This window comes from Talpa occidentalis, unplaced genomic scaffold (genome assembly GCF_014898055.3).
Source record: "Talpa occidentalis isolate TD23 unplaced genomic scaffold, MPIMG_talOcc4v2.1 talOcc4.15, whole genome shotgun sequence".
Taxonomy (NCBI): Eukaryota; Metazoa; Chordata; class Mammalia; order Eulipotyphla; family Talpidae; genus Talpa; species Talpa occidentalis.
In genome coordinates, this window is record NW_023601543.1 from 57,420,624 (window position 1) to 57,489,168 (window position 68,545).

General features: G+C 47.6%; 5 protein-coding genes across 15 annotated transcripts; all 5 read right to left on the reverse strand.

Moving 5' to 3' along the window:
• Window positions 1-2,030: 2,030 nt before the first annotated feature.
• On the reverse strand, window positions 2,031-17,094 carry WDR13 (WD repeat domain 13). Of its 5 annotated transcripts, XM_037512433.2 has the most exons (12): window positions 17,024-17,094; window positions 16,333-16,428; window positions 16,106-16,155; window positions 8,707-8,786; window positions 7,827-8,067; window positions 6,344-6,453; window positions 6,097-6,227; window positions 5,210-5,517; window positions 4,222-4,402; window positions 3,996-4,137; window positions 2,686-2,804; window positions 2,031-2,281 (listed from the first exon to the last, which is right to left on the reverse strand). In XM_037512433.2, the coding sequence occupies exons 2-12, from the start codon at window positions 16,370-16,372 to the stop codon at window positions 2,097-2,099; spliced, it is 1,587 nt and encodes a 528-aa protein (XP_037368330.1). In that variant the 5' UTR covers window positions 16,373-16,428; window positions 17,024-17,094; the 3' UTR covers window positions 2,031-2,096. The 5 variants fall into 5 exon arrangements, with proteins under 5 accessions (XP_037368330.1, XP_054551719.1, XP_037368334.1 ...); XM_054695744.1 differs by having other exon boundaries at window positions 16,333-17,094; XM_037512437.2 differs by lacking the exon at window positions 16,333-16,428 and having other exon boundaries at window positions 17,024-17,073.
• A 659-nt stretch (window positions 17,095-17,753) lies between these two features.
• RBM3 (RNA binding motif protein 3) lies at window positions 17,754-21,204 on the reverse strand. 3 transcript variants are annotated; one of them, XM_037512439.2, is made up of 7 exons: window positions 21,103-21,204; window positions 20,422-20,539; window positions 20,077-20,183; window positions 19,335-19,440; window positions 19,141-19,234; window positions 18,648-18,730; window positions 17,754-18,321 (listed from the first exon to the last, which is right to left on the reverse strand). In XM_037512439.2, exons 2-6 carry the CDS (start codon window positions 20,522-20,524, stop codon window positions 18,673-18,675), a joined length of 468 nt encoding a protein of 155 aa, XP_037368336.1. In that variant the 5' UTR covers window positions 20,525-20,539; window positions 21,103-21,204; the 3' UTR covers window positions 17,754-18,321; window positions 18,648-18,672. The 3 variants fall into 3 exon arrangements, with proteins under 3 accessions (XP_037368336.1, XP_037368335.1, XP_054551720.1); XM_037512438.2 differs by having other exon boundaries at window positions 18,652-18,733; window positions 21,103-21,203; XM_054695745.1 differs by having other exon boundaries at window positions 18,648-18,733; window positions 21,103-21,203.
• Window positions 21,205-28,501: 7,297 nt separating this feature from the next.
• Window positions 28,502-46,152, reverse strand: TBC1D25 (TBC1 domain family member 25). The gene is made up of 6 exons (XM_037512440.1): window positions 45,950-46,152; window positions 44,264-44,373; window positions 43,170-43,324; window positions 30,688-30,815; window positions 30,361-30,549; window positions 28,502-30,085 (listed from the first exon to the last, which is right to left on the reverse strand). Exons 1-6 carry the CDS (start codon window positions 46,067-46,069, stop codon window positions 28,724-28,726), a joined length of 2,064 nt encoding a protein of 687 aa, XP_037368337.1. The 5' UTR covers window positions 46,070-46,152; the 3' UTR covers window positions 28,502-28,723.
• Window positions 46,153-49,574: 3,422 nt separating this feature from the next.
• On the reverse strand, window positions 49,575-54,767 carry EBP (EBP cholestenol delta-isomerase). Of its 5 annotated transcripts, XM_054695747.1 has the most exons (6): window positions 54,533-54,767; window positions 54,202-54,450; window positions 53,065-53,421; window positions 50,863-50,899; window positions 50,605-50,735; window positions 49,575-50,060 (listed from the first exon to the last, which is right to left on the reverse strand). In XM_054695747.1, exons 3-6 carry the CDS (start codon window positions 53,363-53,365, stop codon window positions 49,837-49,839), a joined length of 693 nt encoding a protein of 230 aa, XP_054551722.1. In that variant the 5' UTR covers window positions 53,366-53,421; window positions 54,202-54,450; window positions 54,533-54,767; the 3' UTR covers window positions 49,575-49,836. The 5 variants fall into 5 exon arrangements, with proteins under 5 accessions (XP_054551722.1, XP_037368342.1, XP_037368339.1 ...); XM_037512445.2 differs by lacking the exon at window positions 54,202-54,450 and having other exon boundaries at window positions 53,065-53,383; XM_037512442.2 differs by lacking the exon at window positions 54,202-54,450 and having other exon boundaries at window positions 53,065-53,383; window positions 54,493-54,767.
• Window positions 54,768-55,182: 415 nt separating this feature from the next.
• PORCN (porcupine O-acyltransferase) lies at window positions 55,183-65,947 on the reverse strand. Its single transcript, XM_037512448.2, has 14 exons — window positions 65,889-65,947; window positions 65,058-65,230; window positions 63,818-64,010; window positions 63,468-63,511; window positions 62,941-63,122; window positions 62,730-62,860; window positions 62,597-62,614; window positions 61,084-61,209; window positions 60,819-60,919; window positions 59,316-59,392; window positions 59,141-59,204; window positions 58,944-59,029; window positions 57,575-57,685; window positions 55,183-55,638 (listed from the first exon to the last, which is right to left on the reverse strand). Exons 2-14 carry the CDS (start codon window positions 65,191-65,193, stop codon window positions 55,537-55,539), a joined length of 1,371 nt encoding a protein of 456 aa, XP_037368345.1. The 5' UTR covers window positions 65,194-65,230; window positions 65,889-65,947; the 3' UTR covers window positions 55,183-55,536.
• Between the last annotated feature and the right edge of the window lie 2,598 nt (window positions 65,948-68,545).

Here is a 68,545-nt window from a genome sequence, read left to right on the forward strand (position 1 = left end):
TCTTTTGGATCAGTCCCTTATCAGTTGTATGGAGTGCAAAGTTTTTTTTTTTTTTAAGATTTTTATTTATTTATATAAGAGCTGGGGTACAGGCCAGAGGTGCAGGAGGATGAGAGGATTCACCAGAGACAGAGTGGGGAGCAAATTAGGCAGACTGATTGAAAGACACTGCTGAGGGGAGCAGCGGGCAAGACAGGAAAGGTCTGCTGCACCATGTGGGTTTGTCCCTGGCCGGCGGGGATCAAACCCGTGCTGCAGAGGCTGTGGACAGCTTCACAGAGCTGCGTTAACCCGCTGCGCCACAGGGGAAGCCCTGGAGTGCAAAGATTTTTTTCCCAATCGGGTGTCTCTTAGCTTTGGTTAATGTCTCTTTTGCTGAACAGCTTTTCAGTTAAACTATGAATTTTGCTGAGATCTGCTATAGCCTGTTATGTTGCTTACCATTCCCTTAGCACTTTAAGTGCTTCGGAGACATTCTGGATTTTCAGTGCTAACTTTTGAACGATGTCATCCTTTGCTCTCCAGCCATTTCACATGTTTTCTATTAGTGTTGATTTACATGTTTCTTGCCTTTAATCTTCCAAGAACCCAACTACTACAAATATAAAGTTATTAGTGCTGGAGGTTTGTTACCAGGATTCACGAGAACATGTGAAATGCCAGGAATATTCTGTCTCGTCGCCCACATCCAAAGCTGATGGCTCAGTGCAGCCCCGAAACAGATGAGGATCACTGGCAAATCACCTGTGTCCCTTTGGCCCTTGGTTACCAATGCCTTTCCTCGTCATTTTTTTTTTTTAATATTTATTCATACAAGAACTGGGGTACAGGCCAGAGGTGTGGGGGTGGGGGTGAGAGGATTCACCAGAGACACAGTGGGGCACAGAACAGGCAGATTGACTGAAATACACTGCTGAGGGGAGCAGTGGGCAAGACAGGAGAGGTCTGCTGCGCCATGTGGGTAGCTCCCTGGCCGGGGATGGAACTCATGCTGCTGAGGCTGCGGATAGCTTCGTAGGTTGCATCTTAACCCCTTGTGCCACCAGAGAGGCCCTTTCTCCATCATTTCTACTTAATGCTAGTTGTCTTTTTTCAGTACGTACTCTGAGCCAGGCATTGGGAGAAGCACTCTAATATGTTAAGTTACTGAATATAAACAATTTTGTGAGACTATTACCATCAAGTTTTACAGATGAAACCAAACCTTAGAGAAGTAACTTCACCAAGGGTAAGAGTTTATTTAAAGGAGTCTTCAAATATTTATTAAATCGCAGCATGGGTCATGCCAAGTAAGAATCCAACGGAACCCAAAGCGGCTTGAACTTTAAACTATTACAACCAACTTGGATCACACCCCTCCTCTGCTCAAAGACTGGTAACTCACCCTTCACTCAGAATAGAAGCCCAAGTTCTCACTGTGACCCATGAAGCCCTCCAAGATCTGGCCTGACTCACCTCATCTCCTACCACATGCTGGTCCAGCCACACTGGCCTCTCCAACCATCTTTCTGGCACACTCCAGCCTCAGTGCCTTTGCACTACCTTTTCTCCATGCCTAGAATGTTCTCCCCGCATACAATGGCTTGTGCTCTCTTCATTTGGTCTGTTTAAATTTCACCATGTCAGGAATGTCTTCTCTGATCATGGCACTGATAAGACTCCAATCCCCCCACCCTCCCCAATCTGGTAATTTGTCTCCTGTCCATGCTTTATTTTTCTCCACAACACTTAGCTGACTTGTTATGTATTTTTGTCTATTAACCACCTGCTTTCATTAGAATGCAAGCCCCATGAGGACAGGGATGTAGGTCACAGCGGTATTCCCCGTGCCTAGGAGGGTTCCTGGCACATGAATATTGTCTGTTGAATGCATGAGTGTGTAAAACACTTGTTTCACCTATGACAAGGTAAGGTAGACATTCGATAAATGGTTGTTGAATGAATGAGTAAATCAACACATGAATGAATGAATGGGTAAGTTCTGAACTGCTCTGTGCGCTGTTGGGGCCTGCAGATGTGGGAGCCAGCGATCAGCACGAGCACAGAAAATTTATTTACAAACACGGGCTGGCTGCAGGAGGTGGGTGGGAAGGTTCCTACTTCTGTTCCCGCCTCCAGACGATGACCATGCCACTGGCGTCACTGGATGCCAGCAGGCTCTCATCACAGTTGAAGCTGACATCTAGCACGGGGGCGCTGTGGCCCTGCAGCTTGTTGACAGCAGCCTTGGCAGCCCGTTCCACATCAAAGAAGTGCACGCACATGTCCTCACTGCCTGTCACTGAAAGATGAGAGGCCATCAGGAGGTGCTGCAGGAGGCGGCGGGTGCCCGGGGCGGTGAAACCTCTGAGATAGCTGAGGGCTTAAGGGGTCTATGACCAAGGTGGGAGGCCCCAGCATGGCTGGGTCTGGGAGGTCAACTTGCTGTTTGGATCCTGTGTCCAGAGTATGAGGTGTCTGTGCTCTTTGAGGTGGGGTCTGTGTCTCAGATTGGGAGTGCTCTGGGCTGCTTGGTGGGTGGGGGCCTGTGGTCAAAGTGTGAGTTCTCTGAGCATGAGGTTTTCAGAGCAGGAAAGCTCTGGAGGCCCAGAAAGTCAGGGCACCAAGATGTCTGAGCCAGATCAGCACCAGCCCCGTCCCTGCCCCTCCCAGGCTACCCAGACACCCCAATCCTCTAGGACTCACCCACGCAGGCCCCCTGGCGGAAGGACATGAGGGGGCAGAAGATGCTGCGTACGGGATGAGAGCTCTGCTCAATAGGGAAGCTCCTCTTCAGCTGCAGGGTCCCCTCATTGTCCACCACCCTGCGGGGAGGATGAAAGCTGGTCGGGGCACAGCCTCCACCCCAGAGGGGGGTGAACAGTGGGCCAGTCTGAGTCAAGGTCCATGAAATCCCCTTCTGAGCTGGCTGCATAGACCTGTAAAGCGTGGGCTGGTGGGCAAGTCAGTGATGGTCAGAAATAGTTGACAGTGTGTTGACAGAAATGGGGCACCTCTGCAGGCTCATCCGCTAGCTCTGCCTTCTGAGGGTCTCTTAGAGATCCTGGCGGTAAGGTGGGCACAGAGAGGAAACGGCTGCCCAGCGATGGCAGCCCTGTGCTGTGGTCTTTCAGAAGGATGACCCAGAGCTACAGCAGGTGTCTGGGGATATTTCCACAGGTATCACCTGGTGGAAAGTGAGGTGTGGGGAAGGATGTAGAAGGAGTTCACTTTTGTGAAACCCACAAGCCACAAAAATGTGTGTGTATGCCTAGGTCTACAGGAGAAGCTGTTAACATGCTTTCCTGGGGAAAGGGGCAGGCTGAGGAGGCAGGAGGAAGGGAGAGAGACAGGAAAAAAACTCAGGAGTACTCTTAAATTAAAAATTATAACTGTATGTGTATATAATTTCTTCTAAGGAGAAAAAAAGATAAAATAAGCATTCTATGGGGAAGGGTTTTTCAGGCCTGGCTGGACATCACTGGGGGAACTTTTCCATACACTACAGCCCAGGGCCACGGAGTGGGGCCCGGCCATGATTTTTTGAAGCTCATCTAGTCATTCCAGGGTGCGGCCAGACTGAGAACTGCATTTGGGTAACAGGACTCGTATGAGGTGGAAGAGTAAACTTTCCCCCTCAAGAAAACAAAAAAGGCAGGATGAATGGACAGAAAATAGGCCAATGCTCTAAAGGAGATCCTAGTTTATTTTATGCCTCAGTTTGCTCATCTGTAAGATGGACATGCACATGGCGCCTGCCTCACAGGGTTGTGAAAATTAAATGAGGTGATACGCCTAAGATGCTTCAAAGGGTCTGACCTCGGTAATGGATCCAGCAGCACTGGCTCCTGCTGCCACTGTTATAGCTAATGGTGATCTCATCTTCTTACGACTTATTGGTGCTGTTATTATTATGGTTAAGAGACTGGACCACCGCCCTCAGTGAAATGAACCTGACGGAAGAAACAGGCTCTCAGGCCTTCTGTCTCCAGGTGGTCCCAGCCGAGGAGACCCACCTGTAGAGCAGCAGCTTGTTGAGGCAAGCGTTGATGAGCAGCGAGGGGTCCCGGGCCTCGCGGCTGACCCAGGAGCGGGCGGAGATACTGGTCACAGGGCTCCCCTCATGCACCACCAGACGCTTGGCTTTGGTCAGCTTCCCTGGGGGAATAGAGGAGAGGAGGGGAGGGAAGGGCAGTGCGTTGGGAGGGTGAGAACCCCGGGTGCAGGCCTTGGCCCACTTACCTGTGGCCATGTCAAAGAGGAAGGAGAAAACACTGCCGCGGTCATCACCTGCCCAGAGCAGCCGGCCAGGGGCGTCAAAGGACAGAGCCAGGACCCGGCCTGTCAGCTTGCTGGAACCACCCTTCACCTTCTTGCCCGTGGAGATGTTTACGACATGCACGTTGTGCTTGGCGTTCCCCACCTGTGGGTGAGACCCACACACCATCATCCTGCTCCCAGTCAGTCCTTCTTTGAGTCTGGCCACAGTGAGGCTGCTGTTGATGGGACTGGCTGGTTCCTACTAGGGCTGTGGCGGGGAGACTAGGTGACCTCAGCCTGCAAACCTGCCAAGCCAGTCCCTTCCGCAATCTGCTCAAAACAGATAGCTGCACCCAGGACTAAAGTGGTCTCAGATCCATAACGCTGCCCCCTGGTCAGCAGCCCCTGTGGTCGGCAAACCACAGGGCCAGCCCAGTCCACAACAGCAACCTGTCTACTCCCTGGCTCGTCCTTTCTGGAGCCTTGACTACAGCGGACCTGCCGCTGGGGCAAGTGAAAGGAGCCCCGGATACAAGCTCACTCTTGCTGGTCCCCTCTATTCCCTGCTCGGGGCCAGGCCAGGCTGCTCATATCCTCTCCTTGCCCTCTGATTCTTGCCCTGGGGTCAGATCAACGTGGGGCTGCCAGTGATGGTGCGAGGTTTCTGACCTGCACCCCCGCTCCCTGACCAGTGGCCCCCGTGGTCAGAAATGGCAGAACTGCCGCTGATCTGACTGAAGGGGTACCAGACCCATAATGGTACCCCTGACCTTGCCCCCCTAGAGATCACCTCAGCAAGACCACCCCAGACCAAGATCAGTGCCCCTCCACTGACCCACTCCCCTGAGTCTGGCCACAGGAGGGCTGTGGTGGTGGACTGGAGTGGACCCCCTTATACTGATTCCCTGCACAGACAGCCCTCCCGGCCCGGCATCCCTGCCCTCGGCAAGCAGACGCCCTGGAGCCTGACCACAGTGAGGTTGTTGTTGACTGGCTGGAAGGTGCAGCAGAGCAGTTCGGCGCCATCGGGGTCAGGGATCTCCCGGATGCAGCGGCCGTCCTCAGAGGCCCAGATGCGCATGGTAGCATCAAGGGAGGTGGACACAAGGATGTCATTGGAGAGGGACCAGGCGAAGTCAGAGACACCACGGGTGTGTCCCCGCAGCACGCGCAGCACGGTGGGTGGGGCGGGCACCAGCTGGCACAGGGAGATGCTGCCATCCAGTGAACAACAGGCCAGGCGGTGCCGGTCGTCATTGGCGAAGCGCACCCTCGGGACTGCAATGCCAAGGAGCCACGTGTTTGCTCACTGGGAGCTTTTGCTCATAAAAGGCTCTGACACGTGGGCCAGGCTTAGGAGCCCCTGCACCGGGCACAGTGGCCTGAGCACAGGGCTTTCCTGGGCTGAGAGAGGGAGATGGAACCCCGGAAGACCCTTTTTAAAAGCTCCCTAAATCGAGTAGATATTTTATGGACTGCAAGATTTCTGCAATGTGAAAAGTTACCTCCATCCCAGAGTGAACTTTTTAATTACCAAGGAAGTGGCAGTTTGCAAAACCCACTCTACCCTCGGCATGGGGATCTGTCTGCAGCAAAGGCTTTGACTCTTCCAAGTGACTCACAGCCCCAGTGCTGAGCAGAGTGCTTTTTGAAGTTGTTGTGCCCCTTATGGTAGACAGTCCTTAGGATTTTGCAACCACTTTGCAGAGGGCTTTTCAGCTTGTGAAAGGTTTTATGGATGGCAATTTGTCATTAGGAGGTGGGCTAGAGGCTGTGCCTTCCAGAAGAGGATGCACTGGGTGCTTGTCACCATTTGGATAAATGTGTCATGATGGGACCCACTCCCCACTGGCTCACCTGCCTCATCCACGTGCTGGTCAAAAACATGGTACATGCCTGCAAAGGCATAGTTCTCGCTCAGTGACGTGTCCCCAGCCATGGCCCGACTTGCTTCCGCCACTGAAGTGGGTACCACGCTGCCGGGAGGCCTGTGCCCCAATGAGAGCAGAGGGTGACAGGAGGTAGGTGCTAGCCTTCAGCCTGCCATCTCCCAGGGCTCCTCTCCTCCACATACAGCCTTGCCCTCAGCTGCCCTGGTGCATACCTGTCTTCATAGACAGCGCGGTTCATCTGCGCCTGCAGCTGGTAGGAGCCTCGGCTGACAGAACGGCGGTGCCCACGGGCTCCCAGAGCCCGAGGATCATCCTCAAAGTCCTGCAAAGACAGAGAGTCAGGGTGGGGGCATCTTGAAGGAGTCCTTAAGGATCTACAAGGGAAAATATAATACCATCCATTATCTGTTTTTTACTTTAAAACTTTTTTTATTTGTAAAGAATCGCAAACTTAATAAAAGTTGCAAAAATAAAGATTGTGAAGGGAACACCTTTATACCCTTTTACCCAGATTTTCCTGTTTTAACATTTTATATCATTTGCCTTATGACAGCCCCTTGTGTTTGGATACTCAAATTTTTCTTTTTTTAAAGATTTTTTTTAATAGAGGCATGTTTTTATTTATTTGTTTGTTTGTTTTGTTTATACATGCACTGGGTACAGTCAGAAGCTCGGGAGGGTGAGAGAATTCACCAGAGCCAGAGCAGGGAGCAGAGCAGGCAGAAGGACCGAAGTACACTGCTGAGGGGAGCAGCGGGCGGCAGGAGAGGTCTGCGCGCCATGTGGGACCCTCCTCCGGTGGCCGGGGAGCAGCCGGGGACTGAACCTGCACCGCAGAGGTCGCGGGCAGCTTTGCAACCCAGCGCTCTACTGCTGCGCCACCGGGGAGGCCCAGGATACTCAGATTTTTTAAAACCATTTGAGGGTAACTTACATGTATCATGTCCCTTTCTTGCAAATACTTAAGTATTTATAGTTGATCCTTGAACAATGTAGAGGCCAAGGGTGCTAGACCCCATCCCCAGCATGTAATCAATAAATTCACAAATAAATTCTGACTCCCCCAAAACTTTACTAATAGCCTGCTGTTGACTGGAAGCCTTACCAATAATATAAACAGTTGATTAACAACAACAAAAAGAATCTGAGATCAGGAGCCTTCAAAATATACCCAGAACCTCATTCCTTCTCACCCCCAGCCACCTCTACTGCCTGCACTAGTTTCCCTGCTCCTGACCTGGCCTCAGTGAGTTAAGATACTCAATAAAGGTTGTGTTAACAAAGAATGGTTTCCCCAGAAAGCAACTCCCCTGAGTCTCTTGCTTCATGCAAGTATCAGCTCACATGTCACTTCCTTGGAAAGGTCTGATGATTTCCATGAAAAACAGCTTCTCTCCGTCCCCTACACTGATCCTGTTTTTATCTCCCAAGCCTTTACTTTTCCATCTTAGCACTCTTCCCTATAAGCCAATAATTGACTAATCTGGTCTACTGGCTTACAGGTTTATTAGCCTACTTCTCTATTGCCTATTTACCAACCAGTTTATTTGGTTTATTGACTTATCTCATAATTATGCCTGCTGTTCATCCTAAGAGCCTAGAACAGTGCCTTGCTAGTAATAGGTGCTTAACAAAAGTCTGCTGAGTGAATGTATGGAGGCCAGAGGCAAGGTAGTTGTGTGAGGAGGAGCTCACCTCCATGCGGTCAAGGGTAGTGCGGCTGCTGCGGATGATGCTGTTGCTGTAGGCACGGGCACTGCCTGGTTCAGAGAGGGGGCCGTAGCGCTGGCCCAACAGCTGTCCCCGCAGCCTCAGGTACTGCCGACGCAGTGCTGGGGGGTGCCCAGCCTTGGCATTCTCCCGCAGCAGCTGGCTGCGCCGTCGGATATACTGTGTCCGAAACTGTGGAAACGTTGGTGTGCGGTACGCGTTGTACCTATGAGGGCAGGAGGCAGGGTGGGTAGCAGGCACAGGATGGAGGGAATCAATTAGCTCAGGTAATAGAGAAGAGAAATGAGATGCTGAGATGCGTGACAGTGAATGGAGTCAGAATGACAAGTCATGGTAATATGGATCCCTTCAGTGCTGGGATGGAGGTGAGTCTACAGTAATAAAGACCATGGGACTGAAGTCACTGGGAGGACAATGGAGACAGTGTGCAGCTTCGCTAGAATTGGAATGGGGTGTCTGAATCAGTGTGGGAGTCAGTCTGGCACAATGACGGGGGTTCGTGTGGGATGGTATTTGGGGTCATGTTGGGGAAATGATAGTGGTAAGAGATGCCTGGTGACAATCATAAAGACTAGGATGTCACCACCCTGAGCTCCATTCCCTCCCTCCCAAAGGTTCTTCGCACAGATCCTCTTCTGAAAGCTTTTTCCCAGCATGCTCTTTACGACCCTCAGGCTACCCCATCTCATTGAAGGCGAGCCCCCACACCCTACTACTGCGCATGCTCACCTCCAGCATGCCTACGCAGCCGCAAAAGACAAGTTCTCGGCCCAGCCTCACTTATCGCCACTGCGCATGCACCACAGTTACTTCCGCTCTGAAGGACTACAACCCCACGCCTCACCTAGCGTCCACTGCTAAGACCTGCTGCCACACCGCGGCCATTCCCCGGCCTCCTCTTCCTGCGTGTCCGCCCGCGGGAGCCTGCAGGACAAGGGCCTGGAATGTCAGCGTCGCGAGCGAAGGGATCTAGTTCCGCCCCTTCCGCCAGACGATTGTTGCCATAGACGCCGAGCCCCTCCACGCTGGATATCGCAAAATACCGCCCGGCTGTTAGCAGGGGCCTCACCCCAGCCCTGCCCTTTCCGGGCAGCGCCCGGATAACACGGCAGCGATTCAGGCCTGACCCCGCCCATCCCTGATCGCCATAGCAACGCCCCTCCCCCCGCATAGAAATCCTTGGCATTCCTCACCCATGTTGCCCCCCCGCCCCCCGCCTTCCCTTCTCGAGTCCAAGAGCACGGCCTGGGATCAGGGACCACCTCCGGGGCTGCCTCCGGGTCTTGAGGCCCCCCGGGGCGTCCCTGAGACCAGTGTCGCCCTTTCCTTCTCTCTTCTCCCTCTCTCAGGTTCCAGGCAAGATGGCCGCCTGCTGCCAAGAATAGTTGTCGAGCCTAGAGCGAATCGATAGGAACTCAACCCAGGGCGTGGGAGCCACGCAGGCGCACTACAGGACGAAAGCTTCCCGCATAAATACTTATGCACCGCCCCTGAAGTCCTAACCACTTCCAGTCCCCAATGGCACTATGTATATACAAGGATAACCACCAAGGGTCACAGGAACTGGGGCGAGTATGCCAATTTCTCACTAAAAATCTGAAATACTACTTTAAAAAAAATAGAAAAGAAAACCTTTAAAAAAAAGATTTATGTATACAAGAACGGGGGTACAGGCCAGAGATGCAGGCGGTGAGAGGATCCACCAGACAGAGTGGGGAGCAGAACAGGTAGATTGACTGAAATACACTGCTGAGGGGAGCAGCCGGGCGAGACAGGAGAGGTCTGCTGCACCATGTTGGTAGCTCCCTGGGTGGGGATCGAACTCGTGCTGCAGTGGCTGCAGTTAGCTTCATAGGTTGCATTTTAATCCCTTGTGCCACGAGGGAGGCCCCCAAATCACTTTATTTTAAAGAATGATACAAATGGCTTTTTTAGTGACATGATCTTGGCCAAGCAAGATTTTGAAGTGCAGAATAAAAAAATCGCACATGTAGAGGTCCCCTAGAAAGTCTTCCAGTTCTTAGTGTCTGATGGGCCACTCTGGGATGAGAACAGTCCATTGTGCATGACTGAGCAGGTGGTTGGGCATGGATACTCCCACAGAAGCTTGGTCTGTGGGTGAATCTCTACATTAGGCAAAACAAGCTTTAGGGTTTGGATCCCAGGAGGCTATTCTAATCTTTATTTCAGCTCCAACAAGAAACGGCATCTCTTATTATTCATCTTAACACGATCAGAATAAACAAAGCTGAAACACAAGGCCTAGTTAACTTTGGATCTTAACATCAACTGACAATTCTCAAAACCATTTCCACACTATTTCTATAATAAACACAATGCGGGGGGCGGGGGGGGGGCTCCCTGGTGGCCTAGGGCTTAAGTCTTAGTGCTATCACCTCTAAGGCCTGAGTTGGATCCCAAGCCAGGAAGCTAACCCACATATGGCCCAGCAGACCTCTTTGGTCTTACCTGCTCCTCCCTTTAGCTATGTATTTCAGTAAACCCGCCAATTCTGCTCCCTACTGTCTCCCTGGCTTCACCCTCACCTCTGGCCTACACCCCAATCAATACACACACCCTCCACACAATGTGAACGTTTTAAAGTGCCCTGAAATGAGCAGAAACATCCCAAAACGTCCTCTTTTGTATTCTAATAAGGCCACACTGTATTGTATTGATTTAGCATTTCCCTTGTCTGTGCCATAGGTATCTCTTCAGGATATTTTCTCGTGACTGCTAAACAATCTGTAATCTCTAGTATTTGCCAATGTGCTGGGCACTGTTCAAGGTGTTTTACAGGTATTAATTCATTTACTCCTAATAATGAAATGCTATGGGTCCTATTATTATCCTCACATTGAAGACAAGGAAATATGAAGCTCAGGGAGTTCTAGGTGACATTTTATTCAACTAGTCCCTTAATTGTGACCAGCATTGGATTCATTTCCAAGTTTTTCTTTTGGGAAGGGTGAGTCATAAACGATGCTGCGATTAATGCTTTTCCCATTCACCTTGATGGTCCATGGACAGAGTCCTGCCCTTTCATCCTACCATTCAGCTTCCAATGAAACATGGTGGGAGGGTATCGTGAGTCAGGGCTGTCAGGGGATTTACTGTCTGTTGGATTTTATTGCAATATGTAAAGAATTATTTTTAAAAACTCCTATCTGGGGCCTCCCTGTAGCCTAGAAAGTTGTCTCAGTGCTATTCACCTCTATGGCCTAAGTTTGATCCTGGTTAGGGAGCTAAACCACATGTGGCAAAGCAGACCCGCCCACAGCTCCCTTCAGCAGTGTATTTTAGGGGCCTGTTCTGCTCCCCACTGTCTCTGATGAATCCTCTCACCCGCCCCCCACTTCTGGCCTCCACCCCAGTTCTGCACACACAAAAATAAAAAAAACCTCATTCCTCTAAGGCTGTGACACTAGATCAAACAAACAACCCAATGATAGGGTTATTTTAAGTATGAATTAGTTATTACCGCACACAAAGTATTCATAACACCTGTTGCATGATGCATGCTATTATTCTGACAGGCAGTACATTATGTTTCAGAAAGCAGTATAACTTGGCCACTGCCACAGGCTCTGCCAACTAAGAGCTATGCGGTCTTGGGCAAGTCACTTAACCACCTCTTTGTGACCAAGTCTCATCTGATATGAAATAAACTGCCTCATCAGGTCAGTGTGAGAAGTAAATTAGTCCATACCTGTAAAGCTTAAGACTGGCATCTGGAACAGAAAAATAACACACTAAATGTTGACTGCTATCAGTTATTTAAAAATTTCCCAGCAACAGATCCACCTGCTAGAGGTAGCGGTGATACAGAAATAATGCAAATTACAATGACCAGAGCCACCTCTTAAATTTTTCCAACTTTTAAACATTTAAGTACTCTCATTGGGTTAAAAATGGATTTGGGGGCCTCCCTGGTGGCGCAGCGGTTGAGCGCTGGGTTGCGAAGCTGCCCACAGCCTCTCGATCCCTGACCACAGGCAAGGATCTCACATGGCGTGCAGACCTCTCCTGCTGCGCCCACTACTCCCCTCAGCAGTGTACTTCGTCAGTCTGCCTGCTCTGCTCTCTCTCATTCTCTCACCCTCCTGTGCTTCTGACTGTACCCAGTGCTTGTATAAATAAATCTTAAAAAATTTAAAAAAGTGGATTTTGAACAAGTTGGTAACAGGAAGGCATTGTCAGTTTGTTGGAAGTTTGGGGAGAAAGGGGCAGAGTTTATTGTCATGAATTGCAGATCAGAGTGTGGGGAAGAGAGGATCTCAGGCCTGGATGGGGGTTATCAAATTACCAGGAGATGCCCTGGACACTGAGTGACCTTTCTTACAATTATGACATCTAAAAAAGCTCAAGCCCACGGCAGGTCACAAGTTCTACTGCAATGGGATCGGGGGCTATTTTACCATCATAGCTGAGGGTCCTAGTCAAATGCACAGACAGATTTGGACAAAAAAAGACAGGCAGGCCAGAGGTCATGTCTTTTCTGGACTCCTCCTTCCTTCATGTACCTCCTGCCTATTTGGTCCCAGAGCTTAGAAATGGAAAAAGTGAGCTCTGGGTCACACTGACCATGCCCACTTTTCATTAATAACGCAGGCTGAAATGCAACCTAAAGTTGGGCTTCATTCTCAGGAACAAAAAGGAGCATGATTTGAGTGAGTCTCAGCAGCCCGGGCGAAGAGTATACCGAGAAAGAAATAAGCACGCAAAAAGAGAGGGGACATGGGAGTGAGTGTAACTGAAGAACAGACACTCGGTCCTTATTCTTTTACCTTGAAATTTCTTCATTTCTAAATGGGCTAAGGGGGAGTGGGACATAAGATTGTAATTTAAGTTTTACCATTTCCTGATGCAAAATCATTTACTTCTGAAGCCAAAGTTCTCAAACACATGCCTTGATGGTGACAGTTCTGAGTCAGAAACAAGAAACCTGCAGTTGGAAAATGATTCACACAGATCACTTTAGCAGGCCCTATAATCTGAAATATTGAGGCAGCCTTCTGAGAAATATTTATCAAGTGCCAGACAAATGGTTCCTGCTCTAACAGAGATCCCAGTGATAGGTAGAAGGTAAGTGACAAATAAGGTAATTCTAAGATTTATTTCATGTATACAAGAACTGGGGTGCAGACCAAGGGTGTGGGGGGGTGAGAGGATTCACCAGAGAGTGGGGAGCAGTGGGCAAGGCAGGAGAGGTCTGCTGCACCATGTGGGTTAGCTCCACATCTGGCCTGGGATTGTGCTGCAGTCTGTGGATTGCTTCAGTGTGGTGCTTAACCCCTTGTGCCACCAGGGAGGTCCCATTACTACATCTATCTTATGGAATTGCCACAACCACCCTGATGAGGAGGTGTGACATTTAGTCTCTTCAGAGAAAAGTGAACCCTAGAAGGGCTTATTTTGCCCATGGCCACAAAATATTAAAGCTAAGCACTTAGAACCACGCAGGAAGTCAAAACGGACTTTTTTTTTTTTTTTTTTAAGAATTATTGGGCCTCCCTGGTGGCACAGCACTGTGAAGCTATCCCCAGCCAGCCAGGGAGCTACCCACATGGCACAGCAGTGTATTTCAGTCAGTCTGCCTGTTCTGCTCCCCACTCTGTCTCTGGTTAATCCTGTCATCCCCCACACCTCTGTCTGGTCTGTACCCCAGTTCTTGTATGCATAATTAAAAAAAGAAAATGCCAGATACTTGTTTAAAAAAGATTTATGTATAGAAGAACTGGGGTACAGGCCAGAGGTGTGGGGGGTGAGAGGATTCACCAGAGACAGAGTTGGGAGCAGAACAGGCAGATCTACTGAAATACACTGCTGAGGGGAGCAGCGGGCGAGACAGGAGAGGTCTGCTGCACCATGTGGGTCAGCTCCTTGGTCGGGGATCGGACTCTTGTCACAGTAGCTGGAGATTACTTGATAGTGCTAAGACTTAAACTCCTGCACCACCAAGAAGGCCCTGGAGTAAGTTTCTCTAAAAAAAAAAAAATTATTGGGGCCTCCCTGGTGGCGCAAGGGGGTGGGATGCAACCTATGGAGCTGTCCATGGCCATTGCAGCATGAGTTCAATCCCCAGCCAGGGAGATACCCACATGGCGCAGCAGGCCTCTCCTGACTCACCCGCTGCTCCTCTCAGCAGTGTTTCAGTCGATCTGCTTTTTCTGTTCCCCACTGTCTCTGGTGGATTCTCTCATGCCCCACCCCCACCTCTGGCCTATACCTGTTCTTGTATGTGTAAATAAATCTTGAAAAAAAAAAAGGAGTACAGGTATTTACTAAAACACCACCAAGGCAAACAGTGGACAAGACAGGATAGGTATGGGCCATATGTGGGTTAGCTACTGGCTGGGCACTGAATTCAGGCCGTAAAGGTGATAACCCTGAGACTTAACTCTAGGCCACCAGGGAGGCCGTTCTTAACTCTTTATCATGGAGTTTCAAACTTAGCATAATATTGTTATAACTTTTACATACCTATCACCCAGATCCAACAATTCTAAGCACTGAACATTTTTCAAGCTGCAGGCTCCATAAACACTTCAATGTTTCAGGGCCTGTAACTGTTCTTACACCAGGGAATGGGGCACGTCACACATCTCATTCCACAGACCACTGTCCTCTTCCACCAACAGGTGGGCTGGGCCCCAAAGGAAAATGCAGCTTGGGCTCCCTCAGTGGCCTAGGGGTTATGTCTCAGCACTATCACTGCTGTGGCCTGAGTGGCAGACCTCTCCTGTCTCACCTGCCTCTCCCCTTAGCAGTGTATTAGTCAGTCCATCTGCTCTGCTACCTACTCTGGTGAATCCTTTCATCCCTTGCACTTCTGACCTACACCCCAGTCCTTTTAGGAAAAATAAATCTTTAAAAAAAAATGCAATTTCCTATGGCTTGTGGTCAAGTTCAAAATACAATCTCCAAAGTCTGCTTGGACAACCCTTAAAAACTTGAGTATGGGAAACTTCCAGTTGAATTTTGACTAAAGGAAGCTCAAAATTGAGTCAGAAAACTGACTCAACAGTTTATTAGAATTGCTTGTGCAGAACAGTGCCAAACTGTCTCAGAAGCCTTAACAATTCCTTGTGCATTCACTTTATGTTCTTGCCCACCAAAGGATCTAAGGCGACTAAACACTAACATTTCTGCTGTTTAGTGTATATACACTCACACTAAATGGTAAAAGTCTAGGTCATGTCTTGCTACCAAACTTAAAAATACTTTGCTAGCAGGGGAGGGGTGGGAGATGCAGTAGGAATGCAGCTGGGCAGGGATTGTGCTGTCTTATCTGGGTAAGCAGAGGAGTGGCAGGGAATACTGGTCACAGATTGTTATCGAACATGCTTTTTGACATGTCATCTCTAGTACTTGCTGTAACTTCTCCAGCCTCATTAAACCCAGTAAGTGGTGCAAGAGTGTGGGGTAGCATCAGGGACCTGCTCTGTCCCTAACACGTCACATTTAACAGGTCCTCTGTGAGGTGGGCACCACTATTCCTATTTGACATGCTGAAAATGAAGTAGAGATATCAATCTAGGAAGCAGGGAGTAGAAATAATTTCAGCTTAAATGGAGTGGGAGTGGCAGGGCTTGAGATTTATTCCAGACACTGAAAGGGGGAGAAGCCCATAGAATGAATCCATGGCCAAGTTTTAGGTATAAGAAAGATCCAGGGCTTCAAAATACAAGTCTTCGCAGACCAGGGGTATCCAGTCTTCAGATCTTGGGTCAGAGGCTAACTTTCAAATATCTCTGAGTGTTTTGGAGTTTCTGATCTTGGGTTCAAGCAACAGCAATTATTCTGGGCAAACTGAAGCAGAGGACTAAAACATCCGGAAAGGGATTTGAATCATGTTGAGATTTTATTTATAGTGCCAAAGAAAACCAACTGTGTGGATTCTCTAGGCCCCTTAGACCAAATAAACAGCAGGAGACTGGGCCTCCCTGGGCAGATTACAAGGAACCTTCTGAAATAGAGCAGATTGATCAAACTGTTACTCAGGTCTGGGGGGCTATTTCTCATCTTTGTTGATGTCACACATCCTGCCTCAGGTCACACTGGGTTAAGCGGGACATACTTCTGAGGCAGGATCAGAGGTGCATGCTCACATAAAGGCAGTAAAGGTGGTCCTCCTGCTACTGTCCCCCCTCCACCCATCCTAGAGCTCCCTGAAGACCCAGCACAAAATGCTTCCTGAGACCAAGTACCCAATTGTGGGGGTAACCACAGTGCCCCTTTACCTGAGCCTGGCCAGTGGACAGGTCCAAGAAGTTGCAGAGTCTCTGTCTACCTGCCAAGGTAAATTCATGACATTTGGGATAAGAAGGTCCTTGAGGCCTGTCCTAACTAACTAGCTGGAAGACCCAGGAGGCAGATGGCCACGCTAGACTATCTCAATACATGCTGTCAGTTCAGGCTTCCAACAGTACTATAGACTGGTTGGCTTATAAATAGGAAGTTCTCTCACGGTTTTGGAGGCTGCAAGCCTGAAACCAGGGTGCCAGCATGGTCAAGCTCTGGTGAGGATCATCTTCCAGGTTGTAGACTGCCAACTTCTGGTATCCTCCTCGCACAGTGGAGAGCAGATGGGGGAAACAGGCTTGCTTGACTCTTTTAAGGGTACTAATCTCACGAGATCATCAATCCTAATGACCTCCTGAAGACTCAATCTCCCCAATACCATCATAGGTGAGTGTTGGGGGTTAGAACTGAAGGGTTCAACATATTTTGAGAACTTTCAGTCCATTAGCACATGCTTTGCCCCCCACCCCCAAATGTTGGAATGCTATGTAGGATGTCCTGGAACGTGCTAGCTGGTGGTATTTGGCTCAAAGTCAGCCAGGTGGAAACTGAACACAACTCATTAGAAACTCTAAATGGACTAACCAAACTCATGGGACTCTAATACCCACCTGAACCTGGACCAAAGGGTAATGTAGAATTGAGGAACTAAGACCAACCAGATGTGTAAAACCAGGCCATTGCCACCATCTTACCACTGAAGACCCTCACTACCAAAGATCATTAAACTCCCATGACAGAAGGCCCTGCTACCTGTACTCAATGGCCTATTTATCAAACAAGCTCAATCACCTCACATCAGAAAATGTGAAAGGCCCATCCCATTAAGGATGAAAAACCAAAGCAAAGTAAAATACCTGGAAAGCAGCAGTGTGGATTTGAATCCTGGAATCTGAATCCAATGTCTGAGCTCTCAGAACCCTGTATTCAAACCAGGATATTTCCATGTTTCTCACATCAAGGTGAATTTACTATACCTCTCCCGACCCATCATTTCAGGGTGAGGCACTAGAATCACCTTTTAGGGCAATGAATGTTTAGTTTCCACCACGTGGGAACTACATTCTACATTCTCATAACAATCCTGAGGGCACCTATCCAATGTTGAGAAGTTAGGGGAACTGAAACCCAAGCAGTAACCTGATTCTCAAGCTGTCACTAATCAAGACAATGGGATGAAGAGACCATCTCAGGAAACACAATCCCAGCCATAAGGGAGTATCACCCCAATATTTATTTTTTAAAAAAGATTTTTTTATGCATATAAGAACTGAGATCTAGGCCAAAGGTTGGGGGTGGTGAGACGATTTACCAGAGAGCAAGCGGGGAAAACAGGTCTGCTGCACCATGTGGGTAGGCTCCCTGCCTGGGGTTCAAATTCATGCCAGTGGCTGGCGATAGCTTGATAGTGCTGAGACTTTAACCCTGCGCCACCAGGAAGGCCCAACCCCCAATTTTTAACTCAAGGTCTTCTTTCACCATGTAAGCAGCCCCAGCCCACCATCCCAATCAAATTGTCTTCTGAAAGCCTCCCTGATTTTTCCTATAATTTACTAATTGGGCTGAGTAAGGAAAAAGCACTATCAATATCATTGTTTCCATGTATCACTTTTAATAAGCTCCTTGAAGGACATCCTAGACACTACATGAGACACAACAGAATATTTTTTCTTCCAGTATTTAAAAAAAATGACATTCACAAATATTTTTAAGAAACTTCTATATAATCAGGGTGTTGATCTTGAGTAAAAAAACAGAGCTAAGCAATCATGTTGTTGATGCTATTTTTGTATAGGTACATTCAGAAATTGCTTCCTAACCTGTGTACATGTTTTTTCAAATGTCTGTAGATGCAGATAAAAAAAAAAAAATAGTCTGGCCTTTTTTTTGCCAGAACCAATAATCCTGAGAGCCCAAACTAAAAGAAAAAATACCCAGACTCTACAATGTCCTAGAATTTGTCTTTAAACGGGAGAAAACTTTTTAAAATACAAGTGGAGCTTTCTAAAAGGTTTTTAACAAGCTACCTTGGGAGCTCAATTCAAAAATAGAGGTTGATGTACCAAAACAGATGTTTCAGTGCAGCTCCAAAAATCTTTAAAATACAGCCATTTGGAAGAATGATCCTGGATGAGAAGTTTTATTCCTTGTGTATCTGAGAACAGTAAGAAGGAGGACAACTGTGATGCCAGTAAGAACAGGCGAACATGCTCACCTCCCAGGGATGATTAAAGATGCTGAGGGTTAGACAACAGGGACACCCTTCTTCTCCATGCCTAGCAGGTTATAGGGGAGACAGATTTTCATTCCTCCCCAAACAGACTAGCTGTGACAAGCACCCAAAAGGCACGGGAGTTCTAGAAATGCTACCAGGAGGGTCAGATGAAATATGGGCAGACATTGTGTGGACAAAAGTAAAGTTGAAGGGAATGTAACAGGGCTGGTAGTCAGGTGTGCTCAGTAGCAACATACAAGTCTCACCTACATTAGGTGTGCATGCCTCATCTCAGTTGTCATAATTGTCTCTGTAATTCCCTCCTGAGTAGCGGTCATAACCACCCTGGCTTCTGGGAAAAAACAGAGTGTTAGAGAAATGTGTTATGTACCATTAAATATATCTATAAATTCTGCATTGCCTTCTGTAAGTACCACAATATAAACTTTAATAACAGAACATATTAAGCACAGATACTGTGTAGAAATCACAAAATTTACACATTAACATTGGCCATAATAAACGCAACACGGTAAAATAAACGTGTGACACATACTGCAGATGATAGTTACGTGATCTTACAACTTATTAATGCATTGTATTTAACTTGAAGAGTTAACTTTCATACTTATTTCAGGTTTATTACAGTCGACAGAAGCTAACACTGGTGACACTGAAGCACGTATGAACACAAAGGTAGTGGCTCTCTTTAGAGAAAAGCAGCACCAGCAGCATAACCCAAAACCCTTGGTTACCCACCTGCCACCATAGTCTCTGGACCTTCCATATCCATATCCATATCCTCCAGGTCGACTGTCATACCTGCCACTCCCATAGCCCTGGTCCCCACCACCTGCAGCAGGACAAATTTTTAAATGGCAATTATCCAGACACAGGCCACTAACAGGTGGCTGTTGTCCAAACCTCATGATCAAACTTACCACTGCACTTACCTCTAGAATAGCTACGACCACGTCCATGGGCCCCAAAGGAACCCCCTCTGGTTCCTCGGGCAGACTTGCCTGCATGGTCCACACGGATCTGGCGACCATCTAGGGACTAGGTGTGGGGAGACATAAGGAGGATGGGTTGGCGGTCAGACAGGGCAGCGGTGAGGGAAGAATAGGGCAGGGCGGTGGGCAAAAGAGCCCAGAAACTCCTGTGGGCACCAGGTTCTGGGTGCCATTTCCAGAAAGCTCCTTTGACCACAATGGCATTATTAGGAGCCATAAAAATCCCACAAAATGACCTGTATCCACCGTGTTCCCCTGCTACTACTTACATCTTGACTGAACTCAGGCTGAGTTCTCCTCCCCACTCCTCTAAGCTGCCCGACTATTAGGGCTAGACAGACACCTCTCTTGGTTTGAGGCTTCAGAGTCCATCCCAGAAGACTCACGAGGTCCTCTCCGGGCCAGGCCCCAGGTCTGCAGACTCTACTACCTAAGCCCAGGGCAGGTCAACAATCCACGGGTGGCTTCTCGGCCTCATGCAGGACCAGTCGTCGCCTCCCAGGCAGCCCGGCTCTGTCTGCCGCTGCCCTCCACCCCCTAGAACAGAAGGCAGTCATGCTCCTGTGAGTGGGCACTGCAGGGCTTGGTGGCCGCGCTGCCCCTAGCAGACAGAGGGGAAAACAGAAAGAATGGTGGAAGTGGCAGATGGGGACAGGGCCCCTATGCAGGTAGGAGGCCTTACCTCTCCATTCATGGCTCTCATGGCATCTGAAGCATGCTCTGGGTTGGTGAAGGTGATGAAGCCAAAACCCCGGGATCGCTGAGTCTCCCGGTCCTTGACAACGACCACTAAGGAAGGGAGAGGAAATAGTTAAGAGCAAAGCTAAGTAACAAGGAGTGTCAGGTACAGAGAAGGCTCCTTGCACCAGCCCTGCAATGAGTAACCAGGTTCTCAGTCTAAGCCTACAACTTCAGGCTTAGAAAGAAAAAAAAGGGATTATGTCAAGAAGTCTGGGGTCCTGACCTTTCTTCCACTATTTCTTGAAATGAAAAGGGCCCTGGCCATGGGTTTGCTCCATATTCTCACCCTCAGCAATGGGACCAAAGCTGCTGAAGTGGTCTTCCAGAGCCTGCTCATCAGTGTTGAAGTTGAGCCCTCCCACGAAGAGCTTCCCTTCTTCAGAAGACATGGCAGTGAATGTGTCCTGTGGGGAGAGTATGAAACAGTAGAAATGAAAGAGGTCGAAGAAAGGATGAAGAGAAGCAAGGCAGCGAGAACAGAGAGGCGACAAGAAGCGACACAAGGTGTAATTAAGGAAACGGCATGTAGAAAGGCCGGAATCTGCCGGGCCCGCGCTGCGACGTAGCCATTTGGGGGCCGCCTTCGCGCATGCCCACAACATCCCCTGCCACCACGCCCGTCATTTTGTGCCGCCGCGCAGGCCCAGAACACCCTCGCGTTTCCTCCGCGCCCGCAGAACAAGATGGCGGCGGTCACATGGGGGAGGTAAAGGGGGGGTGTCCCCTTAGTTTTCGGATGTCGCGTGGTCACTGCCGCCACCGATGCTGCGAGCCCTGCCCGACATCCCTCGCACTCAGATATCGCGCCCTTGGTTATCCCAGACCAAGAGTTCCATCTCGGAGCAGAGGGCTCCGCCCGCAGCGGAGAAGAGCAAGCCTACGTGTCGGAAGCCGCTACTAGCAGATCTGGCTCTCGCCCGCGCGCGCGCAGCAGTGAGGGGAGGAGCAGTCGCTCGGCAAAACGCACCTGGAAGTCCTGGAGTAAAACGGCCAAAAGGACAGCTGCTGCTGAGGAGCCGAGAGACTGGGGAGGTTGCCGCGCGGGAAGACGCTTGATAAAGTGTACGTAGCGGTCAACGTCACGGAACGTCTACCCGCGGGCGCGCCTACGTGCATGCTCATTGGCTGAGACCAGCGAGGGGCTGGTGAGTGGAAGTGACGGCTGAGCAAGAGGAACAATGCGCGCGGCGCGCTTAGGGGCATTTGAAGTGAGCTTTGTGCGCAGGTGCACCTTCCACTAGCCCAGTCGTTTTTGTTCCTTCCGCGCTCGAACCTCATCTCCCTCCCCTTTCGATTTCGAACGTCACCCCAACTTCCCTGACGTCATTTCCCCATTGGTTCTGATCGCTTCCTCGTCAGCTCAGTCGTCTTTCACTAGGTCCCTGACGATATAGTTATTATCTTCTCATAACCTCTTTCACCTTTTAATCCTCTAACTTTATGTTACTCAAGAGCCTGACGTTTTATTTATTTTTTTTAGATTTATGTATTTATTTATACAAGCACTGGGTAGTCAAAAGTGCGGGAGGGTGAGAGAGTTCACCAGAGTCAGAGCGGAGAGCAGAACAGGCAGACTGACGAAGTGCAATGCTGAGAGGAGCAGCGGGCGGCAGGAGAGGTCTGCGCGCCATGTAGGACCCTTACCCGGTGGCCGGGGATCGAACCGGCTCTGCAGATGCTGCGGGCAGCTTCGCAACCCAGCGCTCAACTGCTGCGCCACCGGGGAGGCCCAAGAGCCCGACGTTTTAGACCCCACTGTCAATGAGGGCATCACCCTTCACCATCCATAAAAGATCAGGCCCCAGTTCACTAACTGTCGATCCTGAGTCTCTGTTTTCATCTCTGTGCCTAACATCTAGCCACCCATCCTGGGGCCCTTTCCCCTGGCATCATCCTTGACTTCAGCCGTCAACGTTATCTGATAACCTTCTGAAGCCAGTCCCTTGCATTTCCAGCCAGTAGACAGACTCCTGAGGTGCCTCCAAAAAACAGAAGGCTCCAATATTCAGAAGGCTCCAATATTGGGTGTAAATCCCAATCCACAGAAAGATTTTTTGCTGTCACACAGGGTGGCTGAGACCTTTGTCCAAAAAGAGAACTTTCACAGTGCTCAATGAACTTATCCAAAGTAAGGTTTGTCTGCGCCCACTGCCCACAGCTTAGTCTTGTCCAGCCTACAGAATGTTTGAACTACCTTTCCAATGAATGGATTTGTCAGGCTTTTCATTTCCAAACTCCCCATCAAGGAGGGCTACTTTGCCCTTAGGGACTCATCCACAAAAGGGATTTGTGCAGCCTTCTAAAGAACAGTTTGCCGAACATAGACTAGATTTGTTAACTTTTGGAGTACAGTATGCTACACATCCATAAAATGGTTTTGTCCGACTTTTGCCTCCTATTCCCAGGATGAATGTGAATAAACTTCACATTGTCCACATACATACTGATCTTAAATAGCCCTCAGAAAATCTGAGCTCCCATGCAAAAAAGAAATATTTGTGGGGCTTCCCTGGTGGCACAAGGGGTTAAGCAGAGCACTGTGAAGCTATCCGCAACCTCTGCAGCATGAGTTCGATCCCAGGCCGGCCACGGAGCTACCCACATGGCGCAGCAGACCTCTCCTGTCTTGCGTGCTGCTCCCCTTGCTGCATCATAGGGGATATGCACATTTTGGGGGGTTATTTTTTTCCACATTTAATTCTATAAGCAGTGCCAGTTTGTCATCTGGAATGGGTGGAGTAATGTATGGGGGTGCCTACATTGCCCAGTCTCTGTCAATACTTAGCATTATCCAGCTTTCTAAATTTTTCTGGTCTAACAGGTATATTGATATTTCATTAATTTTAATTTTTTATTATTTTTTAAAGATTTATTTATTTATACATGCAAGAACTGGGGTACAGGCCAGAGGTGTGGGGGGTGAGAGGATTCACCAGAGACGGAGTGGGAAACAGAACAGACAGATCCACTGTGCTGAGGGTAGCACAGAAGGCGAGTTAGGAGAAGTCTGCTGCTCCATGTGGGTTAGCTTCAGTGGCAGTGGATAGTTTCATGGTGCTGAGACTTATCCTCTTGCACCACCAGGGAGGCCCTATTATTCTAACTTTTAATGTAAGTTTATTGTAATTCTAAAAAAATGTAATGGAAGTTTTATTGTGATTAAATTGAATTTGTAGACTTGGAGAAATAACATCTTTTTAAAAAATAGATTATCTTTATGATATTAGGCTAGATTTCTTTTTAAAAAAGATTTTATTTATTTTTGTGTAGAAGAACTGGGGTGTAGGCCAGAGGTGTGGGGGGTGAAAGGATTCACCAGAGATAGTGGGGAGCAGAACAGGCAGATCCACTGAAATACACTGCTGAGGGGAGCAGCGGGAAGACAGGAGAGGTCTGCTGTGCCTTTGGGTCACCTCCCTGGCCAGGGAGGGAACTCATGCTGCAGTGGCTGCCAATAGCTTCATAGTGCTGCGTCTTAACCCCTTGTGCCACCAGGGAGGCCCCTCATCTAAGTTTTCAAATGTAATAGTTTATAGCTTTAGCCTCTTTCAGTGTCTGCAATTTCCCCCCTTTTTTGTTCTGCATTTTGTATTCTTTTAAAGCAATCCTGGCAGCGGTCTCTCAATATTTTGAAAATAACCAGCTTTTTATTTCACTATTCTTTTTTTTTCAGTTATCTTTTTGTTTCTCTCCTTTATTTTTTAAAATATTTTATATAATTCTTACATCATTTTTCATCTTTGTACAATGTATGCATTTTCATTTTGGTCATATTCCCCATACAATTGCACCCTCCGCCCCTTATTTTGACTCTACCTCTTCCTTTCCCCGCCCCTTCATAATCCCCCCCACTAGTGTGTCTCTGGTTTATAGTTACTTCTTGATTTTGATTATTACTTTGCATTGATTAGTCTTTTTCCTTGTCTCTTTTTAGGTTTTCTAAATTCCTGCTATGAGTGAGACCATCTGGTTATTTTTCTTTTTCTTTCTGACTTATTTTGCTGAGCATGATCCCTTCCAGCTCCATCCATGTTGCTGCAAACTGCATGTGTTTATCTTTATATTTCGCTATTCTTATTGCTTTTTTTTTTTTTTTTTAAATAGAGGCATGTTTTATTTATTTATTTGTTTGTTTTGTTTATACATGCACTGGGTACAGTCAGAAGCGCGGGAGGGTGAGAGAATTCACCAGAGCCAGAGCAGGGAGCAGAGCAGGCAGAAGGACCGAAGTACACTGCTGAGGGGAGCAGCGGGCGGCAGGAGAGGTCTGCGCGCCATGTGGGACCCTCCTCTGGTGGCCGGGGAGCAGCCGAGGATCGAACCGGCGCCGCAGAGGCTGCAGGCAGCTTCGCAACCCAATGCTCAACCGCTGCGCCACCGGGGAGGCCCTCTTATTGCTTTTCTTATTCTCTATTCACTTAGTTCTTTCCTTACATTATTTCCTCCATGACTCAGTGGAGTTACGGGTTTGTTCCTGTGTTTTCCAACTTCTTGAATTGAACACTTATTTTTCAACCTGTCTTCTTTGCTGATATATGTATTTATAGCTATACACTACTTCTAGTAACTGATTTTGCTGTCTCCCACAAATGTTGCATGTAGTATTATTATTTAGTTCTATTTCTAAAGTCAGTTCTATTTCTAAAGCTCCTTTCTCATTTCTTATTTCATCCAAGGACTATTTATTTTTACATTTTAAAAAGACAGGTTTATTAGGAATAGGAGAAAAGAGAGGTATCTGTAGAGTCACAGGGGGCCAGGAGAGCTGCCCAAGGATTATTTAGTAGTTACTTTCTGAAAGTGGGGGTGGGGTTCTTTAGCTTATTACTAACTTTATTTTGTATTATGATCAGAGAACATGCTCAATATTGATACTTCGAATTTATTGATCCTTTCTTTGTGCTTTAACGTGGTCTGTTTCTGTAATTGTTAAGTATAAGCATTAGGTATATCTTTATCAAGCTTCAAACTATCGTTCAGATCTTCTTATAAATATGTGCTTATGGCAAACATATCAATGGTATGTCCTTCTTTGTCTTTTGTGTTCTTAAGTTTTGTTATCTATCAGGATGGCTATCCTAGCTCTCTGGGCTTTTATCAGTCTGTTGTTATCTTGCCTTCATCCTCTTCTTTTCAACATTTCTAATTTTTTTTGTTTTTAATTTTTAAAATATTTATTTAGTAGAAGAACTGGGGTGTAGGCTAGAAGTGTGGGGGGTGAGAATATTCACCAGAGACAGAGTGGGGAGAACAGGTGGATTTATTCAAATACTCTGCTAAGGAGAGCATCAGGAGAGATAGAAAAGGTCTGCTGCGCCATGTGGGTTAGCTCCCTGCCTGGGGATCAAACTCAGGCCACGGTGGTGATAACACTGAGATTTAACACCTTGGTCACCAGGGAGCACCCCCCCCCCCAATTTCTATGTTTTGTATATGTGTGTATACCATTGGACCTTTCCTTTATCCAGTGAGGATCTCTGTGTTTACAGTATTTTTCTGTTCTTTCTTTTCTACCATCATACTCATACCAATTTTCTTTGGGTCCTTTTTAATCTCTTGCTCTGATTTTACATTCTAACATTATCTCCTTATTGTATTTATTTAAAATTTTTCATCTGGGCCTCCCTGGTGGCACAAGGGGTAAAGTCTCAGCACTGTGAAGCTATCTGCAGACTCTGCAGCATGAGCTCGATCCCTGGCCAGGAGCTACCCACATGGCACAGCAGACTCCCCTGTCTCACCTGATGCGCTCCTCAGCAGTGTATTTCAGTCAGTCTGCCTGTTCTGCTCTCCACTCTGTCTCTGGTAAATCCTCTCACCCCCCCGCACCTCTGGCCTGCACCCCAGTTCTTGTATGCATGAATAAATCTTTAAAAAAATAAAATTTTTTCATCTGTCTGTGATTCTTTAGTAGTTACTTCTTTCATCAAGTCAGTGTTTCTGCTTCAGATATTATATATTACTGAGTGGGGCAGCCAGCTGCCAATGTGGTACCCAATGATCCCTGCCTCCTGCTATTCATACTCTGTGTCATTCCTTCCAAGTTGTGCTAGGGTTGGTCTGTGTGACCAAGAAAATACAACAGAACCAATGGCTTGTCATTTCTGAGAGTAAGCTGTAATAGACACTGTGGTCCTGACTTGGTCACGGTCTCTTGCCTGCTTGCTGGGACTGTGTTGTAAGGCTCTCCACACAGAGGCTCTAGTGGTGAGAAACCCAAGCCTCCTGCTAACAGCTCTGTGAATGTGCCATGCTGGGTCCTTCAGCCAGGTCATGCTTTCAGCCGACTGCAGTCCTCGTCCACAACTTGACTGGAACCTCAGGGGAGATGGAGATAAAACCACCTGGTTAAGCTGCTCCCAGATTCTTGACCCCCAGAAAGGTAATAGACATGGGTTGTTTTAAGCTGCTGACTTGGGGTCATTTTTCACATGGTAATAGATTACTAATACATCCAGTTAATTTTTATCTGGAGGTAGTTATACTACTCTGGTATCTAGTTATTTTGGTAGTGAATCAATCCCCTGATGTGAGCTGCTGTCCTGGCTGGTAAGACATATTGAGGAAGGCTGAAGGCCAGACTCGACTCTGCTCTGTCATCTGGAGTTCAAGGGCTAAAGGGATGTTTGGGGAGGCGAGCCAGTGGTTAGACAGTCTAGGCACCATAAAAGCAGAGACATTACTCCCTTTTGCTATTGCACCACCTGACAATTCCTCTGGTAGAGGTTTCATCTTTAACCTCCTAGGTGTCACCACCAGCCCTGGTGTCTGGAGGGAAGAGGTGGAGGACTGATTGCCATTGACTGCTCATTCCTCCCCTCATACCGCCCCACCGGACACCTGTACCAGTGCTTTAGGTTTCTGCAGGGAGGGGGCAGACAAGGACCTCCCCAAGGCAACACACGGGACAGGCAGAACTTAAATCACTAACTGCCTCTTATTTGCGGTCCCCAGTCTGTTGTTAAAAACATACCAGTTAAACACAGTCTTCCATGTCCCCACAGGTCTCTCATAGCTGTGTGAAATTTCTGGAATTCATGTTTCCCTCTAGTTTCTCCAGGTTTGCTCTGGGCAAGGGAATCAGCAGCTTGTGCTGTCTGTCATCTTGGCAGAAACCAGGAGCCCCCAGAATCCTCTGGACATAGAGGTTTCTGCTCTTCGGGCTAGTTGAGCCTCCTATTCAGCTACGACCCCTCTGACCCTCAGAAGTCCCAGCTGCTACACACAGAACTGACTTGTCTGACCCTGCAAACAGTGAGCTGATTAATCATGGAATGTACCCATTGAGTGGCAGCTGATTACTGACAAAAGAGACAGCTCAGCTCCTCAGAGGGCCAGATACCTCCAAATCTTGTATGGCCCTCCCGGGAAGACATCCAGTCCTTTAGCCACACAATGTACTGATTGGACCCACAGTTGTGGAGAGCCCTAGACATGGATGGGCACAGGGACAGAGTCCCACACTGAGGACTGGTCAGTTTTTCCCCTTCACTGCTGGGGGTGATGGAAGCCTTTTAAGGGCGATCTCCAGTTTTATATGGTGTTCTTGGAAAAGACAGCCTGATCTGCCTCATTTCTGCCAGCAGGGCCTAGTGCAGCACTTCTGGCCAGAACCTGAAAGGCCAAGGCCAAGGCCTGAGGGCCCCCAGTTGTCTCATCTGCTATGTTGGTGGAGGATGGTCTCTGGCCCATGAGAGAATCTGCCTCTGAGAGGGTAAATGGGAGAAAGGACCTTTTTGATCAATAACTTTTAAATAAGTAGGTGACATACTTTATGGCCTGAGCTTTATCAATGATTGATTTGTTTGTCCCATGAGCTGAAAACCCAGTTTAGGGCTCAGAGCCCCAGACATGGCAAGGCTCCACAGTACCTCAAGCTGGCCCCAAACCAAGTGACAAGAGCCTTTGACCCCTGCCCAGGACTGCCAGCATTAGGCTCTAAGACTCACAGGAAAGGGTCTGGTTTCTAGAATCAGTGACAGGTGGTGGCTGGCTCCGTGTTCCTAAGTAGCCTGTGCTTTCCAGTCTTTGGAATGACACTTGCCCTTTTTGGATCAGGACCACTCTCTCTTATTCCTCATTCAGAGGCCTGTCCTGAAAACGCATTCACAGCCCTAATTCAGATGCTTACAGGCCTACAGATGCACCAGAAAACAGCCTCAGGTCTTCTTCCAGCCGTCCTGGACCTGGGCTCACCTGCTCGAACCCAGTCTCAGCATCTGCTCTCCCACCAAAGGGGAAGCAGGAACCACCCTCCACCAAGCCGAGTACTTCGGCTCCCTCAGGTAAAGATTCCCAGTCCCTGCGGAGTCCAGCTACAACAAAACCCAGGGAGGCGGCAGAGAAATACACAGACCACAGTGACCTTCATGTGTGCAAAGTACAGTTGTTAAAAACAAAATAATAAAAACAGAAAAGAGGCTGTGGCCTCTGTGGGGCAGTGCTAAAGCAGAGCCCCCTATTCTCAGACCTGGGGAAGAGGGCCCCATGCCTGGACAGGTCTAGGGTTGGCAGGCAAGGAGTGGGATCTCATATGTAGGCCCTCACGGTAAAGAACTGGTGGGGCTCCTGGGCTGGAGGGAACCTGATCAAGATGGAGCTGTGGCCTCAGCCCCCTCCTCTGAATCCCACACCTCTGACTGCAGATAATCAGCAAAGAGTGCCTTGGCGCGGCGGAGGACGCGCCCCAGGTGGTGTTTTCGCACCAGACGGTCAAAGTGCATGGCCAACTCATTGTAATCCAGCCCGTTGCGCATGATGTGGTCACGGTGCTCCAGCAGGATGGCCAGGCAGAGGAAGAGCATGAATGGGTTTCCCCGGCCAAACTCTTGGGGTGGGGGCAGGCCCAGTGGGGGTGGAGGTGGCAGGGACTTCCCAGGGTCTTGTGGGGAGCTCACCTCTGGCATCAAAGGGGATCTGGCAGCCACATCGCCAGCAGGAGAGGCCTCCTGGGTGGATGGCGGAGAGGAGGAGGATGGGGAGTCAGGGCGGGAAGAGGAGGAGAGCAGTGGGTCTGGGGAGTTCAGCAGGGGCTCAGAGAGGGACTTGGAGCTAATGAGGGCAGCTGGGTGGGGCAGCTGGACCAGTGAGTCCCTCCTGGGGCCTGTGTTATCCCTGAGTTGCTGGAGGTCATCCAGGCTGGCTTGTCGCAGGAGACGCCCCCCGCCACCAGGCCCCTGGCTGCTCGTGGCCAAGTGATCAACAGCATCTTCGAAGGCGCTGCTGCCTCCACCGGCAGGCCGCAGCATGTGCCTTTGTCGCACTGGCCGCCCCCTGTGGCCACCGAAGCCAGCGTCTGCCACTTGGATGGGTGGTCCCACGAGCTCTACCTCGTGTTCAGGAGGATCAGGGGGCAGCGAACTCCAGGTGACCTCAAGCATGCGGAGGGCATCGTCAAAGGCAAACTCACGCTTGAGCTCGAGCAGCAGCCAGCGGTAACAGAAGAAGAGGTCGTCAGCACCGGCTTCTTGTAGGTACTGGTAGAAGTCAGGGTCGGCATGTCGCAGCAGCAGCTTGAGGTGGGCAAACTTGGTGGCCATGGCGCGGCCATCGGGATGGAAGTTTGCGGCCAGGCGCTTCATGATGCCACAGAAGCAGACGAAGGCATGGCCTTCGTGGTCCATGACGGCGAGGATGGGCGAGGCCAGGTCGCTCATGCCCTGGCAGTAGGACACCTGGGGGTGGGTAACAGCATAGGTGGTGAGCAGGTCGTGCAGTGCCCGCAGGTGCGGGCCATCCTCAGGCCCGGCATAGTAGGGGTGGGCCCGGTCGGTCCGCAGCACGTCCTTGAGGACTGTGCTGCGGATGAATTCCAGGTCCTCAGGGCTTGCTCGCTGTGCCCACTCGCTCTTCAGCTGTTCATACTCGCGGCTCTTGCGTTTCATGTAGTCCATCCGCTCGCGACCTGTCAGGCCATCTGGGTACACATTCAGCAGGTACCGCCACACCACCTGCCCGGGGGGGAGGGGGAAAGGACCAGACCGAGGGTCTACACATGTGCCATGGACTCCAGTATATCTGTCTCCCCCAACTCACCTGCTGTGGGTCTCGGTCCTCCTTTGGGAGCATCTGCCTTCCCATTTCTGACTCCTAGCCCCCACCAAAGGAGAACTGGCTGCTCTGGTATCTCTTTATGCCGTCCCATGACACTGTGGTCTCTGCGCGTCTCCTGAGCTAGTTGTGACAGCAGGAGCGATGGCTCCAACACGTGACAGAGGAGTCTCACCTTTCTCAGGGAGGGCTCAACACCCCCGTGATAGATACGCAGGCGCAACTCGTCTGGGCGGGAGAGCTGGCCCTCGTGGTCCAGGTAGGTGTGAAACTCAGCATCGCTCAAGGGGGGCTTGAAGGGCTTGAGATCTTCCCCATAGGACCAGCTCAGCACCTGTTGGACCTTAGACAAGGTGCGGCCGACCTGTGATAGAAGGAGGGAGAGGCTATCTATCAGTTGGGTGGGCGAGGGGCAGATGCCAGCCAGCATGCTCAGAATCTGGGGTGTCAGGTAGGCCCTGCCCCCCAGCCACAGCTGCACCCCAGGAGTCCCTGACACCACCTGAGAGAGGATGGACTGTGTGATGGGCAGAGCAGCTGTTGTCAATGATGACCGTTTCTCAGCCAGCAGCACGTCGGAGCCAATGACATCCTTGGGGCTGATTATGTCCCAGTCTTCCAGCAGCGGGCCTGGGCACACAGAGTGACACAATATGATAATGGGGCTGAGAACCCCAGCCCTTGGGGCCAGGTTCCTCTCCTACTGAAGCCAGGTCCCCCACAGGGCAATGGACCACTCCCATTGCCTCTTCCCAGGTCATCCAAAATCATGCCACTGTCTCACAAAATGCTACACAGACTAATATTTTAACAATATAAGGCACTATTTACTGAGTAGTTACTATGTCCCTGGCACTGTGACAAGGACTGAACCTTTGCAAATCTTTTTTAAAAAGATTTATTTTTATTTATTTATGCATACAAGAACTGGGGTGCAGGCCTGTGCACCCTGTGCCACCAGGGAGGCCCCCTTTGCAAATCTTAACTGATTTAATGTTCATACCTTCCTGTCAGTTAGGCACTGGTCTTATGGCTGCTCTTTCTTTGAGGAAACAAGGCAGAGTCAGGGTAAACACTTGCCAAAGGCCCCACAGCTAGTGAGTGAAAGAATTGAAATTTGAAGGCCAGACCCCAAGCTTGAAAGCCCAAGCTCTCAGTCTTGTTCATGCTAGTCCTCCTCCCATAATCAGTATAGACTACCATTATCTTTCTCACTTTCCAGGTTTGGAACAATTAGTAAATGGCCAAGATTCTCCAGGAAGGAAATGACAGGGCTGGGATCTGAACCTCTTTTACCTCCTTCTAGAGCCCAGATAGAGTTTAGGAAAAGTGTCTGTGGACAAGGTATATCATGTATGTTAGAGGAAATAATGCTGTGCTTGCCTTTATCCACTCTGGCCCTTAGAACACTAGCAGAAGTCTGTCCTCTCTCTCTCTTCTTTACTACCCCTTGCATTTATTCAAATGTGATGTGGTGGCCAAAGAAGAGTGGTCACCTGAAGGTAAGCTCAAGACAGTTTTAAGAGTGGTCAACCTTGGTGCCAGAGCTGCTAAGTCAATAGCAGTGTCGGCTTTCCAACTCTACTATATGAAACAAATCAGGGTTGACTTAAGCCACTGCCACTGACAGGCAAATTCCACACCAGCATTTCCATGGAGCCCAGTGCACTTTCTCCTGCAGAGCTGAGGGGGAAGCAAGGTCACATTGGATGTCACTGTCTCTCTCTGGAGGGCTCACAGGGCACTGCAAATTTAAGGGGTCCAAAAGGGAAGCCAAGATCTGCTCTAGACCCTATCTCCTCCACTGCTCCTCAGTGAGTGAACAGCATCTCTGTCTGTTCAGTGGCTTAAGCCAGAAATCTGAGAGATGTCCTTGCTGCCTCTCACGCTCTCAACCTTCAGGACAGAAGTTCTGTGGCTTCTGCTTGCAGAACAGACTTCAACTTCACCTCTTCCCTCTGCCTGGTCCCTCGTCTGAGCCACCACACCTCTCACCTGAAACTATCTCTTAACCAGCCCCTGCTTCCTCTTTGCCCCTCCCTACTTTCTCCCAACAGCTGCCAGAGTGGTCCTTCTAAAACATTAGTCAGGGCATTAAAACACTTAACAGGTAAAATGAAGGTCACACTACCAAAAGTCAAATTAAGGGTCTGAAAGAACAAACAAGGCACATGATTAAAGCTTGATGATTTGGGGGGAGGAAAGGGGTGAGGGGAATACAGCAGTATTATATAGGTATGAAGGAAAATGTCCCTGGGATGAAGAAGCAGCTCCTCTAGTCTTAGATAGGATCCATTAACAAACAGCCTATCCAACAGGCCTCCCTAGTCACATGCTGGTAAAATGCCCAACTTCTAGGACTGAAGAAAAACCCCTGCCAGCCTCTAGACACAAAGACCAGGCTGCTCACAACAGGGAGATGGCCAAACTGGCAATGGAATTCTGTTCCACAACTCTGGGAGCAAGAAGACCATGCATTTCTGGCTCCTACAGAGCACAGAGAAGAAAGTTCTGGGATGCAAGGGCCTGCAGCAGCCAAGACAGTATGCACCATGAGTGTCAGAGAAAGACATTTTTCATCATTAGAGTACATCTGCCCCATGCAGCTTGCTGGAGGAGAAAAAAAGATGCTCCCTAAGCAAATGACCACAGTGGCTCAAGGTGGAGGAAGGCAACAGGAAAGACAAATGGTGACAGGTCCCAAGTTTTTAATCTATTTAGTTAAACAAAATGACAAAGATAATTTAAAAAAGAATAAAAAATAAAAAACAAAAAAAATGACAAAGATACTGTCATAGGGAGTTTGGAATATTAAGTATTACATCAGGATTCCTGAAACATAAGCAGTTTACTGTAAAGAAAAGATGCTGATAGCCTGGAATTGAAATAGGAAAAAAAACATCAAGGAAAACCCAGAAGTTAAGGGCTAGGACCAGAAGAATAAGATGTGGAAATGTCACAAAGTTTTCATTTTAAGGACAAGGGAGGGTGGAAGAGACAGAAGGGAAAGAGTAATTTAAAGAGTTTACTGCATAAAAAGTATAAATCATGCTGTGGGGTTTTAATGAGAGACACACCTAAAACTAGGTGACCCAGAAAAGTTGAAAACGGAATAACCAGGCAGCTCTCATCCTGTATCTACGCAGGCGTCTCTTTTAACAGTCCTTTTACTTTGAAAAGCAGCAGCAGCAGCAGCTCTCTGCCCACCTGTGTCTATGCAGATGCCTCCTTTCCCCCCCTTTTTTTAGTTAACCTGTCCTTTGAAAATTTAAAATATAAAACAACAAAAAAAACTGAATAAACCGAAAGGTATACATGGCAAACAACCCAAGAGAAAGCAAGAGCAGCAAAGCAAATGTCAGAAAAAGCACTGTTCAAGGCCAAAAATGCTACAGGAAAAGGGAGACATGATATGTCAATTTTAAGAAGAACTAACTCAGTAATAAAATGGACGATGGATTTTACAAGCACAAACTCCTCTTGTGGTAAATCTGAACTGATACAACACTATATATATAGGCTTTATATAATCTACTAAGTATGAATGTGCCACATCTCCCTAAAGAAATATCCAAGGGTTTCATTATAGGGTGCTGCCCCTGATCCTGCTTGTCACAATATTTAATATATGTGACACATACTACATTTCCTGACCATAGAATTGTCAAACCTCCCAAACCTTAAACTGAGAGATAGATTCTGTTCCATGCCAATCAGATGTCTAGAGGGTTTTCCCCTGGAATTGGAAAAAATTATTCAAGGTTCACATGAAAGAATTCACATTTAAGAATAGTTCAGACAGGGCCTCCCCGGTGGTGCAGTGGTTGAGCACTGGGTTGCGAAGCTGCCCGCAGCCTCTGCAGTGCAGGTTCGATCCCCGGCTGCCAGCGAGGGTCCCACATGGCACGCAGACCTCTCCTGCCGCCCACTGCTCCCCTCAGCAGTGTATTTTGTCAGTCTGGCTGTTCTGCTCTCCGCTCTGGCTCTGGTGAATTCTCTCACCCTCCCGCGCTTCTGACTGTACCAAGTGCTTGTATAAATAAATAAATAAACAAACAAACAAATAAATAAATAAATCTAAAAAAAAAAAAAGAAAAAAGAATACCCTTAAATTAAAAAAAAAAAAAAGAATAGTTAAGACAAAGAAGAGTTAAAAAAAAGGATACTGGGACAATGGCAAAGTTTGCCTTATTAAAATTTACCAGAAAGCCACTGTGGATAAAGTATGGTGTTAGCATAGCAATAGACAAATAGAGCCAATTGATGGAATGTAATAGAAAGCCCAGAAATAAATCCGAATGTATGTGGAAATTCAACAAATGACAAAAGTGGCATTTCAAATCAGTGTAGAAAAGGTGGCTATTCAGGCTCACAAGGAAAAAACGGGAGAAAGCACAAATAAATAGGATCATTAACAAAAGAGGAGAAATTACGACACAGCAGAAATCAAAAGAATAATCAGAGATTACTATGAACAGTTATATGCAAACAAGTTCAACAATCTAGAAGAGATGGACAAATTCCTACAACTTTACAGTCATCCAAAGCTAGATAAAGAAGAAACAACACCTAAACAGACCAATCAAAACCCTCCTCAAAAAAACAAAAGCCCAGGACCAGACGGCTTTACAAATGAATTCTACCAAGTGTTCAGAAATGAACTAGTGCCTATCCTACATAAACTCTTTCAAACAATTGAGAAGGAAGGGATACTACCAAATACATTTTATGAAGCCAACATTACAGTAATACTAAAACTGAATAAGGACAACACAAAAAAGAAAACTACAGGCCAACCTCTCTAATGAACACTGATGCAAAAATCCTCAATAAAATCTTAGCCAACAGAATCCAACAAAGCATTAAAAAGATAATTCACCATGACCAAGTGGGATTTATTCCAGGGGCACAAGGATGGTTCAACATCTGAAAATCAATTAATGTAATGCAACATATCAACAGAAAGAAAAATAAAAACCATATGATTGATATCATATCAATAGATGCTGAGAAAGCATTCGACAAAGTTCACCATCCATTTATGATAAAGGCCCTTGAAATTTTGGGGATAAAAGGAACATACCTCAACATAATAAAGGTCATATACGACAAACCCACAGCCAATGTCATTCTCAATGATGAAAAGCTGAAAGCAATTCCCTTAAGGTCTGGAATAAGGTAAGGATGTTCACTCTCACCACTGCTTTTCTTTTCTTTTCTCTTTTTTCTTTTTTTTAAAAAGACTTATTTTATTTATACAAGAGCTGGGGTACCGGCCAGATGTGCGGGAAGGCGAGAGGATTCACCAGAGACTGAGTGGGGAACAGAACAGGCAGACTGATGAAATACACTGCTGAGGGGAGCAGCAGGCGAGACAGGAGTCCACTCGTCATGTGGGTTGCTCCAAGGCCGGCAGGGATCGAACCAGCACTGCAGAGGTTGTGGACAGCTTCACAGCGCTGTGCTCAACCGCCTGCGCCACCAGGGAGGCCCCTGTTTTTCAATATAATACTGGAAGTCCTAGCCAGAGCAATAAGACAAGAAAAAGGCATACAAGGAATCCAAATAGGGAAAAAAGAAATAAAACTGTCACTATTTGCAGACAATATGATAATATACAGAAAACCCCAAAAACTCCACACACAAAAAACAAACTAATCAAAATAATCAACCAGTTTAGTAAAGTAGCAGGATACAAAATCAACACACAGGGGCCTCCCTGGTGGTGCAAGGGGTTAAGACACAGCACTATGAAGCTATCCATAACCACTGCAGCACAAGTTGGATCCCGTTCCAGGGAGGTGATCCACATGGCACAGCAGACCTCTCCTGTTTCACCCGCTGCTCCCCTAAGCAGTGTATTCAGTCCATCTGCCTGCTCTGCTCCTCACTTTGTCTTTGGTGAATCCTCTCACCTTGATCCTGCATCTCTGGCCTGCACCCCAGCTCTTGTACACATAAATGAACCTTAGAGAAATTGTTAGGGGGAAAAGGATGTCCTAAAGCTAATTCCATACAGGCTTTGTGGACTCCACCCCCCACTCCAGACCAAAGCCAAAAGACACTGGGAACTCCAAATCCCATCACCACCAAAGGGAAGGTTGCTGGAACCTGAGGGTGGGGTTAAGCAGCCAGGTTTGGTAAAACCAGACATGTGGGCTTTGGAGAGGATCCCCCATTTTGGCTCTCCGCCATCTCGCAGCATTTGGCCAGCTCGGAGAGTGCCTTTGGCTTTCCAGGTCAGAGGATCAGGTAGGACGCATTAAAGACTTTATTTCCCTATTTTCTCCCTGAGTTGTACATTTCCTTAATTCCCTTTCCCTTGTAAATAAACCTTTTATTAACCTTTTGTGTGTGCCTGTAGTGGAGTATTCATAAGTCCCTTTTAAGCACGCGGGTGAGGACCCACAGCCAGGCAACCCGTTTTATATCGGGGTTGCTCCGTAACAAAATCAACAAATATCAGTAGCCTTCTTATATACACAAATATCAGTAGCCTTCTTATATACAAACAATCAATCTGAAGAAGAAATCAAGAAAATCATCCCTTTTATAATTGAAACAAAAAAGATCAAATACTTGGGAATAAACCTAAAAAAAAACAGGTGAAGGACCTATACAAAGAAAATTATAAAACATTGTTAAATGAAATAGAAGAAGACACAAAGAAATGGAAAGTCATCCCCTGCTCATGGATTGGAAGAATTAACATTATTATTATTATTATTTTTATTTTTTTTTTAATAGAGGCATGTTTTATTTATTTGTTTGTTTGTTTGTTTGTTTATACATGCACTGGGTACAGTCAGAAGTGCGGGAGGGTGAGAGAATTCACCAGAGCCAGAGCGGGGAGCAGAGCAGGCAGAAGGACCGAAGTACACTGCTGAGGGGAGCAGCGGGCGGCAGGAGAGGTCTGCGCGCCATGTGGGACCCTCCTCCGGTGGCCGGGGAGCAGCTGGGGATCGAACCGGCGCCACAGAGGCCGCGGGCGGCTTAGCAACCCAGCGCTCAACCGCTGCGCCACCGGGGAGGCCCAAGAATTAACATTATTAAAGTGGCCATCCTACCAAAAGCAATTTACAGATTCAATGCTATTCCAATAAAAATTTCAATGATATTCTTCAAAGCAATAGAATATTGATGAAATTCATAAGGAACCACAAAAAACTTCAAATAGCCAAAGCTCTCCTGACTAAAAAAATGGGAAAGGAGGTATCACATTCCCAGATTTCAAACTATACTATAAAGCCATAATAATTAAAAACAGTATGGTACTGGAACAAAAACAGACACACAGACCAATGGAATAGAATAGCAAACGCATATATGGACAACTAATCTTTGACAAAGGAGCAAAGACTATGCAATGGAACAAGGACAGTTAGTTCAATAAATGGTGCTGGGAAAACTGGGTTGCTACATGCAAAAAAATGAAGCTAGATTACTACCTCACACCATGCACAAAAACCAACTCAAAATGGATTGAAGAATTAGACATAAGACCTGAAGCCATAAAATACATAGAAGAAAACATAGGCAAAACACTACATGGCATATATCTCAGTAACATCTTTAAAGACACATCACCTAAAGCAAAGATAGTGAAGGAAAGTATGAACAGCTGGGACTACATCAAATTAAAGAGCTTCTGTAGCGCAAAAGAGACATTAACCAAAACAAAGAGAGACACCACTGATTTGAGAAATTTTTTGCACATGATACTACTGACAAGGGACTGATCACACAGATCTACAAAGAACTCACATGACTCAACAAAAACAAAGTAAACAATCCAGTCAAAAAGTGGGCAGAAGAGCTAAAAAGACACTTCTTCAAAGAGGAAATGCAAATGACCAACAGGCTTATGAAAAAATGTTCAATATCTCTTGTAATCAGGGAAATGCAAATCAAAATCACAATGAGATACCACCCTATGCCAGTGAGAATGGCACATATTAAAAAAACTAGCAACAACAAATGTTGGCAAGACTGTGGAGGAAAAGGAACTCTCCTTTAATGCTGGTGGGAGTGCAAACTGGTCCAACCACTATGGAAAGCTGTGTGGAGGTTCCTCAAACTACTAAAAATGAAGCTTCCATAGGATCCAGCAATTCCACTCCTAGGGAATCTACCCAAAGGACACAAAAACATTAATTCAAAAGGACACCTGTACCCCTATGTTTATTGCAGCACTATTTACAATAGGTAAGCTATGGAAACAACCCAAATGCCCCAAAACAGATGACTGGATCAAGAAGATGTGGAATATATACACAATGGAATATTATTCAGCAATCAAAAAAGATAAACTCATGCCATTCACAGCAACATCAATGGAGCTGGAAGGGATTATGCTCAGTGAAATAAGTCAGAAAAAAATATTGGATGGTTTCACTTATAGGAGGAATGTAGAGGAAACAAATAAGGGATTGGGGGGAAATCATAATAAATTAAAAATCAAAATCAACAGGCAACTATAAATCAGAGACATTTTGCAGGGGAGGAGGAGGGTGATGGATCAAAATGGGTAGGAAGAGCGCAAGGGACTATGGTGATGGGACACGGGTGAACTGGTGGTGGGAATTCCACAGGGACTACATCTGAGAGGAGAAAGCATACATTGTACAAGAATGATGTAAAATGTATATAAAAAAATTAAAAATTTAAAAAGAGAAGTTGGCTATTTAATAAATGATTGATGATTTAAAAATGATTAAATAAATTTATGAAACTTATTATGACCTAATAAATTATGACATTATTTGATAAATTATTTAATAAATAATTGACTTGTCATTTTTTAAAAAGCTAGGTTTACTTATCACAGTGTTGATAGGGTATTTATATGTAAAAAAGAAAATAATAGGGCCTCCCTGGTGGTGCAAGGGGTTAAATACAACACTGTGAAGCTATTCACAGCCTCTGCAGCATGAGTTCCATCCCTCTGCTGGCCAGCCCCGCACCTCTGGCCTGTACCCCAGTTCTTGTATGCATAAATAAATATTTTTTTAAAAAAAGAAAATAATAAGCCTATTAGAAGAAAATCGAGGAGAATATTTGTATAAGCTTATAGCTGGGGATAATATTCCAAAGTAATAGGAGAAACTCAGAAATCATAAAAGAGAGCTGTAAGTGTAAGATGGCACACACATTATAATTGCTGATAGGCAAAAAAAAGACATCACACATAAAGCCATCAGACAAAAGATAAACTGGGAAAACATATTTGCAGAACATATGACAATAGAGGACTCATATCACAAATGGACAAATTGGTCAAAAGTATAGACTTGGTAATTTTTCTATCACAGAAGTGATAGAAACGGGCTTCTTCCCCAAAGAGGGGCTGGGCCATCCTAAAGGTCACAGCAAGGGAATGACTGGGACAAGAATGCCATAAATAATATCTGTAATAACAGCTCCATCTATCAGAGACTTACTTATCAATGTGTAATATCATACCATTTATGTCAAACACATACCATTGGTGTACATATATAAATAGGAATACACCTGGGTATCTCCATATGTGGATAAATAAAATACATGCAAGTTTATACATCAAACTGATCAAACTGATTTTCTTGAGGCAAAAGGGTAGGGGATTAAGATTAGCTATAGTGGTTGTGGGAAATTTTTGCATTATTTGAAATGTTTTATTTCTGGATAATTAAAAATGAGTTTCTTTAGATTTTCACATGATGGAGAGGTTGAAGATGAAGACAATGAGGATGAAGAAAAGGAAGAAAGCAGGAAAGGTGAAGAGAAGAGAGAAACATGATAATGGAGAAGATGATTAGGACCCAAACTTCAAAAAAAAGAACTGTTCAGTATTTGTGGGAAGGCTGAGGCTCAGATAGACTTGGCAGCTATTTATTTTTCAAAGGTAGCTATGATACAAACACCAGGACACTCATCCACCCAAAGAGCCAAAGAATAGTTCCTGTGACATTTAGTCCCTGTTGGAAATCTGCCACCAAGTTTGGGGACTTCACCCCAACCAAACTGTAAGTCTTGCTAGCCTTTTGTCTAATAGTCTAGCTGTAGCTGGCCAGCCGTGACTGGTAAGCCAACCATCTGTGGCTACCAGTTATACCTAGATTGTAACAGCAGTTTTTATTTTCTTACAACAAAGAAGCTTTGTAAATAAAACTTAACACTTAAAAAAGATAAATAATAAAAACTAGTTTTTTTTTTTTTTAGTAAATGTAACTCCCATCAAAGCCAATTAAACTCCCATCAGGAGTTTAATGGAATGACAAACTAATCCTATTGAATGAAAATAACAGTGTAATGAAGATTCACGAAAAAATCTGGAAAAGGAAAATATTAAAACATACCGCAAAGTTATGTGATTAAAGCAAGATGGAACTGGCTTAGGATTTAGCAGCAATCAATGTAAAAGGATGAAGAATTCCAAAACAAACCTGAGTATATGTAGGAATTTGGTAAATAAGATGGCAGTGGGAAAAGAATGGACCCAGCAATAACTGGAAAGCTATTCTCCCTTTAAGAAGATAACTTTTACAGCTTCCCTGGTGGTGCAAGGCGTTAAGCACAGCACTATGAAGCTATCCACAGCCTCTGCAGCATGAGTTCGATCCCCGGCCAGCCAGGGAGCCACCCACATGGCGCAGCAGACCTCTCCTGACTCGCCTGCTGCTCCCCCCAGCAGTGTATTTCAGTAGAACTGCCTGTTCTGCTCCCCACTCTGTCTATGGTGAATCCTCTCACCCTCCACACCTCTGGCCTGTACTCCAGTTCTTGTATGCATAAATAAATAAATCTTTAAAAAAAAAGTTAACTTTTAGAAATGTCTTTTTACCAAACTGATGGGTGTCTATCTCTGCTTTATTTGTGTTCCTGTCAGTTCTTATGCAGTTAGGGTTTTCTTCACACGTCTATTAGCCAAGCAGATTTGATTTCTTTCTTTAAAAAAAAAGATTTTTTTTATTTATGCATACAAGAACTGGGGTTTAGGTCAGAGGTGCAGGGTGGGGAGGGGCGAGAGGATTCACCAGAGACAGAGTGGGGAGCAGAACAGGCAGAATGACTGCTGAGGGGAGCAGCGGGCAAGTCAGGAGAGGTCTGCTGCGCCATGTGGGTCACCTCCCTGACTGGGGATGGAACTCGTGCTGCAGAGGCTGGTGATAGCTTGATAGTGCTGAGAATTTCACCTGTGCACCACCAGGGAGGACCAGATTTTATTTCTTAACTGAAATAGTGCCACTGTGCCCATTTACAGGTTAGGAAAGAGGTTTGGGAGTTAGTTAAGGGGCTGATCTCAGCATATATGGCTACCCAGGAGCAGAGGTTCCAGGGTCTCTGCCCACTTCTGTCACTCTTTCTCTCTGAATCTTGTTTTTCTCTCTCTCCTTCTTTCCCTCCCTCCATTCTTCCCTCCTTTGTCTTTCTTCCTGTCTATCTCATTTTCTCAAGGTTGCCAGTCTTAACAAGCCCCAACTTTTGTAGAGTCAAATGATTAAGAGCAAGGATTCTGGAGCCAGCTGAGCCACTGCTTGGGTTCAAACCCTGTTCCTCTACTTACTGTCTCATGTGATATGGACAAGTCCTGTCCCCTATGAGCCTCAGTTACCTCATCTATAACATGGGGATAAGGATCATCTCTACCTTATAGGGCTGTTTTCACACTCCAGTGAATAAAACTATACACGTACAGGGCCTCCCTGGTGGCGCAAGGGGTTAAGCACCACACTATGAAGCAATCCGCATCCATCCCCAGCTGGCCAGGGATCAACCCATATGGCGCAGCAGACCCCTCCTGTCTCGCCTACTGCTCCCCTTAGCAGTGTGTTTCAGTCAGTCTACCTGTTCTATTCCCCACTCTGTCTCTGGTGAATCCTCTCATCCCCTGCATCTCTGGCCTGTACCCTAGCACTTCTATGCATAAAGAAATAAATCTTTAAAAAAAAATTATACATGTACAGTGGCCCCAATGTTATCTACTTATCTATTCTTAGGATAGCAACAAGATGCCTCAATATTCCCAAATGGGCACATGAGTTCCCTGAGTTTGGGAACCATGTCTTCTACTCCCTTCTACTCCATGACTTTTCATTTAGATGATTTTCCAATCTACACTAAAGTTAAAAAGAAGAATACACTGAACACTCATTCATCCTTCATCACTTCCCTAGTAACAATTTTGCCACCTTTGCTTCATCTTGCTCTCTCTCTATGTATACCTTTCATATTCTTTTTTTTTAAAGATTTATTTATTTATGCATACAACAGCGGGGGGTACAGGCCAGAGGCGTAGGGGGTGAGAGGATTCACCAGAGACAGAATGGGGAACAGAACAGGCAGATCTACTGAAATATACTGCTGAGGGGAGGAGCAGACGAGACAGGTGAGGTCTGCTGCGCCATGTGGGTAGCTCTCTCGCTGGCCAGGGATCAAACTGGTGCTGCAGAGGCTGTGGATAGCTTCACAGTGCTGTGCTTAACCCCTTGCGCCACCTGGGAGGCACCACACCTATTATTTTCTTGCTGAATTATTTGCAGATATCATGACATCTACCCTGTAACACTTAAACTGTGTTTTCCCCAAGAAAAAGGATATTATCCATAACTGTGATGTCAGGAAATTTAATGAGCTAGAAAACAAAGAAATGAATGAATACTGCAGTATATAATCATAACATATTATGAGATTATATGCTATAATAATATATAGAATTACTATAATTGGAGCTTATACTTCTGGAGCATTCACTATGCAGCCATGCACCTTTCCAGGCATTTTACATGAATTCCCCTCACAACAGTCCTAAGATACCATTATCTCTATAGGTGAAGAAATTGAGACACAGAGGGTGATACAGGATCAGGACCTAGGAGACCTGGTTTCCCTAGCCCACTGTGAGGTTGTATATGGTGAATGGTGGAGTCATCCTATGGGGAAAGAGTGGGTCCCAAAGCAGTGTTCCTGCCCCCCACCTCATCCCCAGTGCTGGGTACTCACTATCTTCAGTGGGACGAATGTCTACACGCAGCTGCAGGTAAGGTTTTGAGGCGTTGGCAAAGGCCGTGCTGAGGTCCCAGTCAGACAGGAGTGAGAGGTAAGTTTCCTGCCCCAGCCGATCCCGGCCCAGGTAGCTGATACCAAAGTTCTTCTTTCTGGACAGAGGAGGCATGGCAGCTCTCAGTACTCCTGCCCTGGAGGCCTCAGGGACAGTTTCCAAAAGCAGGGGAAGACAGAAGGTGCTGAAGACAACTTCCTACTATGTGTTGGGAACTGGGTTGCAGTAGACTGCAGCCAGTTCTGCTTCGTTCCATGGAGGAACAGGTACACACCTGCTTGTATCTAGAGGGCACATTAAAAACCTGTAAGATGTTGCTCCCCACATGAGGGGTTGTTGAAGGGCAGGAGTGAGAAGAAAAGCAGCCTCCTTTCTTCTCACTTTTTTTTAAATGCACTTTCTTACTGCATTAAAAATGAAGCAATCTGTATATCTGCTAGTTTTTCTAACACAAATGTTTATACAAAAAGGTCAAATAACAAATAACAATTTGTTTTTCAGATATACCTATGTAACTATGCAAATTATGTCTGTGTGACAACTACTGTGACCTTAAAAGCATCCTAAATACCCATCACTTTTGAATCTGAATTTGTTCATGTACGTGTATTCCTCCAAAATAACCACACCAAAATAACCATCATGCCTGTTTCTGGAAATACCACTTTCATCTATCAGATTGGTAAATTTTCCAGTTTTCTAGTAACAGTGTTTGTGAGGGTATGAGGGAAACAGTCCTTTTATTTGCTGTTAGTGACACTGTGGATTGGTGATAACCCATCAGGAGGGCATCTTGGAAATATCCACTAAAATTTAAAAAGCGCACACCCATTAGCCTAGCAATACCACTGCTAGAAATTTATCCTATGACTAGATTTCCTCAAACAGTCCAAGATATACCCAGGTGGTTGTTCATTGTAGGACTATTTATAATAAGCAAACAAAAAAAAATCCTACCAAACAATGACAAAAGAGCCAAAGCATCACTGTTGAGGTGGGTGGCCCACTAGCTGGTGCCCAGCACCCCATCACTCACCCGTTCAAGTCAAAGGCTCGGATGAGAATGTGCTGTAACACATCCAGCGAGGTGATCTGGGGATCGACGGCGAAAGAGCGGAATTCAGGTGACAAGAAGCTCTCGTATTTCTGGGGAGAGAAGACAGTGGGTAGGCTATGGGGGGGGGGTCATGTTATCAGGTTAAAACAGAATGAGTGGTTGGAGGCAAGGTCACAGATGTCACGGGGGCCAGATCAAGGTGGGTATTCTGGGCCCTGGTGAGGACATTAGTGTTTGCTGAGTAAAAGAAGCCATGCCAGGGCTCTGTGCCGGGAGGAGACATGGTCTGAGTTAGGGTTTAACAGGATCTGACTGCTCTGCAAAGAACAGACTGTGAGGGAAGGGAGGCAGCAGTGGTCTAGTGAGGAGGAGGCTACTGCAAGAGTCCAGGCACTCAATCCTGTATCTCCTCAACTCTGGTTGCCAGAGTCACAGTATCTGGCCTGGCCCCAATTAAATCAGTCCTCCACGTGGCAACCAATCTAATCTAGCACATCTATTTGCAACACTCCCCTCCTTAAACCTCTTCAAAGGCAACCTCAGGGTCCCCAGTAAGTGGTCCTATATGACCCTTGCGAGCCTCTATCCAGTCAGCGTTTTTGAACTTCATGCTCTGGTACCACCAAATTGCTAGAAGTTACTTTGAACATACCTTGGCTCTAGGCCTTTGCTTGTGCTGGTCCCATCTGGAATAACCTTCCCATTTTCTCCAACTGGCTCATTCACAATCAAGCATCATTTTTCCCTAAACTTCTAAACCTCTACCTTAGAGCTTGCTCCATTACACTGAAGTGATCTGTTTACTTCTCTCCAGAATCTAGCCTCTCCTCATCCTCCTCAGTGCCACCACCCTTGTTAGTCACCTATTACAACAGTTTTCTTACTCAGAGTACATACCAAAGGCCTTCCACAATCTGACCCTCTCCAACCTCCTGATTCACCTCCTACCAGCAATATGGAAAGTTAAGAAAACATGCAAGCTCATTTCCACCTCCCAGCCTTTGCCCTTGCTGTTCTCTCTGCCTAGAACACTCTTCTCCCCATATGCACACAACTGACTCCTTATCCGGGTCTCTGCTCCTTCAACACCTCTCTGGGGAGGTCCGTGTACAACCTTGTCTAAAGAAAACTCCCTAGTTCAGAACCCTTTTCGCTATTTCCTCATGACATTCATCAGGGTCCGAGGCATCTCATTTATTTAGCTGTTCATCTTCGAGATGAGCGTCTCAGGTCATCCAGGGTGGGGACCTGCACAAATGTGCATTGGCAACACACATGTTGACTGACTTCAGCACCTCCTTTCTCAGAGGGCAACAGCACCCCTCATTCCTCAAGATCCCACCCCTCAAATTATTAAGGTCCCTCCTTCAAACTTATGTCTCCTCCCCTATCTCCCCACAATCTCCCCTTACCAATCTACAGACCCATTTCCCTCCATTTTCAGACCCTCACCCCAGGCTATATCCCTAAGGCCCCGCGTCCTCAAGCCCTGCGCCCGCATTCCCAGGTCCAGCCTCCCCTCCTCCCATCTTTCAGCACTCAAACCTCGCCCCTCAGGTTAACACCCCGCTTCTGGCTCCGCCCTCCATCCTAGGACAGCCTCCGCCTCGCCCTCTGCTGGAAGCCCCTCGGACTGGTGGCCGACCAGCAGGCTGTAAGCCTCACCTTGACTCGGACCCGTACCACCTCTCTCTCCTCCTCTTCGGCCGCCGCCGCTTGGGCTCCCCCGCCAGGTGGGGGCGCTCCGGTGCCAGCTAAGTCCGAGGGCCCAGAGGCCGTCGCCATCCCGCCGCCACCACCTCAGGGTGACGGTTGACACTTGCCCCCTACCCCCGCGCGCACCCCAGAGAACGGGCGCCCGCGGCCCCACCTCGCGCCTGGGCGCAGGCGCAGAGGGCGCCGTGCGACCCCCCCCCCCCACTTCACCGCCCCTCCCACCTGGCGCGGGATGGAGGTCGCGTTTGCGCATGCGCACAGCACTGTTGTGGGTAGCCTCTTCCCCAAAAGCTGGTATTAGGTCTGGTTGCAGCCAATGTGCTGCCGCCTACTGAGGCCCCGCCTCCCCTCGCCCGAGGTTGTTGGGCAGTCTACTTCCGGATTCACCTAGGTGTGTGTTGAAGTGACAACCTATTCTGAGGAGACAAGTAGGCAGGGAAAAGGAAGCTGTAGCGCGATGACGTCAGAACCTTACATCCCGCCCCTAGTCACCACAAGCCTTTGCTGACAGATGATGTCATTGCTTTCAAATGTCAGCGACCCTCGCTCCGAATTGCCCCGCTGAACGAGAAAAAAAAAATCCTTTTCCCAGAATCTTTTCAAAAATAATTTAGCATGAACATTCACAGAGCTGTACATTAATGATTTTTACCATTTCTGTTTGCATGTTATAATTGGTTAAATAATTTACCCCAAACAGCCATTGTTAGGCTCTCTGGAGGACCTTGCTTTTAAAAATTTGCCTTCATCTTATTTAGTATTCACAACACTTTAGGTCAGTCCTATTGTTAAATAGTATGTGTCCAGTAAATATCAGCTGAATGATTGAACATATCTTAGACTCCTTTGACGAGCTTTGAATGCAGAATGCAAAACAGCATTCTCACTTGGTTGGACATCCAGAAGGTTTGGACAAAACAATTCCCTTTACAGATGTAATTTCTGACAAAGGAGTCCTGTAAGATACCTGGATTTCAGCTGTTGTTGCTTTGCTGGATGGCTGCTACCCTTAATGTTAGCTTTTTAGATGGTTGCAGTTCTATTTTGGTATCTTTTTAAATGGTTTGTTGCTTTGACATTATTATTAGGCATCTCTACTTTCTGAAAGGTTGAAAGGGGAATTTTCCTTGAAAGTCAGAAAAGGTTTATTGGCATCTTTCTCTTTCCCATGTGCTAGAGACAAAAACACTTCTTAGGGCACTGCTGGATTTTCTGGTGGAAACAAATTGTTTGAGAGCCTGCTTCTTATCAAAATTATCATAGGGTGGAATGAGCAAAACATTAGCCTGGAGATTGGAGTTTATCCTGAGGGCACTGGAGCACAGATTTTAGATGGGGAAATTATGTGCTCAGATGCCTCTGTCTTGTTTGTGGAGAGAGCCTTGGATGGAAAGATTCTGGAAGCAAGGAGATCAAACAAGAGGTCCTTGCCAATGTTGGGGAGAACGTCTCTTTATTTACTCTTCCATTCAATTAATACAGAGTGTGTGCCAGAGGGGCCTCCCTGGGGGAGCAAGGGATTAAGTCTCAGCACTATGAAGCTATCAGCAGCCACTGAAGCACCGAGTTTGATCACCGGCCAGGGAGCTACCCACATGGTGCAGCAGACCTCTCCTGTCTCACCCGCTGCTCCCCTCAGCAGTGTATTTCTGTCGATCTGCCAGTTCTGTTCGCCACTCTCTCTCTCTGGTGAATCCTCTTCCCCTCTCCCCCGCACCTCTGGCCTACACCCCAGCTCTTGTATGCATAAATAAATAAATCTTAAAAAAAAAAAAACACAAAGTGTAGGGCCTCCCCGGTGGCTCAGCAGTTGAGCGCTGGGTTGTGAAGCTGCCCGCAGCCTCTGCAGCACCAGTTCGATCCCCGGCTGCCGGGTAAATGTCCCACATGGCACGCAGACCTCTCCTGCCGCCCGCTGCTCCCCTCAGCAGTCTGCCTGTTCTGCCCTCCGCTCTGGCTCTGGGGAATTCTCTCACCCTCCCGTGCTTCTGACTGTACCCCAGTGCTTGTACAAATAAATAAATAAATCTTAAAAAAATTAAAAAAAAATACAAAGTGTATGCTAGTCTGATATATTAATTCATTTAATCTGTATAAAAACCCCATGAGGTAGGTACTACTATTATTAGCATTTTACAGAAGAAAGCATCGAAGTCCAGGTAGAAAAAAGCTAAAGGTCAAGGGTGTAGTAAGTGGCACAAAGAGAAGACTGTGCAATGGATGGAGGTGGGGCTTTTGAGAAGCCGTTCTTGAAAAAGAGCAAGGAGGCCAGCAGGCTATAAGTAAGTGATGAAGTAAGTGATGGATGTGAGGTGAGAAAGTAATATACAGCTTTGGCTTTAACAGTGAGGCATTTCTCAAAAGATGTACTGTAGGCTTGAGCAGGAGCTGGATTTGAACTGAAGCCCTGATCAATACAGGTCACCTGAAGCCACTCCACAATTATTTTCACTTTTATTATTCATGCTTTGTCACCTCAAATTTCCTCAAGTATCCACTTACTTTATGACTGCAGGTCAATGAGGTTAATGATGGAGACCATGAGATGATGATGGGGGTCTATAGGGTGAGGATCTGTGGGGTGAATGATGGGGTTTGTGGGGTGAGCGATAGACTGTGGGGTGAGTGATGGAAGATCACTAAGGTAATTGGGGACCTGTGGAGTGTGATAGGAGTCTGTGAGGTGATGGATTCTGCAAGTAAGTTATAGGGAGTTAAAGTTAGTGAAGTAAATGATGGGCAATATATAGTGTGAATGAAAGGCTATTTGTGGGGAGAGTGATAGGCATCTTAGGGGTTAATGATGGATTATGTGGGGTGATTGCTGGTAGGGTTTGTGGGGTGTTTTATTGGGTCTGTGCGGTGAGTGATGGGGGTCTTCGGCGTGCATGTTGGTAGGTCTGTAAAGTTAGTGATGGTGTATCTGTGGGGTGTCTAGTCAGGAGACAAGAGGCTGAGTGATGGGTGTATGCATGGGATGAATGAAGGAATGTCTGTGAGGTGAATGATGAGGCCTGTGTAGTGAATGATGGTTATTGTTATGGACTTAATTTTCCCCCATCTTATATTAAAACCTAACCCCTCAATTTGACTGTATTTGGAGATAAGGCCTTTAAGGAGGTAATGAAGATTTAATGAAGCCATTAAGAGTGGAACCTTAATCAAATAGGACTGGTGTCCTTGTAAGAAAAGAAAGTAATGCCAGGGATAGGGACCCATGGGGAGAAGGCAATCTGTAAGGAAAGAGGCCTCAGGAGAAACTTACCCTAAGGACACCCTGATCTTGGACTTCCAATCTCCGGAACTGTTAGAAAATAATTTCTGCCACGTAGTTTGTGGTATTCTTGATATAGCAGCCCTAATAGAAGACTGTGGAGTCAATGATGAAGTGTCTGTGAGGTGAGTGATGGGAGTTTGTGGGGTCAGTGATAGGCTTTTTGAGGTCATGGATTGGAGGCCTATCTGATGACCGGGGGGGTCTATGGCTAAGAGAATGGTAGTCTGTGGAATAAGTGAATGATGGAGGGACCTGGGGAGTCAGTCATGGAGTATTTCTAGGGTTAGTAATTAAAGATCTCTCAGTGTTATAGTTAAGGTCTTTTATTTCCTGATTAAAAAACTGTCACCATCACAGACCTTCTAGGTTCTCTTGTATCTTTGTCCCAATGGCCCTGGCAGTAGCTCCACAGAGCTCCTTTCTTCCCTCCTGTCTTTGGCCCACTCATCAGCCTGAGTTTGGCAGATCAATTTGCTCTGTCCATCCAACCTGTGGGAACAGGACTGGACTCTTCTGCAAGTCCCTCATCAGCCAGTGTGCAAGTCCAGTCCATCACTCATTAGTTCTGCTTGCTCTTGGCTTTTCTGGTCTTGGCGTCCAGCATGCTCTGGGCACGAGTGAGCTGCTTTACTGAATCAAGCACAAGGATTCCGGGCACCACCAGCCACAGGGCGTTCAAGAAGACAAAGTAAAACCAGAAGTAGAGTGGATGGCCTAGCTCCCCATGCTGGAATTCGTCACGAAGCTCTGTCAGGAAATAGAGCACATCCCCATAGATCTGACCTGTAGGAGGAAGAAGGGGAATGAGGAAATCCTGTGAAAGACAGAGCTTTTCCAAGTCATTCATGGTCGCAGGGATCAGGATCCCCAAATTCACACAGCTGAGAATTTCTGAACTCAGGAGCATTCATAGCTCCAGATTTAAGGAAGCTCAAAATCCTCTAGGATTCAATTCTAATTCAAGATAGCTCAGGATTCTGGGACTAAAGAGAACTTATATTTTCACAACTAAAGAAAACAAACAATTTAAGAACCCACGAGGATGAAATGTCATATGATGGACACTCAGACTGTGGATCCTGGAGGATCCAGTAGCTTCCCGCCATCACGGGCCACCTCACATAATCTCCACAGGAGGCTTCATGCTGGAAAAGGAGAAAACCCCACCTGCTTGAGAACACATGTTCAGAGAATGGCTGCTCCAGAACCTCAGGGGGTTTGTTATTCAATCTGACTCAGCCCTGGATAGGCCCCATTGAGAGAGCCCATCAGCAGGGATGCCTCTATGTCTTGGATCTCCCTTAAGCCCAAAGGGTGCTTTCCTTACCCACAGAGACCACGAGCTGTAGGACAAAGCGGATGGGTTTCTGTCGGAGAAAGGCGATCACCACCATCAGACTCAGTGGTCCCCACAGGCAAGCCGTGATGGACTCCATGCATATCGTAAAGTTGTCATCCCTAAGGGAAAAAGATGGGGGGACACTAGCATCATGGTGCTCTGCTCACAGGGTACCCCATGATAGCTCCCTGACCCACCACTACCCTAAACCAATATAGGTCCCCCTTGACAGAGGCAAACACTTACAGGAGGTATCGGCTATCTCCCTTGGCGTACTCTTTCCCTGAAGTAGACAAGAGACATCCATTAAGAACAAAGGTAGGGGGGCCTTCCTGGTGGCACAAGGGGTTAAGTCTCAGCACAGTGAAGCCACTATAGCACAAGTTCGATCCCTGGCCAGGGAGCTACCCACATGGTGCAGCAGACCTCTTCTGTCTTGCTCACTTCTCCTCTCAGCAGTGAATTTCAGTCAGTCTTCCTGTTCTGCTCCCCACTCTGTCTCTGGTGAATCCTCTCACCACCACCCCCGCCATACCTCTGGCCTATACCCCCATTCTTGAATGCATCAATAAAAACAAATCTTGGGGCCTCTCCGGTGGTGCAGCGGTTGAGTGCTGGGCTGCAAAGCTGCCCGAAGCCTCTGCAGCGCCGGTTCGATCCCCGGCCACTGGCGAGGGTCCCACATGGTGCTGCAGACCTCTCCTGCCGTGCTCACTGCTCCCCTCAGCAGTGTACTTCATCAGTCTGCCTGTTCTCTTCCCTGCTCTGGCTCAGGTGAATTCTCTCACCCTCCCGCGCTTCTGACTGTACCCAGTGCTTGTACAAATAAATAAATAAATCTTAAAAAATAAAAAAGAAAACACATCTTAAAAAAAAAAAAAAGAATAAAGGCAGGACATGAACTCAGAGTGATGAGAGCCCAGGACCCATGTAAGAAGGCAGATTTTCTAATCTCTCCATGCCTCAGTTTCCTTATCTGAAATGGGACACCCATGTTTGGATTCTAGATGTGTGTATAAATACATATACAAAACAATGTATCTGACACAGTGTTGCTGTGATTGTCTGGTACTCCAAAATGTTTGTGGAATCAAAGCAGGCAGGTGCAGATGATGGTGTGAGTGTAACAGTGAGTGAGTAAGAAAGCACAAGCACAAGCATACAGGTGAACAGATAAGTGAAAGGAAGAGGGAACAGAAAATCAATAAGAGACATCACTCAATATAAAAATATGTGGGAGGGGGCCTCCTTGGTGGCGCAAGGGATTAAGATGCAACCTATGAAGCTAGCCGCAGCCACGGCAGCACAAGTTTAATTCCTGGACAGGGAGCTACCCACATGGGGCAGCAGACCTCTCCTGACTCACCCGCTGCTCCCCTGAGCAGTGTATGTCAGTCAATCCTCCTGTTCTGTTCCCCACTTTGTCTCTGGTGAATCCTCTCATCCCCCACAACTCTGGACTGTACCCCAATTCTTGTATGTATAAATAAATAAATCTTTAAAAAAATAGGTGGGAGGCTAGAATAAGTTCTTCAAAAAAGAAAAAAAAAAAAGGATTTCCAAAGAAGCCCACAAAAGGTGCTCAAACTTCCATTAGTTGTAAAGGAAAAATAAAACCATAACGACTTATCACTCACATCCATTAGAAGGACAAAAATTTAGAACCCTCTGACCATACCAAGTGTAGGCAGGGACAAACAAGAACTCCATACACTGCTGGTGGGAACAGAAGATGGTGCAGCCATTTCTGAAAACAAGTTGGCAGTTTATCAAGTGAAACACGCACATACCATACAAACCAGCCATTCCACTCTTCCATGTTTACCCAAGAGAAATGAAAGTGGATGTCCACATAAAGAATTGCATAAGAATTTTCCTAGCACTTTTACTCACTAGGTCAGAAGGATTATTTTTCATAACAGCTAAACATTGGGAGAATATATCCATCAATACTGGACAAGTGAAATAATTCTGTAATATCTATGCTTTGAAAGCTCTGTGACCTCATAAAAAAAGCAAAGTTCAGAAGTGTATATAGCATTGTCCCACTTGTGTAAAAAAGCAAAAATAAAAATGATGATAACAGTAAACAATTGTATGGCATCTTCTACCTGTCAAATCTGTTCTAAGCAATGTACATATATTAATATTATCCCCTTTTTACAATTAAGCAAACTGACGCTTAAGTGTGTGGTTTATGTATAAATAAAATTCCTGAAGGGAAACATAAGCAATAATTAACAGTGGTTAATAATTGGGGAAACTTGGTAGAATTACATTGCATACTACTTTAAATGGTTTGTTTTTTGACCCACATGAATTTATGTGTGACAAGTTAAATGAATTTAAAAAATAAATGAAAAGAAGAATGGGTGGGTGGTTAAATAGCTAGGCCAATCTCTGCCCAGAAAGTTCCCTCCCACACACATCAAAGAACTTGGGACTCACAGAGTTGGGACAAGAAGGCTTGGTCTCCAAGTAGGTCCTCATGGTAGAGTACGAACCAGCCTTCAATCACCATGTGGATGAACCCACAAACTGCAAACCAGCACACAGACAGTCGCCGCCAAGGCCCCAGTGGGACGACTGCAGCTCGACCTGACAACAGCCATGTGGTCACAACTAAGACCCCAGAGGTGGAGAAGAGGCCAGCCAGAATATGCCAGGTGGGGCGGTCATTAGGCACGAAGTTGTCCAGTTTCAGGTGGCGAGGCCAGTATGGGTGCAAGGGGCTGGAGTTGGTGGCCATCTCTTTGTGGACCTGTGGCTGTGTGGGGGTAGTAGAGAAAAAAGGAACAGAAAAACCTAAACAAATAGAAAGCACAGAATGAGATTAAAAAAATAAAATCCAAATAGGTTTTTTTTTAATCACAAGAAATGTTAAGTGGACTAAACTTATCAGTTCATAGACTGACAAAGGTTTAATAGACTATAATTATATGCGGCTTTAAGAATGTGACTATAAGAGCACGGAAACCCTGAAAGCTTGTCCCCAGCCCTCCTGGAGTCACGAGATGGGGTAATCAAAGGAATCAGACCCATTCCTTGGGGGTCACAGTTTGGTGGGGGGAGACGGTGGAACCGGAGCCAGTCCCTGCTCTGGGGTTCGTGGTCTGCTGGGGGAGACCCAGGGATCCGGCAGGTGTCAGTGCACCGTTTATCTGAAAGCTATTCCCACCCTGCAGTCCTGGAGACTACAGGACAGAAGAGAGGAAACTAATGAGAACTATGACCCTCGGGTTCAGTAATTGGAAAGGCAGACCCTTGTCATAATAGCACATAATGCCTCCAACCTTCAAGAGGGGAGGAAAGTGCAGGGCAGCGGTATTGCGCGGGGCACCAAAGAGGAAAAGGAATGTCAAATACAGAGACTACCAATCAGAGATAGAACCCTTTGATCCAACTATCCAATGAGAAGGAGGATCTTCTGTTTATCCCCCTAGCCACCCCGCCCCGACAGTGCGGAGGAGGGGGGGCTGTTATGCAGGGCTGTAAGGGTGGTAGGGGTGAGAGAGAAACACACAGAGACAGAGAGCCAGTGAGAGCCGGGGAATGGGAGTGGCAAGCCGAGCGGAGGGTACTCACCCACCAGCGTGGTCACAGCGGGCTCTCTCACCCGGTTCTGGGACTTTCTAAGCGGGATCACAGGCTCTGTAACATCCCTATTTCAGACCCACCACCTCACAGGGCCCACGCCTTAGGGAGGAGGCCAATGGAGGCGCTGGGGAGATGGTCAGTGTCTATCCCAACCAATGGTAGCTCTCTGTGTGCCGCCGGCCCCGCCCTCACGCGTGGTGCCATTTTCGCTGTTGGCTGAGACCAAGTCAGGAGTCTCTGATCAATGAACCGGAAAACGTTAAAGTATTCATCACCCACCTCATTTGCTATCAAATCAGACTGTGTTGTCTCCTCTCACCTTTACCCTCGGTTTCTAGGCGGAGCAATCGATCAGTTCCTGGATATACCTTCAATCCTAATGTCTTAATGGGCGAGGCAATTGTAAATACGACGGGCAGATTACACCCTACACACCGCACTTCCTCCTTTCCTGATGGCAGCGGTCTTCCTCACCTCTCCGGACTTCAAGTCAGAAGAACCAATCAAAACCCAGGTCCCGCAGCCTCGCCGACCGCCGGCCCGGGAACTCTCAATCTCCCTGAGCCAACTCTAAAGAGCCAATCAGAACTCCGTAACTCTAGGCCAATGGGCACCGAGACCGAGCAATCAGAGTCGGGCTGGACCTCCCATCCAATTAGAACCCACAATCTTTCTCCTAAGAACAATGAGCACCAATTCTTCCTGTGTCTTGATTTCATTCCTCTCTGTCACAGTTAAAACAATTAATTATAATAGAAAAGATCCCTCAGTTTCGCGGACAGTAGTATTAGGCTCTCCCCACAATCCAACTATCCAATCTGTCTTGGTCCCACTCACACCAAACCTTGACATCATAAATTAACCATGAACCAATCATAACCTGCTCCCCTTCATGGTTTCCAGCTTCCAAACTTTTATCACTTCTATTCCCCGCTAAGCAGTTAAGAAAGAGCCTTTTGGATATTTCCTACTTTTATTTGACAATAACAAACTATATAAAAAAAGGAGAAGAAAGGCGGGGAGGCCCTTGATCTCCCCCTCTTTGCTGCCCCAAGCATCCCCCATCATCCCTAGACTCCAGCAGGGACCACCCCCTTCCCGCCTTGTGGTGGGGTGGGAATTGACAGGCATGGAAGTGTGTGTGTGTGTGTGTGTGTGTACGCGCGTGTGTGTGTGTGTGTGTGTGTGTGTGTGTGTGGGTGTTGGGGTGGGTCAAGGATGGAGAGGGGTCAAGAATTAGAGAGAGGGCCTTCCCTCATCCCCCATCAGAGCTGGCACCCTGAGGAGGGACTTTGAGGGAGTGTGAAGGTCCACAGATGTGCCTCAGCCTATGAGACGGTAGAAGATCCAGCATCCAAAAGTGACCCAGTGACTGGCCCAGCTGAGCTCTGACCACTTGTGGACAGTGTATGCCATGCCATAGCCCTGTGGGAGAGAAAGAGGTGACAGTCCTACTCAGCAAGAACAAAGGTCTCAGGAAAACCCATCCTTTGCTCAACATTCTGGCGGGTTTGGGGGAGGGGGCAGCCAGAAAAGAGACTGGGTACACAGGAGAGGTAAACACATTTAGTCTTTTTTTTCTTTTGTGTTTTCTTCTTCTTTGAAAATAATTTTTTAAAAAAGACAAGGCAATCCTACTTTCTGACCTGTATTCTCCCTGATATATACAGAACTCCTAGAAATCGATTTTTTAGAAAGACAAAAATTGGCAAAGGAGGCAGATAAGCCATTCTCAATAAAGGAAAAAATGAATCACTCTTAAACATAGGAAAAGACACTCAGGCTCATTCATTATCTTCCTCCTATCACACTGGTAAACAGATCCAGGAAGTCTGACAGGAACTCAGTGGGTGGGGTGACAGGCATGTCTGCACTGCTGGTAGGAAGGCAGAAAGGTAACTTCTCCATTGCCACTGGCAGGACTAGATCCTACAGTTCTGTCTGCATCCTTGCGAATCTACAGGGGTCTGAGGGTATTATTCCCTGCAGCATCATTTACAATAGGAAAGGACTGGAAATCACCTGGGTGTCCACCTGTAAGGGACAGACTACACTGTGACATAGACTTACAGTGGAAAAAAATGAATGAGAATACTGTACACTGGTGTGGAAGCTTTTCAAGAATGACTGTGAAAAAGTTGACAGGTAGAAAGAACCGTGTCATTCATGTGTTAGGGTAAAAACTAGGGGGTGGTAATGAAAATATAAATTTTATATTTGCTGGTTGGACTTAAATTTTGGAAGGATATATTTTGAAAAATGAATAAAAGTGGTTACCTGTAAGGAAGCATGGGGTAGTTGGGAGAATTAAGACTTTCTCCTGAATATCTTGAATACAGTTTGATTTTTAAACTATGTGAAAGGCATTAGGTATTTTTAGACATTTTAATAAAAATAAAATAAAACAAAAACTTTATTTAAAAAGAAGTAAAACCCAGATTTTGCACACTCAGCCTGAAGAAAAATTAAAAATTGTTTTCATGACAAAAATCATATAAAGTGGGGCTTCTTTTTGGTGTAATTGAAAGCTATTGAATTGTACGCATTAAATGGGTGAATTGTATGGTATATGAATTATATTCCAACGTGGATGTTAAAATAAGAATGATCACTCTTGTTCTAAATGTATACAAAGGAGAAAACTTTCTATGCTAAAAAAAAAAGAAAATGAAAATGAAAGGCTTTGATAAATACTTAACAAAACATGTACAGGATGTGTATGCTAAAAATTGCAAAATGCTCAAAAAAATCCAGCAAACATAAATAAATGGAGAGAGACACACACAAAAACACAAACCAAAAAAAAACCCCAAAAATAATACAAAGTTTTATTTCAACTAAAAATTTAACTAAAAGGGAAGCAAAACCTGTATCTTGCAAGAACCATATGAATAAACATTATTTTCAAAATCGTGTTTCATTTAAAAAGGAATGAAATCTTGGAATGTGCACCCTCCACGTGAATAAAAATAGTACATAATTTTTATATAAATTATATAAATTTTTGAAGTAAAAACCAGAGCGTGCACACTCAACCTGAGTAAACATGAAATATTTTTAAAAATCAAATAGGAAAGGAAACTTGCAATTCAGAAATTCTACCTAAACAAAAATGTGACCAGTACTTTTCAAAAAAAGTAAAACGTGGGTTTTGCACCCCATGGCTATAATAAAAATTTTATAGGTTAAAATAAACATATTTTTCACACTTCCCCCAAATGAAAGACCCAACTGTGCGAGTCACCCAGAGGTGCAACGAAAAAGAAGGACTAAGGAGTGCGGGCTGCACAAGATAGAGATAAGCTTCCACCAGCTGGTAGCACCATCCCTTGGTAATCCCTAGCCCAGGGCCCCACCTCACCTGCTCCTCTGTGGTGTCATCCACATCGACATCAAACAGGGAGCCCAGGTAGGCCAGGTGGAAGATGGCCAGGGCCCCAAAGAGCAGGTTTAAGGCTCGCACCCCCAGGCCCTGTGGGGGACAGATGGATACACTTGGCACTTGGACCTGTATCGCATCCCCACCTGGGGGCGTGGGCCCAGGGAGATGCACCAGACAAGACCCCAAGGGTCCCAGCAATAACGACGACTAGCGCATCCCCCGGGGTGGGAAGGATGGTTTCGATCCTCCCAAGGGAATTCAGCGGGTCTCTAAGGATGAGGGTACGTTAGCATGAGGGCATCCAGGCTGGGGGAGAGCACCCAGGCAGAGAAGGAAGAATGCTTAGGGGGTTATGGTGATAAACATCGATGGTCAGGTGGGAGACAGATCTGAGTCGTCCACACTTCTTGTCACAGAGTGAAAAACGAAAGCAAATCCCTGCTATGACCTGCAGGGCCTGTGCTTCCCCTTGCTCTCCCCCTTGCTCACTGAGTACAGGATGCGTGTGCTGCTCCTTAGGTAGCCGGCCGCTCCCATCTCAGGCCCTTTACATTGATAGTTCCCTTTGTCTGAACGCTTCCCTCCCTCACCTCCTTCAATTAAAGACCTCAAAAGTCACCTCCCAGGGCCTCGCTGGTGGTGCTGGGGTTAAAGTCTCAGTGCTATCAAGCTATCACCAGCCACTGCGGCCTGGGTTGGATCCCCGGCCAGGGAGGTGACCCACATGGTGCAGCAGACCTCTCCTGGCTCGCCCGCTGCTCCCCTCAGCAGTGTGTTTCAGCCAATCTGCCTGTTCTGCTCCCCGCTCCCCATGGGGAGTGTGAATCCTCTCACTCCCCACCCCCACACCTCTGGCCTGCACCCCAGTTCTTGAATGTGTAAATAAATCTTTAAAAAGTCACCTCCCTATTTAAAGTGGAAACCTCTCTCCTCTGATACTTCCCATCCCCTTTTTCTCATGTATTTTCTCCTTAGCATTCTCCTTAGCTATTCTACTTGACAGACTTATTTTTCATTTGCTGTCTTCCCCTGCGAAATGCTCGCCCCAGAGGGCTGGAATTTTGACCTGTTTTGTTCATCACTGTGTCTCCAGCACCTAGAACAGTGCCTGGTACCACCATGGGCTCAGGAAATGCTCACTGAGGAAATCTATGCCAGGTGTGTGTCTAGTAGGTGCTGGATAAGTTTGTTAGAGAAATGAATGCCAGTGAGTAGAGGTGAGATTATGGGGATGGCTCAGGCATTGGAAGAGGAAGCTGGGCACTCTGAGATAGATATAAGATGGAGACGGAAGTAACACTTTTGAGGGGACATGTTGGGCACCAGGTTGCCCAGGCTGAACCCTCACCAAGCGATGCTGGTGCGAACAATCTGGTGGGCACCGTTTCGACAAGACGCAGGCACTGAGGATCCGAGCCAGGCGCTTCCGGAGGACTGGGGTGGGTGGGGAGAGGTAAAGGGGTCAGGTTAGCCTCTGGGGATGATGATTCCAGCCGCCCTCCCCTAACCTCCTATCCTGTCTGCTGGACTGGGCTCTACACTCACCGTGCTCCACGTAAGTGATAAAAGCCAGGGAGAGCAGCACCGCAGCCAGGTGGAAGCTGAAGCCCTGGGTTGGAGGGGGGGGGGGAAGGGGTTGGCAGAGGGCAACGAGGGAGGAAAGAGGAGGCCCTCCATACCCACCCAGCTTCCACCCTGATCCCCGCTCTGCCCTACTCACGTGCAGGAGGGCACTGGCTGCATAGGTGACCAGCACGGCCGAGAAAGTCCCCAGGCGAAGGGCATTCTTGAAAACATCTGGAGGGGGCAGATGTGGTCTCCTGAGCTCCCCCCTGCTCCTCTTAGAGGGCCAGAGAACGGGGTAGGGGAGGGATACCCATAAACCATTGGAGCCCCCAGGATAAAGTCTTTATGATGGCCTCAAACTTCCTGTGTCCAAAACTTAGCTCCTGACCTTCCCTCCCAAACTGCTTCTCCCACTACCTCCCCAATTTCAGTCACTGCCAACTGTACCCTTCAGTTCCATAGGGCAAAATCTTTGGAATCACCTTTGACCTGCCCTCCCCTACACTATCATACCCAAACTCTTAGCAAATCCTGTCAGTTCTACCTTCAGAATTTATCCAGAATCAGACCTCTCCACTCCCTGTCACCGCCACCACCATTGCTGCCTGGACTATGCAGTAGTGTCCTCACCAATTCTGCCCTCATCCCCTCCCCATCTGTCCTCACAGCAGCCAGAGGGTAGTGTCACAGCTCAAGTCAGCCCACGGCCCTCCTCTGCCTGGGACCTGGCCAAGGCACCATCTCTCACATAGAAAAAGCCAAATTCTCCCCATGGCCTGAGAGACCCCAAGAACCAGACCGCTGTCACCTCTTCAACCTCACCTCCTGCCACTGGCGCCCTTGCTCACTCTGCTTCCACCACACTGGTTTCCTTGCTGTTCCTCAGACATGCCAGGCAGGCTCTGCCTCAGGGCCTTTGTCCCAGCTGTTTCCTCCCTGGTTACACCCTTCTGCCTCCACATACATGCATGGCGCTCTCCCTCACCTTCCTCATGTCTTTGTTCAAATGTTACTTCCTCAGTGACACTTGCTCTGGCTAATTTATTTAAAATTGCCACCTCCCCCCTCCTCCCACTCCTACCCAAACTCCTGGATCACCTATACCTTATTTATTTAGTTAGTTATTTATTTAGTTAGTTTTTGCCACAGCACATATCGCCACGTGAACTGTTGTGTTTTTTTTTCACTCTTATTTATTATCTGCTTCCCCTACAAGAATGCCAGCTCCACAAGAGCAGGGATTGGGGTGCTGTTGGTCCCTGTAGTATCTTCAGTGCCTAGCTTGCACACAGCAGGCATTCAGTAAATGTTTGCTGTGTGAGTAAAAGTCTGGGCTGAGGGGCCTCCTTGATGGCGCAAGGGGTTAAGACACAGCACTATGAAGCTATCCACAGCCACTGCAGCACAAGTTCGATTCCCAGCCAGGGAGGTGACCCACATGGTGCAGCAGACTGCTCCTGACTCTCCCGCTGCTCCCCTCAGCAGTGTATAAAGTAGATCTTCCTGTTCTGCTCCCCACTCTGTCTCATGTGAATCCTCTCACCCCCCACATCTCTGGCTTACACCCCAGCTCTTCTATGTATAAATAAATGTTTAAAAAAAAAGAGTCTGGGCTGAGGACTCCCAACTTTCTTGGAGTGGTGACTTGGTGACTCACAGTTATTTAGCCAATAAGACATGGGCAGGTTCCAGCTCGTGACAACTTCCACCATGGACCGGGGCAGCTCCACGTTCAGTGGCTTAGACACCGTCAGGTCCCTATGGCAGAAGAGACATGCACAATCATTCATGTGGCATCTCAACCCGACTGGCCTCCACACTTTTGTTTTGGTTGTTCCCTCCCCTGAGAGTCCGTTCCCACCTCCCTGCAGCAACTCTCAGGAGCACCCTATGGGAGAGGCACCCCCCCCCAGCCCTCCCACCATTCCAAGTGATCCTTCTCCTCGGTGAAGCCGGCACCCGCCAACGTGGCCGTGGCCTCGGACAGAAAGCCCACGAAATAGTTGCTGAAGTGGAAGGAGACCGCACTCTCGTAGGCTCGCAGCCACCTGGGGAGAAAGGAGCAGGGGAGACAGGCATCATGCCCAGACCCTAGCACCAAACCCCACCGTGTTGTCAGCATTCCCGGCCCCACTCTGTCGACTCACCTTACCATGGTGCCCCTAAGGCCCCCAGGGGTCAGGAAGGCAGCAGAGAAGAGAGGAAAGAGAGTCAGAGAGGCCCTAGAGGCTGGCTGGAGTTGTTCATGGACAAGACAGACAGAAACGTGGCGACACAAGAAGTGGGCTGATATTCACACACTTACATAGACAGTCGATTAGTTTCATGTGACTCAAACAGATGTGTGAGCGGCCCTAGAACAGGACATGGTCCTACAGCCTCACGTGGCCAGACAGCCAGATGGTGCCACCGTCAGCAGCTGGATCTCCAGCCCTGCACCCTGACACAGCCACGTGACTGGACACGAATCCTATCAGACTCCCAGCCTCATAATTCTCTAACCTGACTCAGTGACCACAAGACAGACGAAAGGTCCTTTAGGTAGGCACAGAGACCACCAACGCCCTGTTACACGTGCATACACAATTCTACTCTCAAGGCGGTCCCCCTGTCAATACAATCAGACACAGTCAAAAACAGGCAGCATCCTGCCCTGGGAGAAGTGTAGGCTCTAGAATCAGGCCTGGAATTAATGCCTGGCTGCTTATCTGGGTGACACTGGGGAAGTCCCTTGACCTTTCAGAGCCTCATTCAGCATCAGATACAATCAGTGGTCAGTGAGCGGGGGAGGAGCTCACATAATCAAACAGCTGGGTGAGATCCTATAGTTACATCAGAAACGGGTGGTTCAGTCCTGTAGATGGGGATAGGCCTGCAGTGAGTCAAGACCCCTCTGTTAGACCACGCCGAGCAGCCGGGGGGTGAGGGGTAGATCCACAGGCAGAATCAATCAAAGACGGGGACCCAACATGACAGTCAGACCCATTCCCAACCAGAGTTACAGACAAGCCAGACTTATCTTATCCAATGACAGCCACACATTCCACTGTTGACAATGGCACAGCCAGCCAGCCAGAACTCCAGCCCCACACAGGGAGTCCGTGGCCGATCGGCAAATAACCAATACACGCTCCTAGCCAGAGTCCCAGACTGGTCAGCATCACCAAGCAATACACAGCTGTCCCTTCCCATTGCAGTCACGTAACTTGTTTCTAATGGTAAAACAGAGGGACAGATGGATAGTCAGACAGTCTGTGTCGGAGTGTCAGCCATATACGGAGTCACAGCGCCAGTTTTGGTCATACAGACGCCGGTCTCTGTCTAGTCACAGGGTAGATGGTCAGACAGACTCAGACTTACAGAACCAATTGGCCACAGACCGCACCCCCACCCCCCCGTCAGCCCCACTCGCCCTCAGTACCTGCCCTCATTTACCTGGCTTTGCGTTTCTTGCTGTAGTAACAGAAGACAGACAGAAGCATTAAGAGACAGGCTCAGAGCTGGGGAGACCCCAGGTCCCTACCCAACCCCAACATTGCTGGGCAGAGGCCTGGAAGGCTGTGCTCACTTGCGGAGGAGGCGGTCACCATCGAGGGGGATGAAGTACGGGAAGAGGTAGGGGCCCACACAGGTGGACAGCACAAGGCACAGCAGGGCCAGCGCCAGGCTCCGGGCTACCTTCTGCAGCCATTGGCGGCTCTGTGGGGATCAAGGCTCCATGAGCAGTGCCCCATGGTGACTCCCACAGTCCCCACCCACCTGCCCACCCGGGGCCTCACCAGTGGGTGGCCTTGGACAGCCTGCAGGTAGCTGTGGAAGGATATCCAGGGCCCAAAGACGATGGTGCCCACGAAGTAGAGGTAGCCCATGAACTGCACGGGCGAGGGCACTGCGCCCACCTCGCCCCGGTCCAGGTCGAAGCCCAGAGACACCGCTTTCATGGCCACGATCATCTGGGCCCCTATATGTGGTGCCCATGGTCACGTGCAAGGGCAGAGAGCCGGTCAGCATGGAAGGATGGGGAGCACCAGGTGAGAGGTGGTAGGAAAAGAGGCGTACAAGGGTGGACAGGTAGGCACAGTACCAGACAGGCAGCTGGACCCAGTACAGGCAGATGCCCTTAACTCAAGGTGGTCAGACAGATTGGGGGGAAAGTCATGGTAGAAAAAGACACAGATGCAAGGGGAGTCTGAGGCCTGAACGTCCCAATGGGTGGGCAGATGAGGGAGAAAAGTGGGGCAGGAAAGCCGGAGGGGGTAGTTAGGAGATTCAGCAAGGGGCAAGTGGGAGGGCCAGGGCTGCCTACCTCTCATCTTATGCCATGTCACGGTGTCCACCATGTGCATCTCACTGAGGAAAAAAGGTGGTGGTCTTGGCCCCATCACCCCCACAGCCTCAGTGACCACAGAGGGGAGAAACCAAGATTCAGAGAGGGCTCTATTTTCCCTTTGCCTGCATAACCTCATGGAGCACTAATTCTCCTGGACTCCCTCCTCCAGGGGGAGCCCACGCCCAGCCTGTCCTGGACAGCCTTTAGAAATAACAGTATCCCAGATTTACTCCTCCAAGAATACCCCACGTCCTCCCTGTCCTGGACAGACTCGTGAGGAGAAAACCACTCGCCCTTCTGCTGACAGTGTGGCGATGAGGACGCACCCCATGAGTAGGTAGATGAGGATGGTGACGGAGAGGAATACGCCACGATGGGAGGAATGTCGGCAGAGGAACAGCACGAGGTAGCACAGGAGGCTGAGCAGCACGACCCAAACCATGTGCAGTTGGAAGAAGTGGTAGAGGCTGAAGAACCCGCCTGCCACGGTGCTGGCATGCTTCAGGTAGGATGGCAGCCCTTGGAGTGAGAGAGAGACAGAGAGAAAACAAGAGCAGGAAGTTGGGTGGGTTGGTAGGAAGGAGGGCAGTCTGGGCAGAGGGCACAGTCTGGGCAAAGGCCCAGACGCTGGAATGTGGTAGGAGTACAGAGGGCCAAAAGCAAATGTCAGGGGCATGGAAAGGTGGCAGGGTCTGGGTTTAAGGAAAAGAGATCTCTATAAAGGACATTATGGGAACCCTGGAGGAAATCTGAATATTAACTTATATTGGATAATATTACTGTATCCAGATTAAATTTCTTGTGGGGGGGTGATGGTTGAGTCTGTGGTGTGGGGGAAGATGTCTTTGTTCTGGGGGGCACACAATGAAGGATTTGGGGTGAAGTGTCATGTCAAAGCGTTATTCAAGTGATTAGAAGAAAGAGACAGACAGATAGATAGGGCTGACATGACAGCATGCTGACAGCTGGAGAATGTTGAAACATAAATGAATGTTCATTTCAATTTCTCTGTAACTTTGAAATATTTTAAAATTATAAACCTGGGAAAAAACAAAACATGGAATCTTATTTGGATATAGGCTTGCCATTGCTGTGGAAACATTCCAGAATCCTAGAATCCTGAAATCTCATCAGGCTGAGTCTAGAAATCCAGAATACCAGTATGTGGGAAGCTAGAATATGAAAACTTTGAGTTGTAGGAATTCCCAAACCCTGTAACATGGTACTTTGAGATTTGCTAATCCTGTGACATCAGCATCCCAGAATCTTATAACCTTGGGATGTAGACATTTCAGGATTGCAAGATCCAGGAATCTCAGTGTTCCAGAAACCAGCAACAGTGAAAGGCACGGCAGGATGTGGTTTGGCATGGTGTGCCATGGGGTGGCTGGGCATAGTAGGACGTGGTGTAGTGGAATGCTGTTTGGCTTGGAGGGATGCAGTGGGCTGGACATGTGGGAGCCTGATTTGGCAAGATGTGGCAGGATAAGGTGTGGCTTCATATGGATGAACGTGGCAAATGTGATATTCCTGGCGTGGGCGGCACATGGGGTGGCAGGCACTTACCAAGCCTCCAGAGGAGGCGGCAGGCGAGGCAGATAGCAAGGAGCAGCCAGATCTGGTCAAGGCCCTGCTGGGCAGTAGGCAGGAGACAGCCCTGCAGCAGCTGCTGGAAAAATTCCTGGCGGCTGAAGGTGGCCATTGCGGACCCCCACGAATGGATGGAAAGATTGAAAGACCTGCCAAAGGGGTACAGAGAGGGAGCAGGGATGTCCATGGGGCAGACCATGCTCAAAAGATGATTTGGGTAGTCAGATTTCAGTTTGCCCCCCCCCCAACCAATTTGGAGACACCGTGCTGGCAGGCTGGGGGTGGGTGTGAGCATCAGGTACATCAGATTGAGCCGCCAACTGTGTGTGTGGGATGTCCTGTGTGCACATACACAGCCCATGACCTGTGGTGAATGAAGGGCGGGTATCTCTTGTGTGCTGTGAAGAGTCCAGGTCCGATGGTCATTGAATGGTGTACATTCTAGGCCCCTATGTCAAATGGGGGGCTCCCTGGTTTTCAAGGTAGAGTCACTCTATGTGGAGGGAGGAGAGGGAGATCCTGTGACACTTGGGGGCCGTGTGCATCTCTCCTTGTAAGGATGTGGGGGGTGTCCTGTATCCCCGTGCACCCCATCTCACCCCCACCCGACCTCTCTCAGCTGCCAATAAAGCCCGGTCCAGGCCCGGGGGCTGCAGGAAGGTGGAGGTGGTGATAGGGGACATTGCAGGAGGGGGAGTGGGAAAGGTGATGGAGATGGGGGGGCCCGGACACGCGCTGCAGACCCGCACGGGGAGGCCGGCTCAGGATGGGAGCAGGGGAGCCGCGTGAGCACTACTGGCGACCTACCTGGCAGGAAGGAGGCCACGGTCCTGGGGGCCGGGGACGCGCCGCCGCCACCACCGTCGCCGCCTCCACCCGGCAGCCTCCCCCGCAGGCCGCAAGGCCGGGACCAGCTGCGGCTCCCAAGGCAGCACGGAGAGCGGGCCCTTTAAATCCGGGGGGAGGCCCGGCCGGCAGGCTTGGCCAATGGGACGGCAGGAGTGGGGCGGGGACCGGGGAGGAGGGGAGCGGGAGGATCGAGGGAAGGAGGAGCGCGAGGTGGAGAGGAGTGGGGCGCGGGAGGTCCGCGGTGCGCACACTCTCCGCGCTCGCACCTTTCTGGCCTCTGGGTGTTTCAGCCCCGAACGTTAGCGTCCGGAGGTCCGCCGGCCGTCCAAGAACAGCCCTTCGAAACGCAAAATCCCTAATCCTGAGTAGCTGAGATGGGGGAGCGAGGCGGGAAATCCCGTCTCGCTCCCCCAACTGCTCACCTGCGCACGTCCGCCCGACGCCGTCGAGTCCGGGTTTCACAGAGGGGAAAATAAACCAAGGTCTCTCCCTCCCTGTTCGGTGAGGGACCTACAGGAATTTCTAATCCTCCCCGTCTCCAGAAACACTTATAAGAACTGACCGTGTCTCCCAGGAGCATGAATTAGGTACCTGTGCTCCCCCTAGAGACTCCTTGTGAGCCTTTGGCTTGTGGCTGAGAAATAATTTGCCTGCTTAATTACCCACCGTACTCACCGCTGCTTTGAAGGTGCCTGCAGTCTTGAGGGACAGAGTTCTGTGTGAAGCAGGAGCCGAGGACAGAGCCCCGGGAGCGTTGGTAAAACACTGCGTTCCCGACAACAGTTTGTACTGGGCTCTGCCTGCACCGACTCTGAGAATTTATGCCGCACCTGCTGTCTGCCTCCTCTACTATCCACTGCCTGGGCTGATTCCGTTCCTAGGCTGATCGAGCCCCCATTTTTCCAAAGGAGCGTTTATTGGGCACGTACTAAGATTTAGTTATGATGTGGAAGGGAGGAGGAAGCCCACTTCAAGCTGGACCCCACCGTGACCTGAGGAGCTAAGGAAAACAAAATTAATGCTGGCATAGACGTGGCCAAGTCACGTCTACTCGCCGACCTCAGTGTGTCTGTTCCTGTTAAGCAAGGAAGTGGGGTTAGCAGGTCTTCGCTTGGGAATACCGATGGCAATGGAAGAGAAATGTATAAAACTCTCTTTAAGAAAAAGTTAACATAAAGCTAAATGGAGTTTTAATTCATAAATGAACATTTATATATGACAAATGGAAAATGTTTGACACAGTAAGGCCATATATAATAATTACATAGGCCAGATGTTTGAATACAAATTTCTTAATCCTAGAATACAGGCCATTGATTTTATGAACAAGACTTCATTCTAATTTTTCCCCCTCAGTTTTCAAACATATTCCAGTAGAGCAACAGTACCCATAGCACATGCCAGAAATATTTTCTGTATTGCAGGACCTGGCATTTAAAACCATGCGATCTTAACTATGCATGACCCTGAGCTTCATACACTTTATTGTCTCCATCTAGTTTTTTTATGTGTGTGACAAAAAGCTGGCATCTGGATTCTAGGACATATGAAGGACACCTGCAAATCAATAAGGGAAGGACAAAATGGGCAGTGGACAATTCACAACAATACTTGAAATGGCCAGTGTGTCTAATATATGCAAAGATAATCCAGTCTCTAGTTGTCAGGGAAATGCAACTCAAACAACAATTAGCTACCATTGCACATCTCCGATGTTGCATATTTTTATCACTGGAGAAAGGGCACTCCATAAATGTCCACTTTTAAAGCCTTTCTGCTCAGTCTAGTTTCTGGGGTATTTTATAAGGTTTCCCCACTTCCCTGTTTTAAAGAGATGCAAGTTAGAACAATGAGATTGTATTTTTCACTTCCTACACTGGCCGAAAAGTCAAGTTTCATAATAAGAACATTTCCTATTTCTCTCCGTATATTTCTATCATCTATCAATCTCTAATTTTTTCCTAAACTATTTGATTGAGGTTGCAGACATAGTGCCCTTTCAGCTAAATACTTGAGTATGCATTTCCTAAGAACAAGGACCTTCTCTCACATTCCTACCAACTGAGTATGAAGGTTCCAATTTCTTCACATCTTCACTAACACTTGTTATCTGACTTTTTAATTCTAGCCATCCCAGTGGGTGGACCCATAATGCCCTTTTATAGGAAAAGGAAATCCTAGGTCACAAGATGCATTCTGTTATCAGGTCTTTTTTTAGTCTCTTTCAATCTGGAACAATGTTTCATTCTTCCCTTAACTTTCATGATCTTGATGTTTTGAAGAAAACAGGTCAGTCAGTTCTTTGGAAGAATGTCTTTCGATTTGACTTTATCTGATGTTTCCTCAGGATTACATTTGGATTATGCATTTTGGGTAGGAATTCCACAGAAGTGACACTGAGAACAAGAAGATATTTTAATTCCCAAACTGTTGTTACTAGCTTTGATCTTTTCACTGAGGTGGTGACTTCCAAGTGTCTCTACTTGGAAAGCAGATTTCCCCCTTGAATTAGTAACTATCTTGTAGGCTGATACTCCCAGTTTTCCTTAAACTTCTACTCATTAGTTAGCATTCATTGGTGATTCTTGCCTGAAGCAATTACTACTGTGATGGTG

Excerpts from the sequence above, each read along its gene's own strand:
- WDR13 (XM_037512433.2), bottom strand. The coding sequence starts at position 16,372 with ATGCTGGCACCCTGGTTTCAGGCTTGCAGCCTCCAAAACC. Across the intron at positions 8,068-8,706 it reads GTCTTAGCAGTGGACGCTAG|GTACAACGCGTACCGCACAC; the intron begins GTGAGGCGTGGG and ends CTGCCCTCATAG. Across the intron at positions 2,805-3,995 it reads AACAAGCTGCTGCTCTACAG|GGTGGTGGACAATGAGGGGA; the intron begins GTGGGTCTCCTC and ends TCCTCCCCGCAG.
- RBM3 (XM_037512438.2), bottom strand. The coding sequence starts at position 20,524 with ATGTCTTCTGAAGAAGGGAAGCTCTTCGTGGGAGGGCTCAACTTCAAC. Across the intron at positions 19,235-19,334 it reads TGGTCGTAGCTATTCTAGAG|GTGGTGGGGACCAGGGCTAT; the intron begins GTAAGTGCAGTG and ends GTCCTGCTGCAG. Across the intron at positions 18,734-19,140 it reads TCCAGAGACTATGGTGGCAG|AAGCCAGGGTGGTTATGACC; the intron begins GTGGGTAACCAA and ends GTTTTTTCCCAG.
- TBC1D25 (XM_037512440.1), bottom strand. The coding sequence starts at position 46,069 with ATGGCGACGGCCTCTGGGCCCTCGGACTTAGCTGGCACCGGAGCGCCC. Across the intron at positions 43,325-44,263 it reads CGAGCCTTTGACTTGAACGG|AAAGAAGAACTTTGGTATCA; the intron begins GTGAGTGATGGG and ends TCCTCTGTCCAG. Across the intron at positions 30,816-43,169 it reads CATTCGTCCCACTGAAGATA|GCCCGCTGCTGGAAGACTGG; the intron begins GTGAGTACCCAG and ends CTGTGTGCCCAG.
- EBP (XM_037512445.2), bottom strand. The coding sequence starts at position 53,365 with ATGGCCACCAACTCCAGCCCCTTGCACCCATACTGGCCTCGCCACCTG. Across the intron at positions 50,736-50,862 it reads GGAGATAGCCGATACCTCCT|GGATGACAACTTTACGATAT; the intron begins GTAAGTGTTTGC and ends TTTTTCCCTTAG. Across the intron at positions 50,061-50,604 it reads ACAGCTCGTGGTCTCTGTGG|GTCAGATCTATGGGGATGTG; the intron begins GTAAGGAAAGCA and ends TTCCTCCTACAG.
- PORCN (XM_037512448.2), bottom strand. The coding sequence starts at position 65,193 with ATGGCCACCTTCAGCCGCCAGGAATTTTTCCAGCAGCTGCTGCAGGGC. Across the intron at positions 63,512-63,817 it reads CTCATCTACCTACTCATGGG|TGAGATGCACATGGTGGACA; the intron begins GTGCGTCCTCAT and ends TTTTTTCCTCAG. Across the intron at positions 60,920-61,083 it reads GAGAAGGATCACTTGGAATG|GGACCTGACGGTGTCTAAGC; the intron begins GTGGGAGGGCTG and ends CTTCTGCCATAG.